Here is a 62,005-nt window from a genome sequence, read left to right as displayed (position 1 = left end):
ACTCAATAGTATTGTGCTCTCCCAAACGGTTAGTTCAGCACCATGCCCTCGGTAAGCGCTCAATAGATACCATGGATTGATCGATTCCATCTTCCTGGGGTGGGGCACTGGGTGTGGAGTTGGTGTGTGATGTCTCTGCAGGGGTTCAGACTCTTAAAGTCCCACCTTCGGTGGCACCGGGCACCAAAGAGCAGAAAACACCCTTCTCATCTCGGACCCAAAGCTCCATGCTCGATCTCCCTTTGGTTCTGTCCTACAGCTCTGCTCAAGAGTCCAGTGAGTAAGACTCAAACCTTAATGTCCGTAATTAAGCACAATGCCCCCGGCTCGATCCTTCTCCCTCACGCGAAGTCTTTGCAGTCAATCAGTCAACCAATCAACGGTATTTATTGAGTGCTTCCTGTGTGTAGATCATTGGAGTGAGTCTTTAGGAGAGTGCAGTGGAGTTAGTAGATTCGGTTCCCACCCTCAAAGATGGGTACAATCTACTGGGGAGACAGGCAGTAAAATAAATTATAGGTCCCTCCCATGGGCCTATCATGGTCCACCAAGGTGGGGTCCCAACCTGGAAAAAGGGGGATTTTAAAGCCGTCCCTCACATTCTCTAGTTCTAACCAGCCTCCTGCTCTTCCAAGGTTCCTTCGGTCTTTTAAACTGCCTCCTGTCCCTCTTCTTCTCCCAAGGAGGTGCCCCTCCTGACCCCGGAGTCTTCCCTGTTCCAAGGGCAGAGGTGCCACCTAGTGCCAGCCTGGCTTGTGTCTGAGCTAACGAGGGCATCCCTCCCTCCCAATTAATATGATCTGCCTCCTTGCAATATTCCTGAAACAATTCCCTGCGGCTTTGGAAAAGGAGAACAACAGATTTAATTAACTCTGAGTGACTGGCAGCAGCGTGTTTTCCTCTGGGCTCCGTCACCATGGCAGCCGCGTGGAGGGGCTGGCGAGGGGGTGGGCGGGCGCTATTGTTCCTGCCATTGTCTCAGCTCAGAACGCAGTGCCCGGGAAGTGGAGTGACAGTCACGGGCACGGAGCAGCACATGGCAAAAGGCAGCTGCCAGCCAGCGGGGTGAGAGCCAACCTTCATGGGGCACTTTTGTTGAAGCAGAAGCTAGAGTGGTTCTGAGCATGGAAGGCCCCCTCCCCTCAAGCGGGGTCAGTGCCAAGCTCCCTATTGGCACCTGCCAACCGCTTCACCAGGCAGCAGCCACTGCGGAGCCGGAGGGCTTGGGTTCTAATCCCACCTTCTCTACTTGCCTGTTGTGCGTGACCTTGGGCAAGGCACTTCTCAATTTCCTCATCTGTCCAATGGGGATTCAATACCTGTTCGTCCTCCCCCTTTAAGACTGTGAGCCCCATGTGAGACAGACTGTCTGGCCTGATTATCTTGTATCTAGCCCAGTGCCTGGTACAATGCTTGGGGACATAGTAAGCGCTTAGTGAATGTCACAACTATTATTATTACTATGGGACAACTTCTAGGCTGATGCAGTGTGCTCCTTGGAGATCCTCGATCTTCGACAGGTTGGTTAGCCTCAGTGCTACTTTAGGTTGTGGGGGAGGGAGAGAGTTTAGGTTTGACAAATCACAGCCAGACCCGTTGCCCAAGACGGTCAGCCTAAGCCCCTCCAAGTGTGCGTGTAGTTAGTACTGCAGCGTCCCCCCAATTGGGGCCGGTGGGGGCTTTCTGCCCCTTGGAGTGGGTGAAGAGCTCACATCTGCAGCCCTTCAGAGCAACATTAGCAGCAGCTGAGAGGGGCCTCTTCCAGAAGGAAGTAAGTAGGAGGCTCAGCTAGAGATGCTGGCTCTTGGAACTGGGCCAAGACCAGGTGGGCAGGGAAGAATCCAGGAATACCCACTTGGAGGCTGGAGGGTGCCGGCCTAGAGAGCGGGCTACTTCCCACCTCCTAAGCCTCCTGGGCTCCTCCGGAGAAGGGGAAGTGGGAAGTGGGAGGTCCAACCTTTCAGCCCTGGAAACCGGACTCGGCCTGCTCAAAGGACTGGAGAGCCGGTGGAGGGCAGGGGGCTGGAGGGGTGACAGACGGAGAGGGGAAGGGTGGCAGGGGAAAAAGAGGAAGGGGGTGGGAGTGTGACGGGCAGGAGGGAGGGAAGGAAGGTGGCGGGCAGAGGAAGAGAGGGAGGGAGGATGGCAGGCAGGAGAAGAGAGGGAGAGAGGGTGGCAGGCAGGGGAAGGATGGCAGGCAAGGGGAGGAGTGTGGCAGGCAGGGGAGAGAGGGAGTGTGGCAGGCAGGAGAAAGGAGGGAGGGAGTGTGGTAGGCAGGAGGGAAAGAGGTACTGTGGCAGCAGGGGAAAGGAAGGAGGGAAGGCAGGCCCGGAGAGGAAGACGTGAGGTCAGCTGAGCTCAGGGGAAACGAAAGGAGATTGATTCCCACCGGGCCGAGCCGGGGAGCCGGGGAGCCGGGCGGGGCAGCGCGGCGCTGCGGCCAGCAGACACGGGCCGAAGCCCGGCCCCGCCCGCGGAGCGGATGGGAGGCGCATGAGCTGTGGGGCGACCGCTCGGGCGGGGGCGACTGGGGCCGCCATCGGCCACGCCGGCAGAGGGCGCCGGTGCGCGCGGGGGGCAGAGACCCCGTCTCCGCCTGGATCCTTGTCGAGGTGCGTGCGTGCGTGTGTGTGTGTGTGTGTGTGTGTCTGTGTGCGTGCAGGGCTGGAAGCGAGCGCATCATGTCCCGGTTGGCGCCGGGGCGGGGGAAACGAGTCAGCGCGTCTCGAGTGGGCGGGGGAACCGTGGAAGTGGGTGTGCAAACTCCGTGCTCACGAAGCTCTATTAATAGCTCCCGGCCCCCTCCCGGCCCCCTCCCGGCCCGGCCCCGGCCCCTCCGCAGTAAGGCCAGCCCGTTGCTATGGGGGATGCGAGCGCCTTCCTCCTGCCCCCGGGGACGCGGGAGTGCAGGGCGGCGGGTTGGAGTCCAACCCTAAACCCTCCCTTTGGCATTTGATCCGGGACAGAGGAGACCGCTCCCGTTTCTCCAGCGTCCCGGGAAGGAGGAGGGAGCGGCCGGAGGTCGGGGTGTCCCCCTCCCCGGAGACTCCGGAGACTCCGGGACCCTGTTCCCCGAGTGTCCCGCGGGGTGGGGAAGGGGGTCTCCCCTCGGGGGACCTCGGGCCGGGAGCATCCAGCCTCGGCGCAGTTCCAGCCTTGGCTTCTCCCCGGACCAAAGTCTAGTTTCCAGCGCTTAGAGCAGTGTTTGGCACATAGTAAGCGCTTAACAGATTATTATTATTATTTATAATTATATAACATTATTACTACAGTTTTTATTATTATTTTCGGTGGCTCGCCTCTGTCCCCGGATTCCCCTCCGACCTGAAATTGCTAGCGACCCGACTTGGCTCGGAAAGGGAATTTGGGGAGAGGCTGAGACCCCCTCGTCTCCTTCTCCCCCCGGGGGGCTGGTACTGACTTCTCCCCGAGGGGGGTTTGTGGACGTGGGTCCGGAAATGTGGGCGCTCGCACGTATGATCCCGCGGGTTTCCCGGGTGGGAGAAGCGTGGTCTAGTAATAATAATGTTGGTATTTGTTAAGCGCTTACTATGTGCCGAGCACTGTTCTAAGCGCTGGGGTAGACACAGGGGAATCAGGTTGTCCCACGTGGGGCTCACAGTCTTCATCCCCATTTTACAGATGAGGGAACTGAGGCCCAGAGAAGTTAAGTGACTTGCCCACAGTCACACAGCTGACAAGTGGCAGAGCTGGGATTCGAACTCATGAGCCATGACTCCAAAGCCCGTGCTCTTTCCACTGAGCCACGCTGCAGAGCCCGGGGCCTGGGAGTCAGAAGGTCATGGGTTCTAATCCCGCCTCCGCCATTCGTCTGCTGCGTGACCTGGGGCAAGTCACTTCACTTCTCCGAGCCTCAGTTCCCTCATCTGTAAAATGGGGATTGAAACTGTAAGCCCAATGCAGGACAGGGACTGTCTCCAACCCGAACATCGCGTATCTACCCCAGCGCTTAGAACAGTGCCTGGCACATAATAAGCGCTTAACGAACGCCGTTATTGTTCTTCTTATTGCACACGTGGCCGCCGGAGCCCCCGACCCTTTGTAGGCCTCCGTGTGCGCGGTGCCCGTGGCGAGAGGGAGCGATTCCCGCCCGCTTTGCTTGGGCGGCTCCCACACGGCCGGATCTGAAATGTCAAACTTGGCACCTCGAGAAGGCCTGGATGGAGAAACTCGAGCCTCTGCCTCGCCTGGAGACAGTCGGTTTGGCAATGGCCGAGTTAGGAAAGTTGGGAGATGGCTTTGCCGGGCCGAGGCCTCCGGGACCCCGAGCCAGGCCCGGCCTGGTGCCCCCCTCCATCCCTCCCTACAGCCTCGAGCCAGGGCGGGAGCTGGGGTTTGAGGGAAAAATCTCCTAATGGCAAGAGCCCGACCTTGGGAGTCAGAGGTCGTGGGTTCTAAACCCGGCTCTGCCACTTCACTGCTGTGTGAATCACTTCACTTCTCTGGGCCTCGGTCAGCTCCTTTGTAAAATGGGGATTGAGACTATGAGCCCCACATAGGGCAGAGACTGTGTCCAACTTGATTTGCTCGTATCCACCCCAGCTCTCAATTCAGTGCCCTGGTTCATAGTAAGCGCTTAACAAAAACCATTATTCTTATTATTATTACTAGGAGTTAGAGGTCGTGGGTTCTAATCCCAGCTCTGCCACTTGACTGCTATGTGACCCTGGGCAAGTCACTTCATTTCTCTGGACCTCCGTTCCCTCATCTGTAAAATGGGGATTGAGACTGTGAGCCCCATGTGGGTCAGGGACTGTGTCCAACCTGATTACCTTGTATCTACCCCAGTGCTTAGAACAGTGCTTGGCACATAGTAAGCGCTTAATAATAATGATGACATTGGTTAAGCCCTTATTATGTGCCAAGCACTGTTCTAAACGCTGGGGTAGATACAAAATCATCACGGTATCCCACTTGGGGCTCAGTTTTAATCCCCACTTTACTGATGTGGTAACTGAGGCACAGAGAAATTAAGCGCCTTGCCAAGACCACACAGCAGGCAAGGGGCGGAGCCGGGATGAGAACCCATGTCCTCTGACTCCCAAACCCATGCTCTTTCCACTAAGCCACATTACTTCCCCGTTAAACGCTTACTATGTGCCGACCACTGTTCTAGACAGTGGGGTAGAGAGAAGGTCATCAGGTTGCCCACGTGAGGCTCACAGACTCACTCCCCATTTTACAGATGATGGTGACGATGGTTACGGTATTCGTTAAGCGCTTACAAAGTGCCGGGCACTGTCCTAAACGCTGGGGTGGTTACAAGCTAATCAGGTTGGATCCAGTCGCTGTCCCACAGAGGGTTCACAGCCTTCACCCCCATTTTACAGATGAGGGAACTGAGGCCCAGAGAAGAGAAGTGACTGGCCCAAGGCCACACAGCAGACAAAGGGCGGAGCCGGGATGAGAACCCACGTCCTCTGACTCCCAAGCCGGTGGTGTTGCCACTCGGCTTCGGCCCGGTGGGGGAAGGCACGGCCGACCGCCGGGCCCTCGCCCCTTCCCGATGGGGCCCGTTTAGAGGGACGAGAGTGGAAGGGCCAGGCCGGATTGTCTTTTCATTCATTCGACCGAATTTCTTGAGCGCTTAGTGGGTGCAGAGCTTTTCTTTTGGGGCCCGCAACTCCAGGCATCTCCCTCCTCCCCTTCCCCATCCCCTTCCCCTCCCCGGTGTCGGCTCCGGGCTATTTTAATAAAGCCACCGGGTGTTCGAAGCAGACTTGGCTGCCGGGTAGGGAACGACTCGTCCTTCTCCTGTTCCTCTCCGCCCGCTGGGGAGTCGTCAGCTGGGGAAGCGGGGAGCGCGGAGACGGCCAGCCACGGAGACAGGGGAGGGGGCGGGGGCGACCAGGGGGAGGCCGGTGGCCAGCCAAAGCGGGCCAGCTGGCGGTGGCACCAGCCGGGCGCCCAGCAGGGACAGACAGGGACAGAGAGACACGGGCCCGGACAGTGCCCCGCCCCGGCTGGGTCCTTGCTGGGCCCCGGCCGGGCGGGTTAATAATCCATCAATAATCACGACGATGACGGTATTTGTTAAGCGCTTACTATGTGCCGACCGCTGTCCCGAGCGCTGGGGTAGATGCAAGGTCATCAGGTTGTCCCACGTGGGGCTCGCCGTCTTCACCCCCCCTTTTCCAGGCGAGGTACCAGAGGCCCAGAGAAGTGAAGCGACTTGCCCAAGGCCGCCCAGCTGACAAGTGGCGGAGCCGGGAGTGGCACCCGCGACCTCTGACTCCCGAGCCCCGGGCTCCTTGCCCCTAAGCCAAGCTGCTTCTCGCCCGCTGGTTGCTGGGGGCACGGCCTGCCCAGGCGAGGGCTGGTCCTGAACTGGACGGGGACGGGGGGCGCGGGGACCCCTTAGATGCCAGACGCCGGCCACGGGAGGGGACCCCTTAGATGCGGGACGGGGGCTGGGGGGTGAACCCCTTATCCGGGACGGGGAGGTGTGCCCAGAGGCGCCCAAGAAGGCGCCCGGGGTTGGCACCGCGCGTGCCCCCCTCAGCCGGACGCCCAGGGTGGGGGGTGGGGCGGGGGCGCCGGGCTCTGACCCCCTCCTCTCTTCCCCCCCTCCCCGTTTGCACCGCCCCCCCTTCCCCCCGCAGGTCCAGCGCGCCGGCGGGTAAGGAGGTGCCCGCGCCGCCGGCCCCGTCGGAGCGATGGGCATGAGCCGCGGCTGGCGCTCGGCCAACCCCCGGTGCCCGGCGCGCCCGGCCAGCCTCGCCAGGAGCCCCGCGGGACGTGAGCGGGCGCCCCGCCTTCGCCGGCCCGGGCACCCCGCGCCCCCCCGCGCCCCGGCCCGCGCCCCGGCGATGCCCCGGCCGGGGCTCCCCGCCCAGTGAGGCCCGGGGCCCCATGGCGGTGGCCCGGGGGCGAGCGGGAGCCCCCGCCCAGTGACCCCCCCCCGCCCCCCCGCCCCCCTCCACCCCCACCCCCCTCCCCGGCAAGGGGCGATGGGGCGGGCCACCCGCGGGCAGTGAGAGCGGGCCTCGCGTGCCCAGGCCCGGGCCCGGGCCCAGGCCGCCGCCGGCGCCCGCGAAGATGGTGATGTCCCAAGGCACGTACACCTTCCTGACCTGCTTCGCCGGGTTCTGGCTGATCTGGGGTCTGATCGTGCTGCTGTGCTGCTTCTGCAGCTTCCTCCGACGCCGGCTGAAGCGGCGGCAGGACGGGCGGCTGCGGGACCAGCCCCTGCGCGCCCTGGAGCTGGAGCCCCTCGACCTCGACGGCAGCCCGGCCCGCAGCCCCCCGGGCCCGGCCCCGGCCCCGGCCCCGGCCCCGCCCCCGGCCCCGGCCCCGCACCGCATCCGCCTGGAGCCCCCGCACCCCCCGCACCGCCCCCACCCCGCCCACCCGGCCCACCACCCCCCGCACGGGCCGGTCCCGCCGCGGCCCTGGAGCTACCCGCGCCAAGGTGAGGGGCAGCCGCTCCCCCCGCGGCCGGGCCCCGGGGTCCGGCTCCCGCTGCAGGGGTCCCCCAGGCCGGCCGGCCCCCGGCCCCGGCCCCGGCCCCGGCCCCGCCCGCCCCTCGGGGACCCCCGGCCCGGCGGGAAGGACGAGGGCCCCCGCAGGGCCGGCCAGACCCCGCTGCCCGGCCTGCCCTCCGCCCTGACTCTGCCCTCCGCGCTTCCCCCGGCAGACTCGGACCTGTCCAAGCCCCCGTGCTACGAGGAGGCCGTGCTGATGGCCGAGCCGCCCCCTCCCTACAGCGAGGTGCTGACCGACACGCGGGGCCTCTACCGCAAGATCGCCACGCCCTTCCTCAGCCGCGACGGCTCCGAGAAGCAGGACCAGCCGCCCAGCTCCAAGCCCCTCTTCCTCGACCGGGCCTACTCGTCCGCCCTGCACCTGCCCAGCGGCCCCAGGCCCGGCCCGCCCTGCCCGGCGGCCCTCTACCTGCCGCCCGACCGGCCCCGACGCCTCTTCCCCAGCTGGACGGACTCAGAGCTCAGCGGCCGCGACCCCCTGGACCCCGGCGCCTGGCGCCTGCCCGTCTCCGTCCCCTTGCTGGGGAGGACTACAGCCGTATAGAGGGGCGGACGCCCCCTCCCACCCCCCGACCCCGCCCCCCGCCCCCCTCCCCGCCGCCCGCCCCCCTCCCACCCCCCCACCACCACCCTCCGGCCGCCGGGGGCGGGGAAGGGGGGAGGGGGCTTTTAAACTCTCCCCCTCGTCCACACTCCGGGACTCGGGGCGATTTCTTACCCTGTTTGTTATATTTTGAGGAAAATAAAGGTGTGTGATCGGCTTTGGTACAAGGGGTGGGGCCGCCTGACCTTTGTGCCCCCGGGGAGGGGGACGCGGGGCAGGAGAGGGCCGGCAGCCGGCCTCGCCCGGCGGCCCCGGCCCCGGAAAGGCCACCCGCCTCGCCCGGCCGGCCCAGACTCCTCGTCGCCTCCACCGGGCCATCGGGCTTTGGCTCTGGTGCCCAGAGGCCCTTCTGCAGGCCGGGCTGGCCACGGGCCGGCCACGGGCCGGCCACAGGCCGACGGGGAGAACCCCCAGCCCTCCCCCCCCCCCCGCCCCCCGGGTCGGATCCTGGGCCCAGGCTCCCGGGAAGCCGCCGCAGCCCCCTGCCCGCCCTAGGGGTAGGGCCTCTGCCCCTTCAGAGCCGGGACCGTGTACCCGGAATGCAGCCCTGAGCCCTCCGACCTGACCTCAGGGTCCAGACCAACGCGGTGGGCGGCAGGACGATGGGGCGCCCCGCCCTGGCCCAGGTGAGGACGCGATGACCGGGCAGACCCTGGCAGGCTCCGGCCGGTGACGGGCCGGGTCGGAGGGTAGGGACTTGCCCCTCCCCACCTCTTCGTGGTCAACGTTCAGCCTACCCGCTGCCCCTCCTACGTCGGAGCCGAGGCGTGGTGGGGCTGGGGTCGAGGGAACAGAAGAGGATTCCGGGCCGGGAGCCCCCACCCTGTTGTATCCCGGGAGCACTAGGCCAGGGCCTGGGTCTGGATTTCTTTATTAACAGACATGAGCACGCGCCATTACAGAAGTTTGTGCTTTCCAAAAAACAGTTACTGAACTTGAAAAAGGAAACTAAGCAAAGGGGTGTTGGGGGGTGGGAGGGGCAGGGCATTGGCTCCAACAGAGGCCTTCCCACAAGCAGCCCAGCGGGGACCACTCACACCTTGCCCACAGGGCCACCCACACCTTGCCCGGAAGGCACCCGCACTTTGCCCGGAGGGCACCCGCACCTTGCCCCGGGGGTCACCCACACCTTGCCCCGGGGGCCACCCGCATCTCGCCCAGAGGGCACCCGCACCTTGCCCCGGGGGCCACCTGCACCTTGCCCGGGGGCCAGGGGCTGGAGCCTCCGCTCTGGGACCTGCCCAGTGGGAGGAGCTAAGGGCTTTCGGGGGGTGGGGTCGGGGGGTGGGGGGCATCGGAAAGTGGTTCGGGCTGGACGCTGGGGCCGGAGGGCAGGCGATAGAGTCCCCGTCGGGGCGGGGGCAGAAGCTCCTTCACCTCCCACTGCCCTGTGCCCCTTCACCCCGCAGCCTCCCTCCACCCCACCTCTGCTGGCTCCTCGTGGCTCAGATGTGTCAGGACAGGGAGGGGGGCGTGGGGCAGGACAGGGAGGGGGAGCCCAGGGAACCAGAGCCCACAGAGCCATTTATTGCCATATTTTCAAATTCGTGCAAAATATCCGAAGCCCTAGACAGAGAATACAAAGTGGTGTTTTCAAGAAACAAACAGAAAAGTAGGAAAGGGGTGGGGTGGGGGGGCGGAGGAGGGAAGGGGAAGAAAGGAGGGAAGAAGGGACCCTTTTTCCCACCGGAGCCCAGAAACCCCTGTGGGGAACCAGATGGCCGTCACCGGGAGCCTGGGCCTGCCCCTCCTCTCCTGCCGGAGAGAGCTGAGGCGGGAGGAGGACAGAAATATACAACCTCAACCCCAGGGTGGGAGGGGGATGCGGAACTGCGTCTCACTACCGACAGAGAGGAAAACCAGTCAAATGTACACTTCTCCTATCAACTTTAAAAAAAAGAAAAAAAGCTGTAAAAGTCCGGCCCGCCCCCTCGGCCCCCCCAGAGAGGAAGGGGGTGCCCCTGCCCCAGCACGACGACCGGCAGAGTCCAGAATGACCGTGGGGCAGCAATACTGTGGGTGCAGGCGCGAGGGGGCCGGCCGGCCTTCGCGTGGTGTCTGCCTGGAGGGGGGAGGGGTCGCGGAGGGGGGAGGAGGGGTTGGGGGGGGGTGTTAGACGTTGCCCCCGAAGCCCTCCTCGTCCTCAGGCACCGGGTCTGTGTCCCAGCAGGTGACATCGATCTCTGGGGGGAGAGAGAGGTTCCGTTAGCGGCAGGGGTGGGGGGCCCTTGGGATGGACCACTGCCCCGCACCCACCCCCTTCCAAGAGCGCCTCTACCCCCCCCCACACCCCCTACACCCCTCGGTCAGAGGCTGGGCCAGCTCGCCCCATCGCCCGCCTCACCGTGGGGCCTAGGGCTAGGGCAGGCCTCTGGGAAGGCGTGTTTCGACGGGGACGGGGCTGGGCGGGGGGTGCCCAGGATGGGAGAAGGGAGCCTGGGGTGGGGATCCTGTCTAATACCAACTCTGCTTAATCCCAGCTCTGCCACTTGTCTGCTGGGTGACCGTGGGCAAGTCACTTCACTTCTCTGGGCCTCAATTACCTCATCTGTAAAATGGGGATGAAGACTGTGAGCCCCATGTGGGACACGGACTGTGCCCAACCCGATCTGCTTGGATTTACCGCCCCTCACCCCCGACTGCTTAATACAGTGCCTGGCACATAGCAAACACTTAACAAATACCACAATTTTAATTACTATTAAATTCACAGTACAGTGCTGGGCATGTAGTAAGTACCCAGTAAAGACCGTTGAATGAAAGAACCTCCTCCTTTTCCCTAACCCTGCCTCCTTCATCCCCCACTAACTCACTTCCTGTTCAGTTCCTTGGATTGGTGGGTTTGCCACTCAGCTAGTGGAGTGAATGGGAACTTTGGACTCTTCTTTCTTTTCTTTTTGAATGGTACGTGTTGAGCGTTTACTATGTATCAGGCCCTGTGCTAAGCGCTAGGGTAGATGCAAGTTAAATGGGTCACAGTCCAAGTTGGAGGGAGAAAGATTGAATTCCCGTTTTACAGATGAGGAAACTGAAGCCCAGGCAACTTAAGTGACTTGTGCGAGCTCACCCAGCAGACACGTGGTAGAGCCAGGATGAGAACTCAGGTCCTCTGACACACAGGCTCGGGCTCTTTCCACTGGGCCACTCTGCTTCTTTCCAGAGATCCGGGGTTGGGGAGGGAGGGCAGCTGCTGACCATGTGACCCGGGCCAATCCTCACCCACTCTGTGGATCTGGGAGATCAGTGCCAGGGATGCCCTGCGCTCCCCGTGGCAACAACTGCTCTTTTCTCCATTACCTGGAGGCTTGTTGTAAAACACAGGCGGCGGAGTTTTAGCAGACAGTTCTTCCGACTGGGCAAACTCCTCGTCTTGCGACTGGCTGAAATACCCCTCGCTGGCCTGGATTGGAAAGACAACCCTGTCACTCACCTTCTGGTCCCGAGGGACTGGGTCGCGGCTGAGACGGTCTCCATCTGCCTCCCACTCACACCTCCCCCCGCCCCCGACACACTCTCCCAGACACAAGATACTTCACCCCTCCTTCCTCCGCCGCTTACCTGCCAGGACCCGGGCCGGTGTTTCCATGGCAACCAGCGGTGGGACTTCTCTGCCAGGATGCCCTCTCCGGTTGCCACGGAAACCCCAGGACCAGGATCCAGTCCCGGCCAATGAGCAAAAGCACAGCAGGCTTTGGCGGGGGAGCTTAGAGCTATCCGGGTGTCGCGGTGGGGGGTGGGGGGTCTCTAACCCATCTGATCCTCTGATCCAACCCCCACCCAGCCCTAAGCTTGGCCTTGGGGACCCCAGGGAGTAGGAGATGGGCAGAGAGAGAGAGAGAGGGCTCCTGGTGGGCAGGTGGAGTCGGGGGCTGGCCGCCTCTCTTTGGCACTTCCTTTAAAGCCCCCAGTCCCAGATCCTTGCCCTCCCGGAAGGGCGAACCTGCGGGCCAGCCCGGGGGTCCCCTCACTCGTCTTCTCCTCCCGGGCTACCTGAGTGCCTTCCTTCTGGGCGGTCTCGCCATTGGTCAGCAGGTGGGATTCCTGCTCCAGCTCCTCCAGGTCCGAGGGCGGCGGGTGGTCCTCGGGGGCCTCCTGTGGGGTCGGCTGGTAGCCGAGGGCCGCGGGCTGAGAGCCCTCCGAGGCGGTCAGAGCGGCGGGCTCCTCCCCGAGCTCCTCGCCGGGCTCCTGGCCGGGCTCCTCGCCGAGCTCCTCGCCGGGCTCCTCGGGGTCGCAGAAGGTGGCGGGCGGCTCGGGGAGCTCGTCAAAGTTCAGAAGGTTACTGCCGCCTCCGCCCCCGCCGCTGCCATCTTCCAGCGGGGCGCTGGCCGGAGGGGGAGGCTCAGCCGCTGCCCCGGCGAGGATGACGGGGGGCGCTTCGGGGGGCGGGGAGAAGGCCTCCACCAACATGGCCTCGGGGCCGGGGGGCGGGGTGGGGGCCCGCATGTCGGCCTGCAGCTCCCATTCGGCCGGGGACTGGGCCCTCTCACTCTGCCACAGGTCGATGAGACTCTCGGGGGCGGTGGTCTCGGGGGTCTCCGCCGGCTCCCCCAGCTCCATGGAGCTCTCCTCCTGGGGGGCAGGGGGCACCGGGGGTGCAGGGACGGGCTCGGCCTCATCTTTGGTCTCCATGGATACCAGCCCCTCTTCGGGGCCACTGGCCAAGCCCGGCGGCTCCTCTGGCTTTGTCCCCTGGGGGTCTTGGGCGGGGAAGGGCCAGTGCTGCCCCTCAGTCACTTCTGCTGCCTCTGGCACCTCATCGCTCGCGCTGGGGGATTCTGCAGCTACAAGGGTGGGAGATGCAGTCAGCGGTACCCTAGGACCCCCCCCCCACACCTCTCCATGTCCCCTTGCTACTGGAGCACATTCATTTGGGGAATAAGAGTAAGTGCCTTTTATACCACAGTTACTATTATTAGGCACCAGGCACTGAGCTAAGCGCCGGGCTAGATACGATATAATCAGATCAGACACAGTCCCCGTCCCACCCGGGGACTGTATGTAATTTTGCAGGTGAAAAAAAAAAGGGGGGGGGGGGACCCACGGAGAAGTCAAGTGACTTGCCCAAAGTCACGCAGCAGGCAAGTTGGGGAACCAGGGTTCGAACCCAGTTTTCTGATTCCCAGGCCCAGGCTCTTTCCATTAGGTAACACTGCTTCCCAAAGTGTTAGAAAAAAAAAAGTGGAATCACTCTTTATAGCATCATCATCATCACCACCACCAGAAACGGCATTCATTGAGCACTGTTCTAGGTGCTTAAAATAGGGTCTGTTTTCCATGACGGAACGCAGCGCAGCCTAACGCAGAGCGCACAGGAAAGGGAGTCGGGAGTCCCAGGTTCAAGTCACAGCTCTACCCCTGCCTACTGTGTGATCCTGGGCAAGTCACTTGAGCCAATCTGGACCTCAATTTTCTCATCTTGTAAAATGGGGATAAAATAGACTGTGAGCCCCACATGGGCCAGGGACCGTGTCTGTTCCCATAACCTTGCGTCGACCCGCAGAGCTTAGCCTAGGTCAGCATGTAATGACTGCTATAATTATGAGTTAGGGCTAGGGGTGTCTGGAGATATGCTGTAATGGTATTTACTGAGCGTCTCCTGAGTACAGGGCACTGCAGTTAAGTCCTTGGGAGGCAGTAACAACAGAAGTAAGGAAAACATTTCCTGCCCATAAGGACCTTCTACTCTAGCGGGGAGCCAGAAAAGCCAAACAGATTTGGAAGAAAAGGAGCTGGGGGGTGGCCATGTGTGGGCAGGGTGGGCCTGGCCAATGGGATCCATTGAAAGGTCTCTCCTAGAGGGCTCTTCACTGGGAAATTTTCTGCAGACAGAGGCACCAAGGGGCTGGGCTGCCCCCCACGATAAGCTGCTGTCAACTTGACATCTCTCTGATCAAATCTGCCCCCGAAGAGCCCAGATGTCCCAGCTGCATCCTGCCTGGGACCAAGAACCCAGATTAGCTGGGGCCCGTCCCTGCCCAAGGGCTCCCTGGCACTGTTGAACAGGGAGCCGAAGGAGGGGCAGAGCGTCAAGCCCGCTGCCTGTTGCCACGAGGGTCCCCTTCCCACAGCAGCTGCCATCTCTGCAGCCCTGCACATTGCATCACGTCCTAGTGGCCAGAGCCCTGGAGCAGGGACCCGGGGGGCCCCTCTAATGTCCAGAGCCCTGAATAATAATTATAATAGCAATAATAATCATAATCATAATATCATAATGATATTTGTTAAGCACTTCCTTTGTGCCAAACACTGTTCTAAGCACTGGGGTAGACACAAGGTAATCAGGCTGGGCACAGTCCCGGTCCCCCAGGGGGCTCACCGTCTTATTCCTCATTTTACAGCTGAGGTAACTGAGGCCCAGAGAAGTGAAGCGACTTGCCCAAGGTCACGCAGCAGCGTGGCTTGGCGGAAAGAGCACGGGCTTGGGAATCAGAGGTTGTGGGTTCTAATCCCGGCTCCACCACTTATCAGCTGTGTGACTTCGGGCAAGTCACTTCTCTTCTCTGGGCCTCGGCTACCTCATCTGTAAAATGGGGATGAAGACTGTGAGCCCCAAGTGGGACAACCTGATGACCTTGTATCTATCCCAGCGCTTAGAACAGTGCTTGGCACATAGTAAGCGCTTAACAAATCCATTATTATTATTCTTATGTGGTGGGTTCGGGATTAGAACCCAAGACCTCTGACTCAGACCTGTGCTCTTTCCCCTGAAGCGGGGAGGAGGCCCCCCCTACTGGCCAGAGCCCTGGAGGTGGTGGAACGTCTGCTTTGTTTCCCAAGAAGAGGTGGGAGAAGACAATCCCACCAGGCTTTGGACCCCCGAGCTCCACATTCCTCCCCATTTTCCCTTCTGCTTGGCAGGGGAAGGGGATCCAGGCTGTTGGGGTTTGACATGTTCACCGTGGAGATATCCGGGAGTCCCGGGGAGACCCCTCCCGAGAGAGACAACAGGAACAACCACCCCCAACCCCCAAACCTTACTAGGCCGGGCCTGGCCTCCTGCGGCCCAGCTCCACTATTCGAGCCTCCTCCTGTCTGCCCACCGCCAGCTCCCTCCACCTCCTCCCGCCGCCCTGCCGGGATCCCTCGCCCGCTCACCCCTGGGAAACGTCTGGCTCGTCGTCTCCTCCAGCGGCCTCTCCATCGGCTCCCCGACGGGCGTGGAGGCCGCGCTGGAGGCCGAGGGGCTGCGGGCTGCGGAGGAGGGCGGCTTCCTGTGTCCGTCCACCTGGCCGCCTGCAGAGCAAAGCACAAGGGCCTGAGCCGGGGGGAAGGGGGCCGTTTCAGCTGGGGGGGGGCGGAGGGGGCCCAGAGGAGCCGGGTTGAGGCGGGGGAAGGCGGGGAGGACCGGGGGGCACCAACATCCTGAACTGCCGTCTCCACCTCGTTTCACCAAGGGGGTCGCTCCACTCCGCCTGCCCCGGGTGGGGGGTCTCCCGTCTCCTCCCCGGAGGGAGGGGTGGGGAGGGGGCAGGGACCGCTCCCCTCTCTGTCACCGGTGCCAGGGCAGTCAGAGGGTCCCTGGTGCCTTTGAGCCTTTAACCCCCGTGCCACCGGCTTGCCCGGTGCCCTCCTGCCTGCCCGCCCCTCGGGCCGACGGAGGCGGGTCTCGTGTCCCCGAGCCTGGGTGGTACCTGCTCTGGGGATAAACAGAGGATGTCAAACGGCAGCTCCGCATCCCCTCGGCCCCGCCGGAGGGGGCCCCGGGGTCGGGGAGCGGGGAGCGGGACTGACCTCAGCCTTCGCCAGGGCCCAGGGCAGGAAGGGGGGGCGGGGGGCTGGGGAAGCTGGGACGCAGGGCCCCCCTCAACCCCCCGCCGGGCCTGCCGGTACCAGGGCCTCGGCGCTGCTACCTACATGGGAAAGAGGAAGAGAGATTTGGGGTGCGGTGACAGGAGACATAGGGGAAGGGAGTCCGCGGAGGGGACGAGGAAGAGGAGGAGGAGGAAGACGGCCCGCTGTCGGGTGCCTTCATGAAAGGACAGTGCGGACGACCTGCTGAGAGAGAGACAGAGACAGAGAGAGAGACAGAAACAGAGAGAGACAGGCGGAGACAGGAAGAGAGCAGAAGAGCAGAGTCAGTCTCCCCCTGTGGGTCCTACCGCACTTCCAGGAGATAACTGTGACCCCCCAATTCCAGCCACTCCAGAACCCACCAAGGATAGCCAATTCTGGGGGTACCCAGCAGCACGGTTGGCAGGGGAGAGGAGATGGTATCACACACCCAGGGCCTGAGGCCCAGTGCCCCTTCTAGGCCCGAACCCACTTCCGCTTTCAAGAACGCCACTGGCTTTGAGTCCACTAGGTTGCACACGGTAAACGTGCAACAGAAACCACGGATTGCTTGACGGCCAGCTCCTTGGGGACAGGGATCCTGTCCACCAACTCCATCGTATTCTACTTTCCCGCGCTCTGCGCACACTTAGCGCTCCATTAAATACAACTGACTGATGGCCGGCGAAGCAAGGCAGAATCACCAGGCGAGTATCTTGGACACAGACACAAACACAAAATGTCTGCACACAGACACGCAGAGACGCGCACGTTTCCTCGGGTTGCTGACGTCACACCCTCGGAACTCCTGCGGCCTCCTACGCAGTGGGGGTGAGGGGAGGAAAGAGAGCCAAGGACCGGAGATGAGGACACTCAAACTGGTCGGCCCTGCCACTTTCTGTTGAAGTGATTGAGCTACAAAGCATTTGATCGCATCTTAGAGGAGAGAGCCCTGGTCTGGGAGTCAGAGGATCAGGGTTCTAATCCCAGCTCTGCCACACGACCTTTGGCAAATCGCTTAACTTTGTAAGATGGGGATTCAATACCAGTTCTCCCTCACCCTTACTTAGGCTGTGAGCTCTATATGGGACAGGAACTGATGATCTTGTATCTAGAGAAGCAACGTGGCTAGAGAAGCAGCGTGGCTCAGTGGAAAGAGCGCGGGCTTGGGAGTCAGAGGTCATGGGTTCTAATCCCGGCTCTGCCGTAGTCAGCTGTGTGACCTTGGGCAAGTCACTTAACTTCTCTGTGCCTCAGTTACCTCATCTGTCAAATGGGGATTAAAAAAACTGTGAGCCCCACGTGGGACAACCTGATCACCTGGTATCCCCCAGCGCTTAGATCAGTGCTTTGCATATAGTAAGTGCTTAACAAATACCACAATTATTATTATTATTATTATTACCCCAGCCCTTAGCTCGGAGTAAGCGCTTAATAGATACCACAATTATCTGTAATTTATTTGAATGTCTGTCCCCTCCCCCTTTAGAATGAAAGCTCCATGAGGGCAGAGCTTGTACCAACTCTATCGTACTCTCCCAAGCATTTAGTACAGTGCTTTGCACAAAGCTTTCAAATACCACTGACAGATGAACAAATCTGTTCTTGTCTGTCTCCCCCGATTAGACTGTAAGCCCGTCAAAGGGCAAGGGACTGTCTCTATCTGTCACCGATTTGTACATTCCAAGCGCTTAGTACAGTGCTCTGCACATAGTAAGTGTTCAATAAATACTATTGAATGAATGAATGAACAAACACCATCTGATTGTTAATATCACTAAGTATTCATTCATTCTACTGTATGGTGTAGTAGGTAGAGCACAGGCCTGAGAGTCAGAAGGACCTGGGTTCTAACTCCGGCTCTGCCGCTTGTCTGCTGAGTGACCTCGGGCAAATCATTTCACTTCTCTGTGCCTCAGTTCCCTCATCTGTAAAATGGGGATTAAGACTGTGAGCCCCCCCCCCCCCGACCCCGTGGGACGGGGACTGTGTCTAACCCGATCACCTTGTATCTACCCCCAGCGCTTAGCACCGTGCTTGGCACGCAGTAGGCGCTGAGCAAATACCACAATGGTTATTATATAATAAAATATAATCGGAATATGATAAAATGATAAAATAATATTATTAAAATGGTTCTTCGTATTACTTCCACACCCCCACTGCTACACACAGTAAAGCCACTAGAGGGCGCCGGCAACATGCACACATCAAGTCCAAGCCCACACCGCAGGGAGCTGCAACAGCCAGACGAAGCCCACTCCTGCTCCTGCGACTCAGGTCAACAAGCTGCACCGAGGGGGAAAGAGGTCAGAGGTCAGGGGACACAGACATGCAGGCTGCACAGCTCTAAGGAAGACGGACTGCCAAGAAGGCACAGCGAAACACTGCCAGCCCAGAGCCAGAAGCTACCACTCTGGAGACACAAGCTGCAACGGCTAAGCCGGACCGGGGCAGTCGGCCCCCTCCCGAATCCACCAGTCTGGAGCGCCGAGTCCACCGAGGACAAAGTGGGCATCCACAGGCCCATTGCCGGTGGCCTGGACCCAGGCAGATGGCCTTCCCCTCCCACCCCTTCAGCCCCGTATCGTTCTAATCTCAGAGGTCTGCTAGGTCAGGTTGGCTGTCTAAGATCTCAAAATCCCAAATTAGATCAGATGTAGGGGGTAACTGAACTTTCAGGCCCCTATCCCCACCCCCGCCCCACGGCACAAATTTCTGTCCAACCCAGCCCAGCTCACACCTCCACAGGCCAGGTGATTTGGGGTCTGGTTTGGGGGCGGGGCACCCCGCTGTCTGGTGGGTGTTGGCGGGGTGGAGTGGGATCTTCGTGGCAGCAGAAAGCCAGTTCCCACCTAGCTAGCTTGTGGGAGGAAGCCAAGGCAACCTTGTTCTCACCTCCAGGCCATACTTTCCTGGAACTTCCAGCACTAGGCTGCACCCAAAGCAACTCCTTCCGGGCAGTGGGGTCCCTGCTCCTGCCTCTTCCTCCTTGATCCTTCCCACCACAGGGTCAGACGTGGGGTCTTGCTACACTTGGCCCTTTTCTCACTGGGCTAGTCACGGCCCTACGTGGCCCCGATTGTAAGTGGGAGAAAACAGAGGCTTGGCATTCCTATTCCCGGACACTGCCTCGCCTCCGGCTGGGGGTGGGGGGGCATTAAAAAACCCCAAAAGGCAAAACCCTTCCAGAGACCCTCTCAGCCAGGGTTCCGGCCCGACCCTAGGACAGGCCTCTCTGGCTCCAGATCTGAATGCCGGATGTGTCTTTAGGCCAAGGTGGCCGCTCTGGGGGGAAAAGGGCAAGGGGGGTGGGAACGGCAAGTCGACCCCTCCCAACATCCCTCGGGTGGGTGGGGCTGGCATCACGTGGCCCTGCCGGGGGCTGTGCTACCTGTCCGGTGGTTGAAGGGGGAGGGCGCATCGCAGCTGCCGGCCGAGGCCACTCTCTCCTGCTGCTTGAAGAACTCGCGGGGATTGTCTGGTCGCTGGGCGATGATGGCCGCTGCCTCCTGCAGAACCGGAGGATGACAGTCAGCCCTACCCCCTGGGCACCCTACTGCACGGCCCACCCTCCCGCTGGGGCCGCCAGACTGTAACCTTGGTGTAAGCAGGGAGTGTATAGACTGTAAGCTTGGTGTGGGCAGGGAGCGTATCTGTTTACTGTTGTGTTGTACTCACCCAAGCTCTTAGTGCAGTGCTCTGCACACAGTAAGTGCTCAATAAATATGACTGAACGAATGAATGGGGCCAAAGGCCTGGAGAAGGGATAGGCAGGGGGGTGCTGGGTAGATTCCTGAAGGCCTGCTTCTTCCAGGCTCAGAAGCACCATCCGGGGCAGCCAGGATGGGGGCAGAAGGGGTTCCCTGATGGGGTCCACCCCAGAAGCAACCGCATCTCCGGGACACGAGCCCCCACCCCGCTCACCTCCACTTCTGACTCGGACTTCTTGAGCTGCGTCTCCTCTTCCTCCTCCCGCTGCTCACCCTGGATTTGGGGGAGGGGAGCACACTGAGGCCTCAATTCTCACCCTTTCTGCCATTGCTCCCTCCCCTACTCCCCAGGCCCCTGCCCCCCTAGCCTGCAATCCATGCTTCTCCCCATGTTGAGGGCTCATTAATAATAATAATAATTATGGCAATTTTAGGCACTTACTATGTGTCAGACACTGTACTAAGCACCGGGGTGGATACAAGCAAATCAGATTGGACAGTCCCTGTCCCACGTGGGGCTCTCAGTTTCATTCCCCATTTTTCAGATGAGGTAAATGAGGCCTAAGAAGTTAAGTGACTTGCCCAAGGTTACAAAACAGACAAGTGGCAGAGCTGGGATTAGAACCCTGAACCTTCTGACTCCCAGCCCTAGGCTCTATCCACTACACTGTGCTGTGTCTGCTAACTCTGCTGTTTATAATAACAATAATAATAATAATTCCAAGTAATAACAATGGTATTTGTTAAGCACTTACTATGTGCCAGGTTCATTTTAAGTGCTGGAGGCACTTCTCACAAGCACCTAGTACAGTGCTCTGCACACAGTAAGTGCTTAATAAATAAATTGATAGAGGACTCACAAAAATGGACTGTTCCTTCAATCTCTGCTTGGCTTCTTCGGCTTCTAAACTCTGCTGTTTCCGCCTGAAACATGAGAAAGGGAATAGGCTGAGCCCCGGTGGGGGTGGGGAGAGTCCGGGTTCGGAGGGAGGGGTTGCTCTGAATCAGCCCCACCTGGACGGTTGGTCAGGTGCCTGTCCCGAGCAGGGAGGGGGAGGAGAGAGGAGATTAGAGGGGGAGAGAGGAGGAGAGAGAAGAGAGGAGAAGAAGAGAGGAGAGGGAAAGAGGAGGAGAGAGAAGATGGAGAGAGAAAGAAGAGGAGAGAGGCGAAGAAGAGAGGAAGAGAGGGAGAAAAGAGCAAGGAGAGGGAGAGAGGAGGAGGGAGGGAGGGGGAGAGAGGAGGAGGGAGGGAGGGGGAGAGAGAGGAGGAGGGAGGGAGGGGGAGAGAGAGGAGAAGAGGGAGGAGGCGGGAGAGGAGGAACCTGTGCTCATCGATCTGCTGTTCCCGCTCCTGGTACCGCTTCTCGCGCTCCTCCTGCTCCTGCCGCTCCTGCTCCATCCGCTCCTGCTCGAACTTCAGCCTCTCGTCTAGGGCCTTCTTCCTCTCCTCCTCCTTCCTCAGCTCCTCCTCCTTCTGCAGCGCCCACGACCCCGAGCCCCGGCCCGTTAGCTCGCCCAGGCTGCAGCCTCCCCCTCTCCCTCCCCTAGACCTCCGCCCTCCTCCCCTGGAAAAGGGCAGGGAGACTCCAGGTGGGTGGGAGGGAAGGGGGCCTCCCCCGCCCCCTCCCCCGCTTACCTTGGCCTGCTCCCAGAACTGCTCCCGGTTGATCCGCTTCATCTCCAGGGCTGCATCCGTCTTCTGATAGGTAGTGCCCTGATGGGGAGGGGGAGGGCGGCGGGAAAACCGGAAAGAGAAGGGGGGCAGATGCATGGGCTCAACTGATCGAGGGAAGTGGGGGAGGAAGGGGAAGGGTCCCGGGGTGGAGGTGGGGGCAAGGGAAGGATGCTGTGGGGGGTTGGGGAGAGAGAAAGGGAAGGGTCTCCGAGGGAAGGGGGGAGAAGGGGAAGGGTTCCGGGAGGGGGGAGGAGAAACTGACCACTGGCTCCGTGTTCTCGTCCTCCCGCAGCCGTAAGCGGTGCAGCACGGGGCTGGACAGGCGGGCCAGCCCGTTGGACAGCCGCTGACCGATGGCACCGGCGTCGATGTCTTCCACGCTGCTGGCGTTGACGATCACATCCACGCCCTGGGCCAGGGACCCCAAGGGGCTTCAGGGAGGGGCCGCTCACCCTAACCCCCCTCCCCTCTCTGCACGCTACCCTCTTCGGCAGGATCCGAGCCCCCTCTAAGCTCTTGGGAGAGTACAGTACAACAGAATTAGGGGACACATGCTCCCTAAAGATGAGGGAGAGAGGTGTAGTGAAAGACTAATCCACCACCAAGCCTCCATTTGCCCTGCTTTTTTAAAAATAGTATTTGTTAAGTGCCGCCCCGGTCCCTGCGCCCCCCTCCTCACCTGGAAGAACTCTGCCACCTTGGCTACGTGGCTGGCACAAGCACACTTGCGGGCGTCGGGCACGTCCTCGCCGACCTGCGCAGGACAGGGAGGGAATAATAATAGCAATAATAAAAATGACGGCATTTGTTAAGCGCTTTCTATGTGCCAGGCACTGTACTAAGCAATGGGGCAGATACAAGCAAATCGGGTTGGACACAGTCCCTGTCCCACGTGGGGCTCACAGTCTCAATCCCCATTTCACAGATAAGGTCACTGAGGTCCAGAGAAATGAAGTGACTTGCCTAAGGTCACCCAGCAGACAAGTGGTGGAGGCAGATTTAGAACCCGCCACCTTCTGACTCCCAGGCCCGGACTCTATCCACTATGCCATGCTGCTGCTCTAGGGAAGGGATATATTAATAGTATTTAATAATAATAATAATTGTTAAGCGCTTACTATGTGCTGTTCTAAGCACTGGGGTAGTTACAACCCAATTAGGTTGTCTCACGCGGGGCTCATAATCATAACCCCCATTTTACAAAGGAGGAACAGAGAAGTTAAGTGACTTGTCCAAAGTCATACAGCTGATAAAATGGCAGAGCCTGGTTTAGAACCCATGAGCTCAGACTCCCAAATCTGTGCTCTTTCCACTAAGCCACGCTGTTGTGTGCTTACTGTAGTGTGCACTGTACTAAGTTGCTTGAGTTCAATCAAGGTGCTTATGGAGCGCTGTGTGTAGAACGCTGTGTTAAGCGCTTAGGGATGTACAGTAGAGATGGTAAGTAAACCGGACCCCTGTCCTTCAGGAGTTTAGAATTTACTGGAGGCCAAGCACTGCCTTAAGAGCTTAGGAGAGTAGAATGGAGAGAGTAGACATGACCCCTGTGCTCAAGGAGTTGACAGACCTCTGTACTAAACCCTTGGAAAACTTCAGTCCATTGTATTTATTGAGCCCTTACTGTGTGCAGAGCTCTGTACTAAGCCCTTGGAAAACCTCAGTCCGCTGTATTTACTGAGCACTTACTGGGTGCAGAGTACTGTACTAAGCACTTGGGAGAGGACATCAGACTGATAGATATTACGGACACATTCCCGCACCACCTACCCAGTTGATGAGGACGTATTTTGGCAGCGCCGCCTGGGAGTCCTTGACACTGCAGAAGCCGTACATCACCTTCTGGTTCTCGAAGTGTCCTGACAGCTCCTGCAAGCCCCCTCCTGGGGCGGGAGGGGTGTCGGGTCAAGGGGGTCCCACGCTCGGCCTCAAGCCACCCTAGCCACCCGGGGGAGGACCCCCGATTGTTTGTGAGTCTGGGAAGACCAAAACGACCCTTCCTCCTTTGCCTTTTAAGAGCTTGGGGTTTGAGCTTTGTTTGAGATTCCCCCACCCATCCATGACCAGCTCGGAGCGTCAATCTACCCATCAGTGGTATCTCTTTTGTATGTCATGGGTGAAAAGCACTGTGCTAAACGCTTGAGGATGCAAAAGCGTTAGTAGACATAGACCTGGTCCTCCAAGAGTTTACAATCTACCGAGGGAGACACAGCTAATTTAGCGATAGGAGGAAAGAGAAAAAGGGGGAGGTGTATGTACATGAATTGAGGCTTAGTAACTGGGTATGTAAGATTTTTGTACATCTCGCTAACTAGAGAAGAGGGGGCCCGGATAGGATGGGAACTGACAGGGAGGAGAGAACGAGAAGTGGGGAAGCTTACCTCCTGAGGCTGCTAGCTTGAGGTCATCGGAATCATCCTCATATGTGTACAGAGCCCTGAGGGAAAAGGGGAAAAGACTGAGAAGAGAAAGGGTATAGAGGAGAGAGGTCTTGATTGATTTGGAGGAGTCTGGTAACAATGGAGGGAAGGCCAATCCTGCCCGAAAAAAAAAATGAAAAGGGGGAGATTCCTGGGAAAAGTGAGGGGAGCCCCAACTCTGCCTGAGAAAAGAGGCGGGGGGCAGAATTCCTGGGCAAAGGGAGGGGAGCCCCAAATCCGCCCCCAAAAAAAGAAATGGGAAGGATTCCTGAGCAAAGCGAGGGGAGCCCCACCCCTGTCCGAGAAAAGAGGCGGGGGCAGAATTCCTGGGCAAAACGAGGGGAGCCTCAACTCTGCCCGAGAAAAGGTTCTGGGGGTCAGAATTCCTGGGCAAAATGAGGGGATCCCAACTCTTCCCGAGACAAGATTCGGGGGGCAGAATTCCTGGGCAAAGCGAGGGGAGCACCACCTCTGGCAGAGAAAAAACTGGGAGAAGGTGGAGTTCTCGGGAGAAGGGGAGGAGAAGGAACTGAATGCATGGCCGCGGAGGCGAGGTATTGGGGAGGGGAATCCCGGGACAGCTGGAAATCGTGTCTCCGGGGCGGAGCCTTCCAGTTGAGGCTGTGTTTGGACAAGAGCTATAAGCGCCGGGAGGGCCGAGGACCAGAGAAAATGGTCCCGAAGGCCACGCGAGGGGCGGAGACAACAACCCGGGATACAGAACTCCTGCGTTGCCTTGGCAACCCCAGCCAGAGCCATTTTAGAGGAGGAAATGGGGAAGGGAAGAGGCGGAGGAGGCAGTGCGAGGGAACAACCCCAGGGAGACCCCCGGTCCCCTTTATAATGGTATTTGTTAAGCGCTTACTGTGTGTCAAGCACTGGTCCGAGCGCTAGGGTAGATACAAGTTAATTTGGTCGGACACAGTCCCTGTCCAGCATGGAGCTTACAGTCTAAGTAGGAGGGAGAGCTGGAGAACTGGGGTACAGAGAAGTTAAGTAACTTGCCCAAGGTCACACAGCAGTAAGCGATGGAAGGAGAATTAAAACCCAGGTCTTCTGACTTCCAGGCCCGGGCCCTTTCCACTAGGCCACAATGCTTAAGCTCGCCCTGCTCACTCTAGGGCACAGGGTGGGATGCCAAGGACATCTGCGGGGAGGGGAGGGCCTGTTGGGCTTTCAGGGGTCCCTCCGGGTTGGGGAAGGGGCAGCCGTGAGCCCACCAGTGATGGCCATAGTTCTCAGGGGAGCTACGACAGAGGCGGGGTCGAGGGAGGAGCGAAAACAGCCACCCTGGGTACGTTTTTTGGGAGAGGATTTTCCTGCACCGTGCTCGGGGGTCTTGGGGAGTGGGAGGTCCTCCCACCCTTCGGACACGGACCGAGAGGAGCCGCGGCAGTGGCTGCAGCAGTAAATCAATGAGCCATTAGGGTGTGCGATGGGGCTTCCATGGAGACGGTTCCCTGGAAACCGTTCCTTGGTTACGGCTCTCCCTTCTCTTGCCGCGTTGGCCGCGGGGGGAAAGCCTACCTGGAGTGGGGCCGTGGTACCCGGGCGGAGGAGCGGCGGGAGACGGGGGTCTCGCCGGACCCCCCGGGAGGGTCCCTGCCGCTCCGAGGCGGTGGGCGGCGACGGGAGTCGGCCGAGTCTGGGGGGGGCCCTCGGGAGTGGGGGGGGAAGAGGCAGAAACCGCGTCCCATTCGGGCAGTGGGCATCCCTCCGTCTCCATGGCAACAGCGCTGCTGCCACCCAGCTGGGAGGATGCACTCCTCAGCCAAGAGGCTGGTTTCACACTCGCACACACAAAAGGGTTTGGACGCCCAGAAGGAGGAGAAGGAGGAGGAGGAGGAGGAGGAGGAGGAGGAGGAGAAGGTGGAGAAGTGGGGTGGGGAGAACCCCCTGCCAAAAAGCCCTCCCACCCACCAGCCCAGACCCTTCCACATCAAGGCCCTCCCTTCTTTGCTCTACTCCCCCCGGGGGCTACCAGCTCATGGCTCCACAATGAGGTTTCTCCAATTCCTACCCTCCGGTCCCTGCCATACCCACCCACACCCCCACAGCCAGGCTCCAGCCCCTTGGGGATTCTGGTAGTCGTGGGAATTTCCTGCACTCCCTCCCCTTCTTATTCCAACCAGCTCACACATCTGTCCGGGTCGTTCGCTGCTCTCTCACTGCACCCCCGCCTCTCTTTCCCGACCTCTCCCTGGCCCCTCATCCCACTCCAGGACACTGTAGGTCCGTGGCCTGGGGCCACCCCTTCTGCTCTTTTTGGACTTAACTCCTTGGACACCTCAGCAAAGTGGAGTAGATAGAATCCGGGTCTGGGAGTTAGAAGGTCACGGGTTCAAATCCCAGATCCCCCACTTATCTGCCCTGTGACCTTGGGCAGTCACTTCACTTCTCTATGCCTCAGTTACTTCATCTCTAAACTGGTAATTGAGACTGTGAGCCTCACGTGGGACAGGGTCTGTGTCCAACACGATTTTCTTGTATCCACCCCGGCGCTTAGTACAGTGCCTGGCTCATAGTAAGTGCTTAACAAATACCATAACTATTATTATTATTACCTCCTGAACCTCTCAGTCTTCCTCCCTTCTCTGCACAGACCCACCCCACTCTCCTGTCACCTCTGTTCCCCCAGGCTCAGGCTCACGTTTTCTCTACCCCCCAACCCGGGCTCTCCAGCGTCCTTAAGGGCTGCAGTTACCACGGCACTCCTCCCCTTCCCTATACGCAGAGTCAAGCCCTCTCTGAACTTCCACGTGCCAGGTGCCACGTGGATGTTAGAGTTTTTTGTTCTAGAATTGTCTGTCCCGACTCCTGGCCTCTTCGAAAAAGACACTTCAGCCGAACCCTCCTGCCCATTCGCCCAGAGGTGAACCGAGGCAGCACTACCCAGCCCAGCACACTTTGCTCCTCAATGTTAACCTTTTCACTGTACCCTCCATCTTTGTCTATTCTCGCCCGACCCCCTTGCCCACGGCCTGCCTCTGGCCCGGGACGCTGTTCCCTTTCCCAATATCCGACAGCAAAATTATTCTCCCCACTCCCCTACTTTCAAAATCTTTACTGCAGACTATTCTGCTCCAAGAGGCCTTCCCCTGACTAAGGCCTTCCTTTCCTCTTCTCCCACTTCCCTTCTGCATCGCCCTGTACCTTGCTCCCTTTCTTCAATCTCCCTTCCCAGATTGCAGCAACAGCACTTGATGTTCCCTTATCTTGTATTTACTTGTTTTTAATTAAATCTTAGGCTGTAAGCTCCACTGTGGGAGAGGGAATATGTTCCTACTTACTGTCATACTGTACTCTCCCAAGCGCTTAATACACTGCTCTGCACACAATAAGCACTCAGTAAATACGACTTAATAAATACAGCAGGGAGTGACAGACTGCACGGCTGATCTTGTGGCTACCCATCCTCCCCACCCCAACCCCTGGCTCAGCCTCATCAGCTCTCGCCTGGCCAGGGCTCAGCTTGTTGCTGAGTCACCACATTTTTTTCCCCCGAAGCCAGTTTCTCTGGCCTCGGGGCCCAGCATTTCCTAGGACCAGAGCCGGCACCTTGACCAGTTGCTCTTGTCCCTTAACAGAGAGACCCTCCTTGGAAAAGCCGAGTCCGGGAGCCTCGCTCATCCCTCTCTCCCCCGACTCCGGAAAGCAGAGGCGGTGTGACCTAGCGGAAAGCAGACGGGGCTGGTGAGAGTCTGGAGACCTGAGTTCTAATGCTGCTGGGCGATCTTGGGCAAGTCACTTCACCTCTCTGGGCCTCAGTCCCTCATTTGCAAAATAGGGATGAAACACTTACTCTCCCTCCCTCTAGACTGTCAGCGCCACTTGGGACAGGAACTGTGTCTGAACTAATTATATTGTATCTATCCCAGTGTTTAGCACAACGCTTGGCACTTTGTAAGTGCTTAACGACTACCACAATGATTGCTATTATTAGGGGGTGGCAGCAGGTCTAGACGTGGTAGAGAAGGGGCTGCTGGAAGCAGGAGGTGGGGAGTTCAGGGTTGTGGGGGGAACACCAGTCACTGCTAGAGCCCCTCTCCAGCCTGGGTCCGGGACACCTGGGTCACACGCTCAGGTCGGAGAATGGTATTGGTCCGGGGGGACCAGGAGGAGACCGGGAGATTGGAGGAGGGGGTCACTAATGAGGCAGCCCCCTCTAGTCCCCTTGGAGAAAAGGGCAGAATCATCCTTCCTGCCTGCAATCCGATCCGGGTGGACACCAGCTCAATCTCTCCGCTGACCCCGGGTTCGTGGGGTGTGGGATGTTAAGGTGACTCTGGTCACTTCTTTCGTGCCTTCTGCCTCAGCCCCAGGGCCAGCACCCAGACCAGGTTTTTGGTAAAACTTGCAGTGAGAGTGGGATCATCCCACCCTCCCTTTCTCTCTGGGCCTTCCTGGGCCACCCCCAAGGGACCCCTCAGAATAACCAAGCCCCCAGGCAACTCCTCTGTATCCACCCCTGACTGTTATATTGTCCAATCATACCCTCCCAAGCTCTTAGGACAGTGCTCTGCACCAGTAAGCGCTCAATAAATATGACTGACTGACTGCCTTGTAGATCTGGATGATTTGGGGGGGGTCGAGATGCGGGTGGTGGTGGGGGAGATTGACGACGCTGATGACTTGTGGGAAACAGCTGTGGCTCCCCAGGTCTACTGGGAGGGTCGGGGGAGGCGTGGTGTCACAGGGGCAGAGAAACTTAGAGGAAGGGGTGGGTTTGGCTGTGCCGGGAGGGGATTCAGCACCATCCGCCCGCCCTCTCTCAAGATGAACCCCTCTCCCCCCGGAAAGCCCATCCTGCCCATCTGGTCTTACCCAGTGCCATTCAAGTCTGTGGCCACTTAACCCTAATTGCAGTCTGACCTGTTCCTCCGGACGGGGACAGACAGACGGACGGACGGACACGCACATTCTCTCTCTCTCTCTCTCCCCTCCCCCTCAAAGCCTATTTCCTATTACAACACAATGCCAATTGTCCACTTCCCACAGGAGATATTACACAGCTGCCCCTTCCTCCCGCCCCTTTGGCCTGGGTCCTCAGGCCCCAACATCCAGGACGCTGGAAGGAGCTGCTGGGAAGGGGGGTGGGGTGAGTCCAGCTGTTCCTTTCACTTGGAGAAGCCACCAGCTGTCCAAGACTGGGGAGTTGGGGCAGGAGGTGGAGGGACCCCAAACAGCAGCTGTTCCCAATAATGATCCTGCCAACAGGGCCCCTCTAGCAGCCACCTGTCCCTCCTTCCGACCCTCGGGGGGGGGGGGGGGGAGGGCTCAGTGAGCCACCCAAGTAACAAGATGGTCAGAAGACTATGGGAGAATTCTTAGGTGCCAGCCACTTTCAACTCCCCCCTTCCCCCACCCGGGGACATGTCTGATTCCTGTCCGATGCCTCTGGGGCCCAGAGGGTCCCCTAAAATCACGAGGGGGCTGAAGTCCACACAGAACCTGGGGTTTCCCAGAGAAGGGGCCCAGACCCCTTGACCCCACTGAGCTCCGGCTCCATCCTAGCCCTTCCCATCACCCCACCCCAGGGAGGTGGGGGCAGGAGGGGAAAGTCAGACTCCAACCCATAGATCCTGGGCAGAATGTGGCCAGCTGGGAACTTTCTTTCTTTCAAGCGTATTTTTCCTCCTACCTGCTTTCAGGGGGCTCCAAGGAGAGCACCAGGAGGTAGTGTGGTTCAGTAGAAGGAGCACAGAACTGGGAGGAGTCTAATCCCAGCTCATCCACTGGCCCGCTGTGTGACCTGGGACAAATCACTGAACCTCTCTCGGCCTCAGATTCTTCATCTGTAAAATGGGGATGTGCCGGTGCGCCCCGATCTGGGGCTGTACCCTATCTCAAAACCTGTTATCTTCCCCAACGACTGGCACGGAGTCAGCATTGAATAAATACCATAATTATTATATCACATTCATTTAAGTCCCTTGGAGTGATGATGAAAGATTCCCTAACTCCACACTCAGATGGAGCCCCACCCCAGTGGTGTTATTCACACTGGGCAATGGGTCACTGGCCGGGTACACAACACGCAATCTCTCTGAGGGGGTGGACCCTGGTCAACCCCCAGAAAAAGGCTCGGGGAAGGACTTCTCACTGAAACCCCAATCTTGTCTATCTCTCCGCCAACCTCTCGCCCACATCCTGCCTCTAGCCTGGAACATCCTCTCTCCTCATATCCGACAGACAATGACTCTCCCCCGTCTTCAAAGCCTTATTGAAGTAACATCTCCTCCAAGAGGCCTTCCCTGACTAAGCCCTCTTTTCCTTTTCTCCCACTCCCTTCTGCGTCGCCCTTACTTGCTCCCTTTATTCATCCCTACTCCCAGCTCCACAACACTTATGTCCAAAGCTGTAATTTATTTATATTAACATCTGTCTCTCCCTCTAGACTGTAAGCTTGTTGTGGGCAGGGAATGTATCTGTTTATTGTTGTATTGTCCTCTCCCAAGCACTTAGCACACTGCTCTCGACAGTAAATACGCTCAGTAAATACGATTGACTGACTACTCCAGTGGCTCTGCTCTGACTCCCGAGCCCAAGGTGCAAGCCGCGGGGGTGCCCAGGAGAAGGGCTGTGGCCGACATGCTGGCTGAGGCCCTCAGCTCTGAACCCTCCAGACTGTGCCCGGGATGCTGCGCTCAGTTGGACCCAGCCCGGCCCTGCCCGAGGGCGGCCACCCACGCAGCAACCGTGAGAGTCCGACCCAGATAGGGCCAGGTCGGGGCTCCTGGGAAGGAAAAGGGGAAGCTTTCCTGGAGAGGGAGATGGTGCTGAGAGGTGGGTCCTGCCAGAGCCGGGCACAGGGCACGATGCCAGCAGGGGCACAGCTAAGCTTCGGCTACTTGATCTTTTCAGGCCCCGGTCCCCGCCATGACCTCGCACAGCGGGGCAAGGAAGCAACTGCCAGGGATGGAGTGAGGGGCTTCCTTCCCCTCGAGTACACCGCTCCACGGTATCCAGGGATGCTAACTGCAGAAGGAAAGCCCCCCTAAAGAGGCATCAATGGGTTCCTCACCCCCACAGGTCTAGGCGCCCGCACAACTGTGGTATTTGATAAACACTTACTCCACACCAAGCACTGTGCTATGCGCTAGGGTAGATACAAGATAACCAGGTCGGACACAGACCCAGTCCCTCTCTGCCACAGGTCATGGCCGGGGGCCTCTCCTGCCCGCCCCCTCCAATGGCCCATCCAGGTCCAGATCTCCTCCCCTAGAGCTACAGCTCTGCCACAGGTCAGCGACCCCTAAACACCCAACCCTGGGGTTCACCCTACCGCACCCCTCGAGGCCGATCAAGGGGAGGAAAAGGCGTCCATCTCGAGGTCCCTGGCATATCTGGGTCGGGGCAAGGAGGAGCCGCCCAGGGCCTTCCCTCCCTGCAGGCAGTGGGCAGCTAATTTTAGTCATTCCTACTTCCCTCCGGCCCTGGCCTGGGGCCAGTGGTGCAATGCTGGTGTGTGGCAGGAGCTGAGACGGGGACCACCCCCCCACCCCCGGTTCCCTATCCTCCAGTCCCACTGTACCCCCCACAACAGCCCTCAGCCATCCACACCCCCCATCGTGTTGACACTTTCCCTCCTGAACCCCAGCCCCCTGTAGACATCCCCACATCTTGTCCCATCTCCCGGGAGGTCTTCTCTTGGGGATGAGACACAAGAAGGGGGTCGCCGTCCTAGAGTTGGGAGAGAAGGGTGCTTGGGGCTGGTGCCGAGGGGGCACTGGTGTGCCGGGTTTTCCAGCTCACGTGGGGTCCTCGGGATCTGGGGGCGGGGGGGCAATGGGAACACAAACTCCCAGAGGAACCCCCTAGAGGGGCCTGATCTTGCTCTTGGCCAGTTTCCCCTTCTTCTTCCGCCGCAGGAGGGACAGATCTCCTGCTCCCCCGAGGGGCAAAGGGAGAAGGGCTCCCAGAGGAAAGGCACCTCCGATCTTGTCCCCGCTCCACCCCCCCCCAGCAGGGCCCCTCCCCGTCCAGGGTCCAGCTTGAGGGAGGGGGTCACCCAACTCGGGATCGGCCCACGATCAGCGGGTTGGGTTTGGAGACGGGGGTTTGGAGGTTGGCTCCCTGTCCCATGGGCGGGGGCGGGTGGCGGTTAGGCTGCTCCAAGTCCCGTGGAGCCACTTCTCTCCTGACCCAGGATACAAAGAGGGCTGGGGAAGGGGCTCTGGGCTAAGGGGAACTCCTGGTATCTATTTCTCCTCCCGTCTTGCAGCTCGGCTTCCAAACCCGGAGCCTGGTAGATGTAGAGGGGTCACAGCTGGGCAGTGTGTGAGTGGGGGTGAAGGCACAGCAGGCGGGATGGAAGGCGGGTCAGGATGCCCACAGCCAGACACAACAGGTGGTGAAGGCCAGCCCCTCACCCCGGGGCTGGGGAACAGGGCCAACAGCTGGAATGGGGCGGAGAGGGCCCAGGCGGCCAGGAGGCCCCACCGCCCACCCCTGGGGAGGGCAGTGCCAGGAGGGGCTGCTCCGGCCCTGTTCTGCCCAGAACCCCACCCCGTTCCCCCTCCCTGGGAGAATATTTGGTCCGTCCGTCCCTCCCCCCTGCCCCGGCCACACAGAGAGGACCACCCTCATCCAGGGTCACGGTCCAGGATCTCCCCTCGGGATGATGGGGCAAGAATGGGATATGGGCAGCTATCGTTACCCAGGCTGGGGGCCGAGTCAGGCCCCTTCTCCTCCCCAGAGTCTCCTCTCCCCTCCTCCCCTGGGGCTCGGGGCTGTGCGTCCAGCTCCAGAAGGTGGAGATGGAGGGTGGCGGGGTGTGGACGGAGGTGGACGGAGATGGCCTCATGGGCCTCGTGGGCGCTGGCCCCCCGAGGCTGGGGTTCCAGGGGAGGCGGGACTGAGGGCGAGGTCAGCCCTGTCGCGGTTGTCCCCTTCGATCACCCCCGACTCTGACCCTCTGTCCGACCCTCACTTCCACCACCCGGACCTGTTGGGTTGGTGGGGGTTACACATACATCGTCCTCTTTTCCGGGGGGGAAACTGAGGCTCAGAGCGGAGAGGGGAGACCCCCGAGGCGAGCAGAGAACGCATGCCCCTTCCCGCCCCCTCACCCGCCTCGCCGAGGGGCTTCGCCTTCATTTTCTCTCAATGCTACAACTGGAAACAAGTCTTGTCCCGCCCCGCCCTGGGTGGGGGCGGTCCCGAGGGATAGGGAATGGGGGGTGCACACCCCCTCCGCCCCGAGGAGTCTCCAGCCCGGCCGGGGACCCCGGAGTCCCCGGCCTGAGAAAGAAAGGGGTGCGGCGCTAGGCCCGTCCCGGGGGTGGAGGGCTGCCCGGTCCCTGGAGCCCAGCAGCACCCCGACCTTCCTCCCCCATCTTCTCAAGCCCTCCCAGTCTCCCGCCGGCCTGTCCCCCGACCCCCGACCCCCGACCCCCGCCTGCTTCGAGCCTCCGGGGCCGGTCCTTAGGCGCAGGGTCCCGTGGGCGGGCTCCTCGGAGGCGGCGGCCCGGGATGCCCCTTTCCCGGAGCCGGGCGGGAGGTGGGGGGGAAGGTGGCCTTGGGGCACAGCCGAGGCCGGGCGGGCCGGACTCCCTTTAGGGAGGCCGGGGAGGCCGCGGGCCTCCAGCGGAGAGGTCCCGGGAGGGGCGAGCGGCCGCAGCCCAAGGTGACGCACATCTGGGCCTCGTCTGCGTCCTCCCTCGCCCCTCCCCCGCCCCCGACGAGCTCCGAGCCCCCTCCCCACCCCCACCCCTCCCACCCCCCGCCCGGTGACCTTCCAGGGGGCCTCGGCTCGAGAAGCCCCTCCTCCCCCCCCCCCCCCGCGCTAGCATCCCCGGCCGGACCCCTCCCTCCCTCCTTCCCTCCCGCCCCTCCCCTCGGGGACCGCACAAAGACAGCGAGAGCCCCCTCCCCTTTCCCCTGCCCCTCCCCCTCCCCTCCCCCCTCCTCCTGCCGGTCCTCAATCCCATGCACCATTTTCTGGAGCCGCTGAATGGCCGCGCCTCCCTCCCCCCCGGGACAGACCCCTCCACACCCCCCTTCCTCTGACCCCCCAAACCAGGCCCTCCCGGGGATCCCCCGCCCCCACCCCCTCCGGAGAGACCCCCCACCCTTTCCTTGCCTCCCCCAACCAGGGCCGCCCGGCCCCACCCCGGAGAACCCCCGCCCCCTTCCTCTCCCCTCCACCGGAGAGACCCCCCCCTCCCTTGGCCCCCCCCCCAAACCAGGCCCACCCGGCCCCACCCCGGGGAATCCCCGCCCCCTCCTCCCCCCCCCAAGGCGGGGTGCTGCGCGGCGGCTGGAAACAAAGAGGAGGCGGCGGCGGCCCTCTCCCCCTGCCCATCCCCCTGCCCATCCTCCTGCCCATCCTCCTACCCATCCTCCTGCCCCATCCTCCTGCCCCATCCGCCTGGCCCATCCTCCTGCCCCATCCTCCTGCCCCATCCCCGGTCCGGCCCGGTCCTGCCCGGCAGCCCCTCCCGCCCCGGGGACAAAGGACCGGCAGGGCGTGGTGGGGGTGGGGGAGGGATCCGGGGGACCTGGTGGGGGGGGGGGGAGGTCCGTGAGGGTCCTGGGGGGTCCGGGGACGAGGGACACGAGGGACTCACCAGTCTGCGGGACTCTCCTCCCGGATGACCTCCTGGTAGGCCGCCAGCAGGGCCAGGCGGTGGCCGCTGAAGCTGACGCTGGCCATGGTGCCGCCGGGCCGGGCCGGGCCGGGGGCGGGGGAGGGGGCACGCCGGGGGCCGGGGGCCGGGGGCGGGGAGGGGGCTCGGGCCGGCTGGGGGAGGCCCGGCGGTCCGGTGGGAGGCGGGGGAGGCCGGAGCGCACCAAGGAGGGACAAGCCGCCGCCTCTGCCTCCGAGACACTGCGGCGCAGCGCAGCGCAGCGCAGCACCGAGCCAGCCGGGGGAGGGGGCAGGGCAGGGGAGGGGGGAGGGGAGGGGGTGGGGGGGGCGGGGGGAGGGGGCCGGCGGGGGGGGGGGGGCTGGCAGTCGCTCCGCCCGGCCCCGACGCGCTGCTCCGCCCGGTCCTAGCGCCGCCCAGCCCGCTGCTGCAGGGAGGCGGTGCCCCTCCCCCTCCCACCCCCCCGGGACCCCCGCCCCAATCGGGGAGCTCCCCTACCCAAAGCCGAACCCTGCCGCGCCCTCCCCCGGGCACCACCACCCCGGCCCGCACTGCCCAGGCCCCTGCCTTGCCCGCCTCCGCATCATCCATCCATCCATCTATCCATCCAATCGTATTTATTGAGCGCTTACTGTGTGCAGAGCGCCGGACTAAGCGCTCGGAGTCTACAATTCGGCAACAGATAGAAGACAATCCCTGCCCAACAACGGGCTCACAGTATTCATCGAGCGCTTACTGTGTGCAGAGCGCCGGACTAAGGGATTGGAATGTACAATTCGCCAACAGATAAGTCAATCCCTGCCCAACAACGGGCTCACAGTATTCACCCGGCGCTTACTGTGTGCAGAGCACTGGACTAAGCCCCTGGAAAGGATAGTTCAGCAACAGATAATAGACCATCCCTAACCAGCCCACAGCCCTGGTTCCGGCCCAGGCCTCCATCTCAGACAGTAATAATGATCATTAATGATCATGATGGTGTTTCTTAAGCGCTTACTATGTGCCAAGCACTGTCCTCAGCACCGGAGAGGCTACAAGGTCATCAGGTTGTCCCCCCGTGGGGCTCACAGTCGTAATCCCCATTTTACAGAAGAGGGAATTGAGGCCCAGAGAAGAAAAGTGACTGGCCCAGGGTCACACAGCAGACAAGTGGCAAAGCCGGGATGAGAACCCCCGTCCTCTGACTCCCAAGCCAGGGCCCTTGTCACTAAGCCATGCTGCTTCTCACAGACTCCTGCTCTGTGTCCCACAATCCATCCTCTTTCCCACCACTGTCTGCCTTCTCTGGCTGCTAGACCCTTCCAACCCGTGAAAAATAATAATAATAGTGCTTGTTAAGTGCTTATTATGTACCAGGCACTTTACTAAGAACTGGGGTAGATACAAATTAATCAAGCAGGACTCAGTCCCTGTCCCACATGGGGCTCACAGTCTTCATTCCCATTTTAAGTTGAGGTAACTGAAGCCAAGAGAAGCAAACTAACTTGCCCAAGGTCCCACAGCAGGCATGTGGCAGAACCGAGTTTAGAACCCGGGTCCTTCTGACTCCCAGGCCCGGGCTCTATCTACTAAACCACGCTGCTTCCTGTGTACAAAAAGTCTCCAAAAGCCCACTCAGATAAGACCTCGCAGCACGCAGATGCCAATGACTTTGCTGCTGGACCCTACCCGGGGGCGGGGGGCGGGGGGGAACACCTTGGACCCTCACCAATTCTCCCCATCCCCCTGAGTGGGCTCACAATCTCTTCTTTAATTCCACACCTCAAGTTCCTCATCCGGGAAAGGGAAGAGCAACGTTTGGAAGAAGACCGGGCGGAGCTGCTCACAATCCTGTGAGATCTGTGGGGTGGAGGGAATATTCAGGGACCCAAAGCTCCCCTCTCCTAAAAATAGGGCTCAACCCCCTCTTTCTTGGATTTACAGAAGGACAACCTGTCCCCTGTCCTTGCCATCCACCCTGACTCTTCTAAATCAAGGTGAGGGGAAGAAACTCCCATTTTTTGGTCATTTCAACATAGGCAAACAAGGTGTGTGAATCAATCAGCGGCATTTATTGAGCTCTATGCGCAAAGCACTGTACTAAGCGGTTGGGAGAGTACCATACAACGGAGTTGGCAGAAACGTTCCCTGCCCACAACGTTGTAAAGGCACCATCTAAGGACAGACTTGCAGAACCAAAAAAGTCCTGTCCGCCCACTTGCCCACTCCAAAACCCAGCATTGGGGTTGGGAGAAGCAGAATATTCTGGGTAAGGAACAGGCAAATCCGTCCAGCAAAATATCGATTCTCCCACGTCTAAGGGGACAGAACTGGGAGTCTGAAGTGGGTCTGGGGCATAGTTCACTCCTCAGCTTCTGTCCAGTACATAGCCCTGGAACCAGCTACGGTGGAACGGTGCTATACCTTCTCCCCGGAGACATTAAAAATTTTTATAAAGATCCCTATCTTTCCCAGAGAGATTTGAGGTCTTCTCATGCCTGGAGGCTAGGGGGTGCACCAGATGACCCTTTTAGCTTCATGACACCCCTTGCCTGGTGCATCAGAACCCCCCCTCCCCTTCGTGGTTCCCTGTTTCACTGACCTGGCCAGAGCAGGGCAGAAACAGCCCAAACCCTCCACTCGTGTGACTCCCATACCTGGAGCCGATGGCTAACCCGTCAGGGGCCCTGTTTCCGGCCAGAGTCCAGGACAGGACCTGGGCTCTATCCAGAGCCAATCCCCGTGAGGTCCTCCTTCTCAGGGGGAGAAGTAAAGGCTTCTAAGAGGATCTTGAGAGTGGCAGAGGTGGGCGAAAGTGGGGAAAGGGGTGAAGAGCAGCTGGAGGAGAGTCCTCTCTCCCAGGCCGAGAAAAAATGCAGTAGGACCCCCTAAAGAAAAGGCTTCTGGGAGGGCCCTGGGAGTAGCCAAAGTTGGATGAAGTGGGGGAACGGGCACTCTCACTCCCAGGCAGGAGAACCCGGTAAAGCAAAGGCTTTTGGGAGGGCCTTGGAGAAAGTCTCAGCACCAGTGGATCTCTCACTCTGGAGGTTGTATCTGTAAGGGCAGAGGGCCTAGAGGGTCCCCTGAGGTGGGGTGGGGGAGCAGCAGCACCACCCAGCTACGGGGACCCTTCCAGCCCATGACATCAGAGGCAGGACCTCACCCTCCCCGCGTCCCATTCCCCCATTCCACCCACCCCATGACAGCAGGAGCTGAGGGTGTCAGATTCCGTTGCAAAGAGGAGGTATTGGACTTGCCCCAGGCTCATCAGGCTTCCTAACCATAGGGAAGCAGCATGGCCTAGTGGATAGAGCGTCTGCCTGAGACTCAGACAGATGTGGGTTCTATTCCCGGCTCCTCCATTTGTCTGCTGTGTGACTTTGGGCAAATCACTTCACTTTTCTGCGTCTCAGTTACCTCATCTGTAAAATGAGGATTAAGACTGTGAGTCCCATATGGGACAAGGACTGTGTCCAACCTGATTAGCTTGTATCTACCCCACCTGATTAGCTTGTATCTACCCCAGCACCTAGAAGAGCGCTTGACACATATTAAGCGCTTAATAAATACCATCATTATGGCGGCCAGGCTGGGCACGGGGTTCGACGGCTCCGGTTCGGTAGCTAGGTGGGCCAGAATCTGGCCTGCACCCGGATCAGCAGGAGGGACGGTCCAGGCTCAGTCTCCTCCCCAACACCCACACTCATCCACCCCTCAGCAGCTCTCCGGAAACAGAATCTGGGTCTCGCTCCGGCCCACCTGATCTCGGCTGGAACTGCAGCCATGGTCAGAGGCTCAGCTCTGTGAGGACAACAGGAAGATGGGCGAGGGGTTTGGGGACCAGTCAGGGCTCTGACCTCAGGGGCTACTTGTACATACCCCCCCCCCGCGCCTTCTCCTCCCCCAGCCAGAGGCATTTTGGCCCAGAAGTTTGGCTCCCTCCCACCCGCCCCCCACCTCACCCCATCTCAAGAGAGCCCAGGGGCTCAGGCCTCTGGCCTGCTCCGGGTCTCCAGGTCTAGGCCTCTTCCTTCCTGCCTTGGCCCAGATTCTGGGTCCCCCCACCATCCTGTCCCTGGGCCAGGGGGCCCTCTGGACCACATACAAGAACCTTGGGGGCATGGGTGTGTGGGTGGTGGTGGGAGATTGTGGGGCTGTTGTCACCAGGAAGCTGAGGGCTCAGAGAGAAAAGGAGTCTGGAGCCACCGGGCCAGTCCCCTGTAGCTCTGTCCATCACAGCCCCTGCCTGGACATAGGTCAGACCATCAGCTGGGTTGGCGAGAGAGTTGCAGGGTTCAGTGCTGGGCCTCAGGCTCCAGGCAAAGAGGGTCTGGGGTAGCTAGTGAAGGACGATGCTTAGTACAGTGCCTGGAACATACAAATACCATAATTAATTAAGGACACAGCCCAGGCCAGAGAGTGGGGTGGTTCAGGACGGGGGTGGGTGGGGCGTGGGATGTGTGTGTGTGTTTATGGTGAGGGGTGAGCCAGTTGTTCCTGGTCTAGGGAGGAAGTGGCAGCCAACAACTGGGTTACATTGTTGTACTTGACTCTCCCTAGTGCTTAGTACAGTGCTCTGCACTCAGTAAGCACTCAATAAATATGACTGAATGAGTGACTGACTTCTGGATACAAAAAGTTTTATTAAGGCACTAAAAGCAAATCAAGCCCCAGGCTAGGGGCTGCAGGGAATAGGTACGCAGGGCGGAGGGCTCTAGTCGGCAGACCCTCTGGGGGGTTGAGCGGGTGCTCCCGGCTGAGTGGCGTGGAGAAGCGTGGACCCCTGGAGACCCCCGGGCTCTTCCATGTCACCTTCTTGCCCTTCAGCTCCGAGGGAACTTCCTGGACCGCCCTCCCCACCGTCACCATTAGTCCAGTTAGAACCCCTACCCTGCTGAATCCTCCCCTGGGGCTCCCCGCCAGGCCTGGCCCGCCGCCGCTGCCATGCCCACGGCCAGGGAAGCCCCCGTGGCCCTGCCTGGTCTCCCCCCAGCCCGGGGCTCTGCAGCCGAGCAGCTGGGCGGCCGGACCCCCAGGCTGATGGAGGCTGGAGGTCCGTGGCCTCCACCATGAGCGGGACAGTAGGCTGAGGCTGAGGGGAGATTCCGGTTCTTCCCAACGCCCCGGCCTGTGGCAGGGGAAGCAGCTGCCCGGCCCCGGCAGCTCCCAGGGGGAGGGGTGGGGGACCCTCCTCCCTGCTCTCTGGATCAGCCCCGAGGTCTCAGCCTTATGGGAGCGGCAGAGGAGTCTTGGACATAGGTCTGGGAGGAGGTTGGAACGTGCAAGGCCCTTTCCAAGGGGCTGGGGAAGGGGTGGCGGGTTGGGGTGGGGAGAGGAGATTCCGGCCTCCCCCTGCCCCAGGGTCGTGGCTCCAGGAGTGAAGCAGAAGCGGGGTGCGTGGTTGGCAGCGGTGGCCGTGGAGCGAGGCGGCTGGTTGCTCAGACGTGGGAGAAAGCATGACTCTTGCACAGAGGCTTGTCCTTCTTGGAATAAAACGTCTTCCCTTCCAGGTTCATCTGACAGATCTAAGGGAGGAGAACCGGGTCACGGTGGGGAGCGGTGGGACAGTAGGGAAGGGCAGGGGTAGGGGCAGAGGGAGGACCAGGGCCAGCCCTGGATCCCCTTTCAACTCTGGAGCGGAGGGTGCCTCATTCCCACCCAAATCCCCTTGATGGGCAGGAGCAGGCCTTGCCCCCGCCTGGGATGAGACTTGGCAGGAGGTTGGCGGGGGGAGCAGGGTGGTCTCTCACCGCACAGACGAAGCAGGTGTCATGCCAGCTGAAGCCCAGAGCCTCGAGGAACCGGTCCCCGGCATCGATCTTAAAGTCACAGCCCTGGCACTTGGTGCCAAACATCTTCTCATAGTCTGTAGGAGTTGGGGGAGGAAGAAGGAGGAAGAGGAGGAGGCGTGGGGGAGCCCAAGTCAGTTCTCAAAGACTCCCTGCCTCGGTGGAGCCACCGCAGCCCCCCCGGTGTACCCCAATTCCATCCCTTCGGCCCCCAGGGTCTCCTCCCCATCGACCCTCCCATGAACCTAGCCAGTTCCCCTCCCTCCCCGGCACTGCCCCCCTCCCACCGAGGGGCTCCGTTCAGAATCTCCCCTCTGGCTTGCTCACAACGCAGCCCCTGACCAATCTTCCCTGAACCTCTCCTCTCCCACTGGAGTCCCCACCCTGCCACCCACTGTAGAAAAGGGGCTGGAACCCCCTGCCCACCAAGCCCAATCTAAACCCGCCCTATCACCCTCAGTTAAATGGCGGAGGGAGCGGTGAAGGGAGGGAGAAGGGGCCAGAGCCCCTCCCCTAAGATGGGGGGGCCACCACAGCAGTGGTGGGTTTGGGGAAGAAACCACTTCACTTCTCCCAGGATACTTTGCGCCTCTGCCCAAAGATGGAGGGCTCCCTGCTGCTGTTGCCATGGCGACATGGCACAAGCCCGCAGCCCACCATACAGGGCAGGAAGACCCCCGGGGCCCGGGTGTTCATGTGTGTGTGTGGGGGGGGGAGGGGGCAAGGAATAGAGATTTCCCATCCCCGTGGACACCCCCTCCCCATCCTCCCTTGTCCTGGGGAACTCACATCATTAGCGTCAACCTCCGACCCCTCTCTGTTGTTCTCCTCCCACGCTCGGTCTGCTTCTGAGGTCTGCTGCTGGTTCTTCCTTCACACTATCTCATGTGCTACCAGCCTTCCCACTTCACCCGTAGCCCAGCCCGGTCACTGTACCGGCTTCTTTCATTCATTCATTGATTTATTCACTCGTATTTATTGAGCGCTCACTGCGTGCAGAGCACTGAACTAAGCACTTGGAAGAGTCCGCTACAACGAGGGTTCTGCCTTCCCGGCCTCCAGCCTCCCTGCTGTTAATCCAGCCTGCTTCACGTGTCCTTTCTTCTTAAAATGCAGTTCATTACACCTCTTCACTCTAGTCTTCCCTGGTTACACCTCAGAACTTCTGCGTCCCACGCACACTCCACCCTGGCTGGAAGCTCTCTGAGAGCAGGGATCACGTCTGCTGACTCTATTTTCCAAAGTGCGGAATTCGGTGCTCTTGCGTAAACTTCTTAAGGGCAGAAATCATGTCTACTGACTTTATTGTACCCTCTCAAATGCTCAGTCCAGTGCTCTGCATACAGTGGGCATTCAAATACAACAGATTTGACTGCACTGATATCCTTATTTTCTCACTACTGCTTGAGGCACTTCTCTACATATCTTACATACCTTATTACTCACGTACGCGACCATTTCCCCTCCCCATCCTTGCTGTAATCTAGTGTCTGTCTCCCCCATTAAGTTGTAAGCTCCTTGAGAGTAGGGGTCATGTCTATAACTTCTATTATTCTAATAATAATACTAATAATTGTGGTACTATGTGCCAATCATGTGCTAAGCAGTGGGGTAGATGTAAGATAATCGGGTGGGACACAGTCTCTGTCCCATGTGGGGCTTCCAACCTAAGGTGGAGCAAGAACAGGTACTGAATCCCCATTTTGCAGATGTGGAGATTGAGGCCCGCACTGTTAGATCCCTGTGGGTAGGGAATGTGTATACAGTATATACTCGATAAATATGACTGACTGACTTGTTGAAGGCCATCCAGCAGGCAAATGGAGGAGCTGGGATTAGAAACCGGGTCTCCGGACTCCCAGGCCCGTACTCTTGACATTAGGCCACGAAGCTCTCCCAAGGGCTTAGTGTAGTGCTCTGCATACACTTGATGCTCAATCCACTGGATCAATTGCAGGGCCCCCTCCCCCTCCTCCAGTCTGTACCTCTCTCACAGTACGGCTGCCCTTCCTCCATGTAAAATGCCCGGTTACGGATGGGAGTCTTGCAGGCGGCACAGGTGAAGCATTGCACGTGCCAGGTCATCTTGAGGGCATGCATGATCTCCTATGGGAGGGTGGGTGGGAAAAAGGGGACGACATGGGACAGAAGACACACACACACCCAGAAAAGTTACCCGGTGGGGCCCAAGCCCTAATGAAGATTGTCTATTAAGCACTTATTACATGCCAAACACAGGAGCAGAATCAAGATAATTGGCTCGGACCCCTTCTCTGTCCCTCACAATGTCTAAATGGGAGAGGGCAGGGGTCTTTCATCCCCATTTTGCAGAACTGGAAACCCCTTTTTGGTCAGGGAACATGTCTAGCAAATCTGTTATACTGTACTCTCCCAAGCACTAAGCACAACGTGCTGCATACAGTAAGTGCACAATAAATACCAGATTGATCAAACGATTGAGAAAACCAATTGAGAAGTTAAGTGACTTATCCGAGATCTCAAAGCAGGTTGGGGACAGAGCCGGCAATTGAACCCAGTTCACGGTACTCCCTATTCTACGTTCTTTCTGCTAGGCCCTGGAACCCTCCCCTCCCTGCTGGGTGGGTTGGGGACAGGGGGATGGGGATGTGACCACCCGCCCCCATCAGATCCCTGCCCCCCAGCCTCGCGGGATCCTCACCCCGGCGATTTTCTTCTTGCACTTGGCACAGCTGGGAGCAAAGCGCGTATCGTAGCACTTGGGGCAGAAGACGGAGCCCTTCTCCTCGAAAAAGCCACCCTCATCCAGCCCCTTCCGACACTGGCAGCAGACGAACTCCTCGGGGTGGTAGTAATGGCCCAGGGCCACCAGGTAGCGGCCCCTGCAGGCGGGGTGAACGGGGGAGCAGGGAGGAGTCATGAGGGAGGGGGTCGTGGGGAGGGGGGTGTGAGAGGGCAGGGTCACAGGGAGGAAGGGGGCGTGGAGGAGGAGGCCCCTCACCGGATGACTTTGTTGCACTGGTGACAGACGGGGGTCTTGTGGCCGTCGGGGGCCTGCTGTGCGGCTTGCACGATGGAGTTGCGGTTCTGCACGGGGGTGGGGGTGGCGGGCTGGCTGTGCCTGGTCAGGACCGTGCTGGTCTTGTCCGGGGCGTAGCGTTCGGCGAACGAGGGGTCCACGGCCCAGGGGGGGCGGCTGGTGGGCCCCGCGGGGGCGGGAGGCCTGGGGGCGGCCGAGCCTGCAACAGCCAAGAAGCAGTGCCTCCGGTCTGCTACGGTGCCTTCGTTCAATTGTACTTAATGAGCACTTACTGTGCGCAGGGCACTGTACTAAGCACTTGGGAGAGGACAACAGAACAATAAACAAATTCCCTGTCCACAACGAACTTGCAGTCTAGAGTACTGGGCTGTAAGCTTTCACCTTGCTTACGGTGCAAGCTTCCTGTGGGCTGGGAACGTGGCACTTTGATATTCTGCCCTTCCCGAGAGCCTAGCACAGCGCATAACGTCGCTCAATAAACCCTGTGACTACCACCGCTAGACTGTAAACTCCTTGAAAGCAGGGATCGTGTCTACCGATTCTATTGAACTCTCCCAAGTGCTCAGAACAGTGTTCTGCACACAGTGGACTGTAAACTCTACCGGACTCTCCAGAGTGCTCAGTAATAATAACAAAAGGGGTATTTTTTAAGTGCTTACTATGGCCCAGCACTGTACTAAGCGTTGTGTCGGGTTGGACACAGTCCCCATCCCACTTGGGGCTCAGAGCGATCATTTTACAGATGAGGTACCCGGAGCACAGAGAAGTAACTCGCCCAATCTCACAGAGCAGACAAGCGGCGGAGCTGGGATTAGAACCCAGGCCCTTCTGACTTGCAGGCTTGTGCTCTATCCACTAGGCCCTACCACTCCTCCGTACAGTCTGCCCTCAATACATATGTCCAACTGGTCGATTTTAAGACCTCCGCCCCCCTCCGGCTTTCCCAGACGAGACTGAGGAAGGGGCTCGTGGGTCCTGAGCGGAATTTAGAGCTGGGTGGGCGAGTAGTCCCCAGCGGGGTCCCCCCCGCCTGTCCCCGGTGCCAATGGGCCTCGCCCTCCCTCTCCCCGGCCGTGCTTACCCGGTCTCGGCTCTGGTGGCATCACTGCCGCCGTGGAGTCCGTTTTGAGCACCTGGCTACAAAGTCACCGGTTAAGCCCACCCTGCCCGGGGAGGGGGCACCAACAAGCACAATCAGTGCCACCCCCACCCCCGGAGGCCTTTCCCAAGGGCAGAACAGAGCAGACGTGGGGCAGGGGCAGGGGGGACTGGCAGAAGAGGCAGGGACCCGGGCTGGGGGGAGGCCGGGGCAGAAGCTCGGGGCCCAGTAGCCACAGGCCATGCAGTGGTGACCCCCGGTGGCCAGTTCCGTTATTGCAGGGGCTTCAGGGGCCGGGAGATGGGCTGTGCCCAGCGGCCCCCCCCCCCCCCCCCCGCTCTGGCGGCCAAAGGTCAACAGGACCCTCAGCTGAGAGAACGGGGAGGGGGAAGAGGAGGGGACAGACAGGGAACCACCCTCGAACTACAAGGAAGTGGATGGAGCCGATGCAGGTGGGCCGCCCCCCATCCCCAGGTCCCCCAGGCCTGAATGCGGGACCCCCCCCCCCCCGGGGCAGCACTGGCCGAAGAGCTGGGGTCGCCAGGGCTTCAGGGGACCCAGACGGGAAGACCCGGCTCATATCCTCCACCCCCACCCCCGGGGGGCCGGCGGCTCACGGGTTGGGGTCCAGGTCACCCCTCCATCCCCAACCCACCCAGGAGGAGGAGGAAGCCAAGGGAGATGATGGGGGAAAGGGGCATCTTCTCCTCTTCTTGTTCCCAACAAGCCCCCCTCCCCCCCCCCCCCCGTGCACAAGGAGCCCCGGAGAGTCGGGTGGGTGGGACCACGACCAGCTAAGCAGGAGTGGGTTCGGACATGGATACGGACCCCTGGCCTGGGATGCCCAGAGGAGCCGGGGGCAGGGTTGCTCTGGGGCGGTGGCACCGGACAGAACCTAAACCCAAACCGGTGCCAGGCTGGGGCCGGAGTCCCCCACCATCCCAAAATCATTCAGTCTGTGTCTCTCAGACTGGGCCAGGTGCTTCCCCTGCCCCTTTCCCAACCTGGGATCCTCACATGCCCCACCAGATATGTGTACTCCAACTCCAGTACCACATATGGGCCATTACCTCCCCTCTGCAGGAACTCCAACCCCAAATCAAAAGTCACCACACAGCAGGCCCTGGCTTAGGCAGCTTTTTGGAGGGTCCTGCAAAGGCCCACCCACCCCACTCTGCTATGGCCCTGGCCTCTCACCTCACACCTACACCTTAGACCCCAGACCAGCCGGCAGGGAGGACAGCAGAGGAGGGAGAGAGCCCCAATTGTTTTGGACTCTTGGGGTTCCCCCCGCCCAGGACATCTACCCCACCCTACCCAAGGACAGCAAGTGAGAAACAGAGAAAGAGATACAGAGTAGGAATATTTATTTTGACAGCAGAGTACAGCCCAGACCCCACCCCTACTCCTTTCCCACACCATCCCTGAGGGCTGAGAGACTTCCTGGAAGCCAGACCTCCAGCTAGGGGAGCCCTTAGGTCAGCTGCTGGGAAAGAGGCAGGAGGCGGGTGGGGGAGAAATAAGCAGATTGCCTGGAGGGAGAAACTGAAAATTGGGGGAAGGTGGGGGGCTGTGCAAGAAAGCTTAGACCCCCAACCCCCCGCAACCAGATGCCTGTAGCGCTGTAAGTTGGAGAGAGGGAAAGGTGGAGGTTTTGGCTGACCCCAGAGCTCTACCCCAGAAATGGCTGCATCGCACAGGAAGTCAAGAAGACGAGGCCAGTGGAGGAGGTTTCATCACCGCCCTTTGACCCAGAGAGGAACTGGGAAGGTGGGCAATAGACTGACCCCTGGCCCAAGGAGGAACCTCTAGGTTGGACGGGGGAGTCGGGGGGCAGTGTGGAAGGAACCAGCACAGAGAGAGGCAGGCAGCCCACCCCCAGCCAAATCCCAGGCTGGGACACCAGGTGAGCCAAGGGGCAGCTAGGGGAGACAGCACAGAGAGGAAGCGTGGACAGGTTGGCAGAGAGGCAGAGAGTGTGGGCAGTGAGCCAGCCGGCTCAGAGGGCCACAGGCGCAGCGCAAGGGAGTGGGCTGCGCCACAGGTCCCCTGCCTCCGAGCTAGGACAGCACATTCAGGACGTGGGCAGAGCGCTGGTGGTGCCAATCCCGCAGGCGGGTGTAGCGGGGGCTCTGCAGATCCGTGACAAACTTTTCCCTGAGGGATAGAACAGGAGGGAGAGGAGGAGGAGGCAGAGGAGGAGAGAGAGGAGCGTGAGGAGGAGGAGGCAGAGGAGGGTGAGGAAGAGACAGAGGAGGGAGAGGAGAAGGTGGAGTAGAAGGCAGAGGAGAAGGCAGTGTAGGAAGAGAAAGAAGAGAAAAAGATGTCGAAAGAGGAAGTAGAGAAAGAGAATGAGAAGAGGAAGAGGAGATGGATGAAGAGAAGACAGTGAAGGTAGAGAAGGTGGAAGTGGTGGTGGAGGAGGAAGTGAAGGTGGAAGTGGTGGAGGAGGAAGAGGGAACCAAGGCAGCAGACCTGGGCCCCCAGGAGGCAGGAGAGCAATTCCTAGTCTGAGTGGAAGGACGGAAGAGAGGACGGTTCAGACTCTGGGGCCTGGCCGGACCCCCAGGGGCCGTGGAGGACCCAGCCAGGGCCCCCGCGAGGCAGGGGGGCCGGGGCATATGGGCCCTGGAGCCGGCAGAGGGGAGAATGGGAACCGGGGCCAGGGACCCTCACTGGCTTTTACCTGGACTTTTGAAGATGTTCCTCATCGGGATCTTGCACTGAGAGAAGCAGGAAAGAGCGCAGTGAAGAGGAGGAGTCCCAGGCAGCAGAGAGAGCCTTTCACCCCCCCAACCCCCCCAGCATAGCCAGGGAGGAGGATGAGGAGGAAGGAGGAAGAGGAGGAGGAAGAGGACAGGGCGGGAGTGGGGCCTATGGGGGAGAGGAAGGGTGGCAGGGCGGAGGGCAGAGGGGTTCCCGGGGCCCAAGTGGAAGCCAGGGAAGCCCCTGAGGAGAAACCCGGTGAGCACTTACTGAACTCAGTGCCCGTCAGGTGGGCGAGGATGCGGAAGGAGCGGGACTGGCCAGTGCCCGTGCGCGGGTGCCAGTCCTCAGTATCCTCCATGAGCCGCTTTTTGCTGGCATCCCCAGGCAGACCGGCCAGGCGTGGGGTGTGCCTGTGGGGTGGGCGGGGCGCGGGCTAGCACCGTGCCCTTTCCCCTGGGGGCACCCACACTGCCCGACCCCCAGCGGCCCCCAGCAGGCTCACCTCCAACCCCCTGGGCATTGCCCTCCAGAGAAAGCAGGGCCCAATGGAACAGGGCTGTGGGAAGAAGGTGGGCAGTTCCACCCCAGCTCCCTGCCCACCACCCAGGCTGGCGCCTCTAGCTCCTTTCTGCATCCACAACCCGGACTGGGCCCTGCTCTCCGTCCCCCGATCTCTTGGGCCCTCCTCCACCCGGGGGGCCAGTCTGGGGCCAAACCCGGCCCTCCCAGCTTCTCGCCCCTTACTCTTCCTCCGGGAAGAAGTGGCCCGGCTCGGGTGGCAGTGCCCGGGCCGGATAAGGGGCTGGCAGCTTCACCTCAGGGGTCTTGACCCCAACTCTAGCACCAGGGCAGGTGGGTGACGGTGGGGCAACAGCAGCAGTGAGGGGAGGAAGAGGGCCAGGAGGTGGTAGGGGGAGAGACAGAAACAGAGAGACACCGGGTCAGCCGAAGAGAAACACAGCCTCCCGACCGACCCAGGGACAGCCGGGCAGTCCAGCGCAGGTTGGCAATCGTGCCCTGGGGCCTGCCTGAATTTCCAAGAAGCAGGGCCCAAGGCCGGCGGAGAAGACAACCGGGCCCCCGTCCAAGGGGCAGCGGGTGGAATGAGACAGAGTCAGGGCCCGCGACTCCCTACCCTCCGAGGTTGGCACGTGTACAGTGGGCACTGGATGCCGGGAGCGGAGGGAGACCCACCTCCCGCTGGGCGGAGGCCAGTCGGCCCCAGGAGGGGAAGGAGTGGGGTCGGACACTCTGGTGTCCTGCCCGAGAGCAGCCTGGGGGGACCGGTGAACCCCTGGGCCCCAGGCTGCCCAGGACGGGCACCACCTTTGCCAAGCCTTCATGGGGGTGGGGGAAGAGGGAAGAATAGAGAGGAAGAAGGGTGCCACTGACTTGTCAGAGGAATCCACCTGTAAAGGAGAGAGGCAGAGAAGGGAAGAGAGAAGGGGAGGGAGGGAAGAGAGGGAGAGACAGAGACAGAGAGACAGGGAGGTCAGATTAGCCAGCTAGAACTGGACCCTGCATCTTGGAGAAGACACCACGACTCGCTCTCTGACCTGGGGACACCAATCCTATTGACCCCAGAGCCCCCTCCCCGGCCCAGTGACCCTGGCACCAATGGCACAACCTGGGAACGAGGGGCACAGCCAGCCTCTCGTCAACATCAAGCCACCGGAACCCTAGGAGCCAAAGGCGGCGGGCAGTGGGCCATGGCCCCGCGCCCACCCAGGGAGCCAGGCACCGACCCCTGGCCCACTGCTCTCACAGAGCCCCGGGGCCAGAGGGAGGAGCGGGAGAGGCCGAGCCCATGGAGAAGACAGGGTCGGGGGGCGGTGGGGAGGGGGACAAAGGGGTGCAAGAGGCCTGACCCTCAAAGGCAGCTGCCTACATTTCTAGCTCTGGCCACCAGGAGCCATTTCAACCCTGCTACAAGCTTCCCAGCAGCCAGGAGGGGAGGGGGCAGGCAGAGGGGGGCAGGGGGACCCCACCAGGCCCCCCAAGAGCAGCTCACGTGCAGAGGCGGGGGGGCCCCAGCCAGCCAAGAACACAGAAGGTGCCCGGCCCCAGCCCCCCTATGGTGCGACGTACCCGTTCTGCTGGGGGGAGTGAGCGGGCCTGGGGGGCGACGGGTAGGCCACGGCCTTCGTCACCGGCCCGGGGGTCCCGGTCTCCGTGGGCGAGCAGGCCCCAAACGGCCGGGCGGTCTTGTTCAGGGCGGCGCTGGGCGCAAAGCTATAGTGCGGGGGCTCGGCGGAGCCGGGAGTGGGGTCCTGGGCAGAGACAAAACAGCACCCGGGGGGCTCGAGTGTGGCTGGGATGGGGGAGGCATGGCGCCCGATCCCGGGCAGGGGCCGGGCTAGACAGCGGCTGCCAGCTCAGCCGGACCTGAGGGGGAAACTCGGTGGAGCGAGGTGGTAGACCCGTCCCTTGTCTCCCCCCCGACCACCCCCGACCACCCCCGACCACAGTCGGTCGGGGAAGGGGTCTCCATGTAGGAACCGGTGTGGGGTTCTCCGGTTACCCCCGGGGGGTCTGAGTCCTCCCCACAACCCCCGCCAATGATAACTTGGGCGCCTCCCAGCCCCTGCTGCCGTTGCCATGGGAACAGGCCGGCCGGCCAGCCGGCGGTCCCGGGCTCCCCACATCTGGCCAGAGGCTCGTTGGCAGGCGACTCTGTTTTCCCGCCGCCAGCGCGGAGGGTGGAGGAGGGGAGGGGGCTCACCGCACTGGAGAGATGAGCTCATCCCAGGCTGGGACCCCCCTCCTCGAGGCAGGGCTAGGAGACTGCCCCAGAACCTCGGGCCCTCCCCACACTACCCCAAGACCCCAAAGGGTGCCCACCTACCCCGTCTCAGGCCCCGGCACATAGCAGCCTCACACACGTGGCAGATGCAGTTAGTGCCCTTCTGGACCCTCCCCAGTGCCCCATGCCTCCCTCCCCCCTCCCCACCATGGACACACACAGGATCCAAGCGCAGCCAGCCCTGCTCTCCCTCTCGCTGCACAGGATGGGCCAGGCTCAGGACTCAGTTTCCCCAACCCTGCCAGTGTAGAGGGGTGGGGGGCAGGGCAATGAGGGCCCGGGGCTGAGATGGGTGGGGATCAGCCCGGGGAGGACCAGTCAGCAGTGCTTCCCGCCCCCAATCCTCACCCCGCCACCTGGCTGTGGTCTTGTTCCCGCCCAAGGGCCTGTGGGAGCCCAAGCGGGGGCGGCTGGAAGCCCCTTGGCCAACCCCCAAGCCTTACTGCCAAGGGCCAGGATGGACCGGACATGGGGGGCTGGGGGGGCAGGGGAGGGGAGAGAAGGGGAGGGGAGAGAAGGGGAGGGGAGAGAAGGGGAGGGGAGAGAAGGGGAGGGGAGAGAAGGGGAGGGGAGAGAAGGGGAGGGGAGCAACCCTATCTCTGTCCAGGTAGGGCTGAAAACAGATCAAGCCCCAAGCTCCCAGCCCTAGTGGCATGGGTCAGGGTCTTCCCTGCCTCCCCATAGCCCCCACCCCCGCAATGCCCCCCACCTCCCAACCCCACAACCTCGCCTTCTGCAGAAAGCCGAGTCCCGGCCCCAGACGCCAACTCCAGGCGCTGCTGAGACAGGCCCGGATCTGGACGCCATCCTGAGCAGAGCGGAGCGGAGCCGGGGGGGGGGGGGGGGGGGGGGGGGGGGGCGGCGGGGGGGAGCGGAGCTTTCCTCTGCTCTCACCACCCGCCCTCCAGCCCAGGGGGTGGGGGGAGGGGTTCTGCACGTGTACTCTCCTCCATGACCCTGCAGGGCCCTGACCTCATCCGCTTCTGGTCCCATCCTGCTCCACGGGTGGGGGCGGGGAGGGGGCTGGGGGGAGACACGGGTGTTTTTGTGTGTGTGTGTGTGCGTGTGTGTTTGTTTTGTGGGGTGCCTGTTCTAGCCTGGGCTCCAGGGTGGTGGCACAGGGGCTGTTTGGATGGCCAGACGGGTCGATGAGCAGGGGGAAGAGGGACCAGGGAGGGAGGGAGGAAGGGAGGGGGAGAAAGAGAAACAAGGAGGAGGGAGAGGTGAAGTGGAGGAGAAGGGAAAAGTCCTGGCCCCTAAGCATCCGGCCTCCCTTGGATCGGGCTATAACCCACTGACTGACGGACCGTCTGGTCTGAGCAGTGACTTAGGGAGAACCGGTTTCATCTGGCAGTGGGTGGTTCCGACCCCTCACCTCATCCTTCCAACTAGGGGAGGGGCAGGAAAAAGGAAGAGGTGGGGTCGGATCCCTCCCGCCCCCATGAAGGACCCTGCAGGGTCCCCCTTTCTCCGTTAACACCCTCCTCCCCCAGCACGACCCAGCGGGCCCCTCCTAAAGCCCAGGTGCAGCAGGTCCCCAGTGGGGGTGGGTCCCCCGAGCGAATGGGGGTGGGGGTGATGGGTACGAAGGGGCCCAGTAGCCCAGGAAAAAAAGAGTAGGGGTGACTTACCTTCTGTGGCCTGCCCAGGAGCGGCTGGGCCCTGACGGTGGGGGCGGAAAGAGAGATCGGTCAGGTCGGCATCCCTCTCCTCTAACGGCCCCCCGCCCATAAAACCCCTCGAGGTCAGAAAGGTTAACCCGACATAGCGGAGGACTCAGAGAAGTGAGATTCCCAGCCTCCTGTAGCCAGCGGGGTCATTCAGGATCAGGGATGGTAGAGGTGGACCCCCTCCCAGCAAAGGCCACCCCTGGCTCCACCCCCGGTCACCCACTTCCCACCTCCTCCCCACAAGGCTTCCTTCACTTCCAAACACTGCCCACGCCTGCCCTAGTGCCAGCCTCCAGCCCTCTGCCCCATTTCTTCCCCACCGGGCCGGGCCCCGCCACCCCGGCAGGCACCCCGGTCAGATGCCATAGGGGCAGAGCCGCGGGTCCCAGCACCCATTCCCCCGGCCCGTGCCAAGCCCCAGGCCCTGAAACAAGCTGGCATCCACGGCCTCTCTTTCCCTCTGCCACCCGCCCAGCAGGAAGAGCAGTGACCAGCAGCCCGACCGCCTCAACTCTTGCAATTTCCTCAGCGTCCGGCGAGGTGATAAGGAAGATTGAGAAAGGCCCCCGTGGCTGGTGGCTGTCTCCTGCCCCATCCAGAGCCCCTCCCGACCAGCGGACACAGACCCGATCCCGCACCACAGGCGAGTTGGGAGACGGGACCCGCGCTCCGGCCCCCAGGGACCCTGGCATCCCCGGCCCTCTCCGTACCGGCTCAGGCTGAGGCCCAGTCTCTCTCCGCAGGCTCGGATCTTGTTCTGGGCCTCGATGTGAGTTAGCGCGCTGGTGCTCTCTCCGTCGATTGCCAGCACCCAGTCGCCCACGCCCACGCCCGCCTGGGCCGCCTTGCCCCCCGGCGTCAGCTGCAACACAGACGCGTAGACACCTTTGGTCTCAGGGCCCCCCAAGGCCTTGACCCCAGGGTTCCCCCTGTCCGGGATCCCCAGGCCACCCGTCCATATCCTGCTCCTGAACTAGCATCAGTGTTCCCGCTCTTGCACCCCAGGTGTGTGTATGTGTTGGCGGGGGGACTGTGAGCTTCCAGCTGCTCGGCATTAGACCCCCACGGCCCCCAGCCCCTAAGGCTGGGCGTGGACCCCCGACTCCCGGGCAGGAGGGGCAGGGAAGCGAGCGGCAGAGGGAAAGAGGGAGGCCAGAGCCCTGGAGAGGTGAATCAGCTCTCCCAGCAGTCATTGCGGCCCCAGGGCCCAGGAGCCCGGAGACCGCAGACAGCTGCCGTCCTCCTGCTGCCCCCCGCCCCCCCACCCTCCCCTCCCCACCCCAGTGAGGGTGAACGAGTCCCGGGGACCGCTCTCCCCACCCTCCACCCCCCCAGCCCCCGCACAGACATTACCTCATCGCCTCTGGCCTCAGGCATTGATGGCTGGGACCTAGGCCAGGACCCCGCCCCCACAGCCACTACGGGGAAGGAAAGCGGGGATGGGCCAGGGAAACAAGACCCCCTGGCCCCCCCACCAGAAAGGGGGGAGGAGAGAGAAGGATCTGCTATCTTAGCCCCCCACCCTCAGGACTGCTGACAACACGACTGGGGAATCTCGTCTCTCCAGGAGCCCTGAGGTGACCAGCTCCCAGCCCTCCAACTCTGGACGTGACCACCCCTCCCTTTTCAGCTCTGGGTGGCAGCAGCAGCAGGGCGGGGGGTCCGTTGGGACTCTCACCCTTCCGGTCGTGACCTCAGCATCGCTCTAGGAGGTCCAACCCCGGGCACTGTCCCTTGCACCCTCGTTGACTGCACCCTCGGCCACGCCGCTGTCCTTACAGGCCTGTCCATCGACACCCAGCCTTTCTCCTGGACAGTGCCCGCGCACCGGCCCCCCCAACCCCTGAACAATGACTGGAAGGAGATTGGGCACGGGCTAATCCTGCTCCAGGGACTCGAGCACCCACCTCACCTGCCCCCTGGAGGACCCTGCTGCACAGCTAGTGCTCAGCTAGCGATCAAGCCCACCCAGTGCCAGCTGTATCACAGGGACAGAGCCTGCCCAATGCACACCCAGTGCCCGTCGTACTAGAGCTACAGGGCCCGCCACACATCGAGTGCTTGCCTCACCATGGCAACAGGACCCACCCGCTGCTCACCCAGTGCCAGCTGTATCACAGGGATGGGGCCTACCCGCTGCACACCCAGCGTCCACCATACCATGGCAACAAGGTCCACACGCTGCACCCAGTGGCAGCTGTATTTTGGGGGGCGGGGCCCGCTCAGCGACTATGGGAACCAACCTGAGTCACCAGACTTGGGGTAAGGGTCCCCAAAGCAGGGAGCAAGTGATGAGGTAGGCATGGGTGGGGAGCCAAGAATCCCTATTAGCCAAGCCCACATTCCCTAAATACACACTCTGGGTCGGGGGCAGGAAGGTAGGGGGCTGGCGAGACCCTCCCGGGAGGCTGTGGTTCCCAGAAATCATCTCCAAACCTGTAGACTGTAAGTCATTTCACGTCTCTGGGCCTCAATTACCCCATCTGTAAAATGGGGATTAAGAGCATGAACTCCAAATGGGCCAGGGATTGTGTCCAACCTGTTAACTTGACTCTACCACAGCGCTTAGAACAATGCTTGGCAAATAATAAGTGCTTAACAAGTACCGTAATTATCATTACTCGTCTAAGTAAATGCTCAATAGGTATGATTGGTTGATTGTGGGGTGGTGGGGAGGCAGAAAGGGATGCTAACCCTTTGTGGGCTGGGATGCCCGGGAAGGGAGGGAACAGAGGCCAGGGGGTACAGACTCTAGACTGGAAGCTCGTTGGATGCAGGAAATTCATTCAATAGTATTTATTGAGCGCTTACTATGTGCAGAGCACTGTACTAAGCGCTTGGAATGAACAAGTCGGCAACAGATAGAGACAGTCCCTGCCGTTTGACGGGCTTACAGTCTAATCGGACAGGCTTACAGTCCAAATGTGTCATTTATTGTTGCACTGTACTTTCCCAAGCACTTAGTACAGTGCTCAGCACACAGTTAAGTGCCCAATAAATACGACTGACTCAGTGACTGGCATAGTCAATCTAGGGCCACTTCCAGAACCCCATGCCTTGTTGACAGACTCAGGGGCAAAGTCTCCTACCCAGGGCCCCAACAGCTGCCCACCCAAGGGAGCCCTTTGAAGGGACTCTCAGGGAGGGTCAGTGGCTATAGCGCCCAAATGGTCACTTCAAAGCCAGCAAGCCCCTCCCCGGCAACCATGGCCAATCAGGGGCATAGTCTTGGGTTAACACAACCAGAAGCCTCCGCGATTGCCTTAGCTAGTACCGTAGTAGGCCCTTACCTTGTGCCAAGCACTGGGGAGAAACCAAGTAATCAAACCAGACCGCCCAGAGAGCTCGCATACCAAGAAGGGGGGAGGGCGGGCAGGGAATTTTATCCCCGTTTTACAGCGGAGGAAATTGAGGTCCAGAGAAGCCACATCCCTTGTTCAAGGTCACAGCGGGTCAGTGCTGGAGTGATATGCCCAAACATTTCTGATCTGCTATTGTCTACCTGGCCTTCCCCCTCCACCCAGCTGACCGCGCAGGCTCCAGCCAGATATGTGTGTGTGTGTGCGTGTGTGTTTGTGGGGGGGGGGGAAGGGGAGGGTGGTCAGAGGCCCCTGCCCTGCTCCCCCCGCAGTGGGCAGGGAGGGCGTCTGCAGGCAGAGCACCAGAGCCAAAGCAAACAGCAGAGAGGATACGGAGGGGAAGGAAGGGCAGACCAACTGGGGGCCCTGCTCCCTGCTCTCCCTGCCCTTCCCACCACCCCCAACCCCGGAGGCCCCCGCGCCCGGGGCCTCCGCCAAGGACAAGGCCAGGGCCGGACTGGAAACATTTGGGATCTGGGTACCCCAGGATGGAAGACGGGGACTCTGCGGCCTCCCCGGGAAGGAAAGGAGGCAGCTTGACTGGGGTCAGAGTCTCTTCACTGAGGCTAGGCCCGCCCTCTGCCAGGCACCCGGGGAACCAGGGCCAGCCCCCTCCTCCACACCAAGCAGGTGCCCGAAGAGGCACCCTGGCAACTTGCCTGGGCGTGGCTTCTGGCTCCCTCCCTAATCCCTTCCCTTGGCACGAGCGGGGCTGACCAGGAACAGCCCAGTCCTGGCCTGCCGTTTGGCCACCCAGCTGTTGCTGGCCAGCCCGTTCCCGCTGGACCTCCAGCCACTTCCCGGGGTGACCCCCAGCCTAGGGACAGAGACCCGGCGGACAGGTCAGCGTGGCTCTTTGGCCGAGCCTGGTGCCCGAGGCCTGGACCGAGGGCCTGTTCCTGGCTAATGACTGCCCTCGACCCGGGCGGCCTCCCCGGCCTCTCGCACAGGAGTCCTGCCCCACTTCTGCCTCCGGTCCGGATCCTCAGCCTCAATTTCCCCCACCCGGCTGAGCCTTCGATCCCCAGGAGTGGTGCAGTCAGCTGGCAGAGATTCAGGCACTGTATCCGCCTTCCCTTCCTAGAAGAGTCTTGGGAGAAGGGCCGATACCCCAGGGAGGCAGCAGGGCCCAGTCAATGAGCCCACAGACCGGAATTCTAATCCCGGCTCTGCCACAGGCCTGCTATGCCACCTGGGGTGGTCACTTGCCTCTCTGGGCCTCGGTTTCCTCATCTGCAAAATGGAGTAAAGGTTCTTTTTGTTCTCCCCCTTACACTGTGAGCCCTATGAGGGACAGGGACTATGTTTTTCTGTTTTGGGGGGTGTTTTTTTATGGCATTTAAGCATTTTCTTTAGGCCAGATACTGGTTTCTATCTAATTACTTTGAGTCAACACCCAAAATTCAATTGTATTCTGGTGCCTGTTAAGGGCTAGCCAGGTATCAAGTACTGTTCTAAGCACTGGGGTAGAGACGAGTTAATCGGGTCAGACAAAGTTCCTGTCTCACGTGGGGCACATAGTCTAAGCTCAGAGCTTGGCACGTGGTGAGGTCTTACTAAACTCCCTAGCTAATACCCAGAGAGTGGGGAAAGGAACGTGGATAGACCATGGGCCTGGGAGTCAGAAGGTCATGGGTTCTAACCCCAGCTCCACCACTTGACTGCTTTGTGACTTTGGGCAAGTTGTGTCATTTCTCTTTGCCTCAGCTCTCTCATCTATAAAATGGGGATTGAGACTGTAAGCCCCACGTGGGACAGGGACTGTGTCCAACCTGATTTGCCGGTATCCACCCCAACACTTAGTACAGTGTCTGGCACATGGTAATCACTTAATAAATACCATAATAATAATTAATAAGGAAAAGAAAGAGGGTGCAGAGAGTAAAGGCCAAAATGTCATTCAAGTCTCCAGCCCATGGCGGTGAGGGGCTTGATGAGGGGGAGAAGGCTATGTGTGTGTAGTCCCCAGGCCCTGGTACTCCGTGACCCCAAATCCCAACTACGCCCCACTGCCGTCTCCTATCCTCCACCCCATCTTCCTGCCGGCATGTGCTCCCAAGCAGATATTTCCACCCGGGAACAGGAGCTGCTGCCCAGCTTCTTGGAGACCTTTGACCAGCGCCCCTCCCACCCCCGGGGATCCGTTCAGACAGCCTGGTTTGGCTCACGGGGGTCTTCTTGGGCCCCGCCCAGCTAAGCCCACACCCTGGGGCTGAAGGGCAGGCTGAGGGGGTGAGGGAGACAGACCCTTAGCTTTTTCCTCAATTTCTCCTCTCTCCCTGATCAGCTCCAGGGCCCTGCAGGGGCTGGGAAGCCTGCCGGCTACTAGCTGCCCATCTAGAGTCTCCTCGCCCGCCCTGGGCCCTGCCACCCAGCCGCGCTCAGCTCCGCTCCGCTCCACCACATTCCAGGGCTTATAAGGCAACAGCCCCAGAGCCAAGGCCAGGCAGTTGCAGATCTGCGGATCCACGGCTCAGGGAAAGGGGACGTGGAGGCTTTGCGGGCACACAGCTCCACCCTGGCCCCCCCCTCCGTGCCCACCCTTTCTCCCCTCACCCCATCCTCCCCCTGGGGGACCTGCCTGGCCTCCCAAACCACTGCCAGGCAGGGGCAGCGGACCTCCGTGGGGGACGGCCACATGAACCCTGGGGGCCGAGCTGTATTCCAGCCAATCAACACAGGCCCTCGGGGGGGGGGGGGGGGGAACCTGGGGTCAAAGGGCACCCAAGCAGGATGCCACTCCCTGGGACCATTCCAGGCTGGGCTGAGAGGGTCCAGAGCCAACTCGGGGGCGGAGGGAGGGAGGGGCCTCCGCTGGAGACCTGGCTCCTTCCCCACCTCAAGGAACGCTGACCTCACAAGCAGCCCAGCAGTGAGCTCCAGCCCACAGGCCCCTTCTGCCTGCTGGAGGAGGGGAGCTAGAAGCCCCATCAGCAGGAAGCCCAAGGTGACTTTTGCCCTGCCCCCCACCCTACAGGACACAGGAAAGGTCCCACCTGTGGGATTACTTGGCCTCCAGCTCTTCTGGCTTCTAGGACGGCAAAGCCACTGGCTTATGTGTGACCGGCTTAACTTTTTTTTATGGTATTTGCTAAGCAATCGTAGGAAGGAACAGCCACTGGCTTGCTGGGTGACCAACTTTGCTTTTTTTATGGTATTTGTTGATAGGTCGTATTTGAGCGCTTAGTACGTTAAGTGCTTATTACGTGCCAGTCACTCTGCTAAGCGCTAGGGTAGATAGAAGCTCATCAGGTTGGACACAGTCCCTGACCCACTTGGGGCTGAAGTTCTTAATCCCCATTTTACAGAAGAGGTAACAGGCAGAGAGAAGTTGAGTGACTTTTGCCCACAGTCCCACTGCAGACAAGCAGCAGAACCTGTACCTTGGTTTTCTCATCCATTCCGTCTCTTAGATTGTGAGCCTCATGTGTGACAGGGACTATGTCCCACCAGATTATCTTCAGTCTACCCCAGCCCTTAGTGCGTGGCACATAATAAGTACCTAAATATTGTTATTGTTATTATTTACAGGGCAGCAAAAAGCCCCGGGTGGTGATCTCCCTGAGCTACCCCAGGCTCCCATGTTCTCCACTCGCTCTGAGACACACACACGGAGACACACATACAACATCTCTTACCCGGGAGATGGAGAGGGGCATATTGAAGTCCTTGCCACCCTGCAGCCGGAAGCCCCAAGGGGCTGGGCCGTCCAACGTGATCTTGTAGGAGTCCATGGCACTGCCAGAGAGAGGGAGAGGTGGAGGGGGGAGGGGGAATGGAACGGTGATCAGCGGGACGTTTGGCCCTCAGCGACTTGGACAGGGTCCCCCCGCTCCACCCACTGCAGCCGGCAGGGGCTCGACGGGAAGACGGGGGGCACCGAGCACCCCTGCCCCAGAGATCCACTAGGCTGAAGCCAAAGCGGCTCATCTGGGAGGGACGCAGACTCTGAGTTGGGACAGACCTGGTTTATGCCCGTTCCCCAGGCATGGTGAGGGGGGCAGGTCTCCCACCCAAATGGAGCTTCCAGCGGGTCTCAAGTGCCCCCCCCCCCAAGGCAGCCCTTGTCCCTGGGAGTCCCACATAGTCCCCCCTCTCCTAGTTAGGACTCTCAGCCCCAGCGGTCAGAGCAGGCAGGGCCAGGGTTCGTCTGTTCCTGCTCGGGCTATATAAGGCATGAAAACCGACACCGGCTTGTGAGGGGCTTGGGGAATCAGGCAGGAGGGGAGGGGAGGCCCGAGTCAATCAGACCCCTGGGGGTCAGGGCCACGGGCTACGCCCTTCCCTCCATCTTGCAGAAACAGGAACCCCCGAACCCTACCTCTGGCAGGTCTGGGGAGAAAGGGAGATGTCGAAGTCTCCCAGGACAACCCAGAGGGCCACTGAGCTGCCCCGCCCGGACCAGAAGCCCCTGCCCCCACCCAGAGGATCCTTAAACTCCCCAAGAAAAAGTGTGAAACCACACTCTCTCCAGGGAGGAAGGAGCTCCGCAGAATGGCTAGTCTGCCCTCCCATCAGCTCCTGTGACCGGCAGGGCCTGGGGAACCAAGGTCCAAAGCCAGACGGGGGGCGGCTTCCCGACCTCGTCCCTTTCCGAGTGTCCAGGCAGGGCTCCACCGGCCCCGGAGGAGACATGCGGAGAGATGCCGGCAGAGCAGGAGGAAGGGAGATGGGAGTCTGCAGAGTAGCAGTCCAGCCTTGCCCCCGGACAGGACAGTGCAGGGGCACCAACCTGGGCCCGTTCACGGGGCAGGGACGGAGCCATTCCTGCCGACCCACAAGGCCAGGAAGAGTGACCTGAAACCCAACCCTGCTTCCCCACTGCCTGCCCGCGGGTCCCTCTGAGATCCTTCCCACTGCAGGCCTGGGCCCTGGCCCTTCTGCCCCATCTCCCTGTGGAATAAGAATAATAATTATGGTATTTGTTTTGCGCTTACTGTGTGCCAAACACTGTTCTAAGCACTGGAGCAGATACAAGGTAAGCAGGCTGGACACAGTCCCTGTCCCACACGGGGCTCACAGTTTTAACCCCCACTTCACAGATGAGTTAACGGGCACAGAGAAGCGACCTGCCCACCCAGCAGAAAAGTGGCAGAGCCGGGATCGGAACCCATGACCATCTAGCTCCCATGCCCATATTCTACCCACTACGCCATGTCACTTCCCATGGAAGGACGGGGGCTGGGGCAGCCAGGACGGTCAGGTCTGGGAGTCGGCATTTCTGGGGTCCCCTGGAGAGAGGAGGAGGAGGAGGAGGAGGAGGAGGAGGAGGAGGAGGAGGAGGAGGAGGAGGAGGAGGAAGAGGTAGTGTCCAACAAAAGGCCGGGTCTCCCTTCTTTGTGGAGGACTTAGAGATCCCTCTGCAGTTTGCTGCTGAACTCTTTATTGCCTGGAGAGAAACAGGAAGGGCTCGGAAGACTTTTCCCAGTGAAAGGGAAGGCGTTTATCTGGCCTTGGTGGGCGGGGGGTGGGGGGTGGGGAGGACGGTGGGGGAGGGGGCGGCTTGGTCAGCAGGCCTGAGGAAGCCAAGCAGACACGTACATCTCCCCGGAATGTCCCCTTCTCGGACCTCCCTGGTCCGGCCTGCCTTCGCGGGGGGGGGGGGTGAGGGGGGGAACCCACCCGCCGGCCGCATTCCTCGGGCCCCTCTGCCCCAAGGGTGGGGGGTGGGAGATCCTGGGGGGGGGATCCTGGAGGGATCCAGGGGTCTGGGACAGGGGTGGGGGGCCACCATCGGGTCCCTGCGATGGATGCATTTGGGGGTGGGGGCTGCAGTCATTCATTCCGTCGTATTTACCGAGCGCTCCCGGTGTGCAGAGCCCTCTACTAAGCGCTGGGGAAATACAACTGGGCAACAAAGAGAGGCCATCCCTGCCCACAACGGGCTCCCGGTCTAGACCTCGGGGCAACTGGGAAAAGGGACTGGGAGAGACCCACAAAATCCAGTCCTTCTTGGGTTCCTGCCAACGGCCCCCAACCCGGGGCACCCATCTCCCGTCAGGGGCTGGCCGGGGGGCAAAGAGGGGGGGTGGCCCCGGCCGGGTAGGAGCTAGCCCCGGGGTTGGGGGGAGGGAGGCAGAGCAGTGAGTAAGAGACAGACGAATGACTAAGGCGGCGGTGGGGGGAGGAGGAGAGGCGGGAGCGGGCAGCGGGCAGGTCCTTACAAGGAGCTCTCCCGGGCCCTGACCCCCACCGGCCCCCACGGGGCGGGGGGGTCCCGGGGCAGGAAGGGGGTCCCGGGGCAGGAAGGGGGTCCCGCAGCCGCAGGCCTCCTCTCCTCCCGGCGTGGGAAAGGCGGGGTCGGGGAGCCCCGCGCCCCCTTTACCTGGCTCGGGCTCCCCTCGGGTGGGCGCCGGCAAGGCCGCGGGACGGGCTCCGCTCCGCTTGGCGCTCAACTCTGCGCGCAGCTCTGCGCTCCGCTCCGTGCTCGGTTCTCCCCGCCTCCGCCGCCGCAAGACGCTTTGAACGCTCGGGAAGGGGGCGGGGACTCATCTAACCACGCCCCTCCTTATAACTCCGCCCCTTTCCCTTAAGCTCCGTCCTCGCATAGCCCTCCCCTTTGCGTAGCTCCGCCTCTTTCCTCTAAGCTCCGCCCTTTCGCGTAGCTCCACCCCTTCCCTCTAAGCTCCACCCCTTCGCGTAGCCCCGCCCCTTCTGATAGCTCCACCCCTTTCCTCTAAGCTCCGCCCCATCACGTCGCTCCACCCCTTTCCTCTAATAATAATAACGTCGGTATTTGTTAAGCGCTTACTACGTGCGGAGCACTGTTCTAAGCGCTGGGGGAGATACAGGGTCATCAGGCGGTCCCACGAGAGGCTCACAGTCTTCATCCCCATTTTACAGATGAGGGAACTGAGGCCCAGAGAAGTGAAGTGACTTGCCCATTAAGCGCTGGGGAGGATACAAGGCGATCAGGTGGTCCTACGTGGGGCTCCCAGGCTTAATGCCCATTTTACAGATGAGGTCACTGAGGCCCAGAGAAGGGAAGTGACTTGCCCCAAGTCACACAGCGGATAAGTGACAGAGCCGGGATTTGAACCCAGGATCTCTGACTCCCCAGCCCGTGCTCTTTCCACTGAGCCACGCTGCTTCTCAGAGTGTGTGTGTGTGTGTGTGCGTGCAGAGCACTGGACTAAGCATTTGGAATGTACAATTCGGCAACAGATAGAGACAATCCCTGCCCAACAATGGGCTGAGAAGCAGCGTGGCTCTGTGGAAAGGCTTGGGAGTCAGAGGTCGTGGGTTCTAATCCCTGCTCTGTCCCTTGTCAGCTGTGTGACTTGGGACAAGTCACTTCACTTCTCT

General features: G+C 60.7%; 3 protein-coding genes across 10 annotated transcripts; 1 reads left to right on the top strand and 2 right to left on the bottom strand.

Annotated features, from left to right (window-relative positions):
* Positions 1 to 6,944: 6,944 nt before the first annotated feature.
* On the top strand, positions 6,945 to 8,079 carry PRR7 (proline rich 7, synaptic). The gene is made up of 2 exons (XM_029053134.1): positions 6,945 to 7,432; positions 7,658 to 8,079. Exons 1-2 carry the CDS (start codon positions 7,060 to 7,062, stop codon positions 8,047 to 8,049), a joined length of 765 nt encoding a protein of 254 aa, XP_028908967.1. The 5' UTR covers positions 6,945 to 7,059; the 3' UTR covers positions 8,050 to 8,079.
* Positions 8,080 to 8,963: 884 nt separating this feature from the next.
* On the bottom strand, positions 8,964 to 34,367 carry DBN1 (drebrin 1). 4 transcript variants are annotated; one of them, XM_029053260.1, is made up of 15 exons: positions 34,256 to 34,367; positions 23,646 to 23,701; positions 23,035 to 23,147; positions 21,947 to 22,021; positions 21,530 to 21,676; positions 21,229 to 21,306; positions 20,915 to 21,066; positions 20,453 to 20,516; positions 19,807 to 19,866; positions 19,274 to 19,391; positions 15,964 to 16,104; positions 15,205 to 15,342; positions 12,100 to 12,890; positions 11,407 to 11,509; positions 8,964 to 10,292 (listed from the first exon to the last, which is right to left on the bottom strand). In XM_029053260.1, exons 1-15 carry the CDS (start codon positions 34,339 to 34,341, stop codon positions 10,222 to 10,224), a joined length of 2,193 nt encoding a protein of 730 aa, XP_028909093.1. In that variant the 5' UTR covers positions 34,342 to 34,367; the 3' UTR covers positions 8,964 to 10,221. The 4 variants fall into 4 exon arrangements, with proteins under 4 accessions (XP_028909093.1, XP_028909094.1, XP_028909095.1 ...); XM_029053261.1 differs by having other exon boundaries at positions 15,964 to 16,101; XM_029053262.1 differs by having other exon boundaries at positions 21,229 to 21,291.
* Positions 34,368 to 38,875: 4,508 nt separating this feature from the next.
* Positions 38,876 to 61,164, bottom strand: PDLIM7 (PDZ and LIM domain 7). 5 transcript variants are annotated; one of them, XM_029053193.2, is made up of 14 exons: positions 61,026 to 61,160; positions 58,339 to 58,438; positions 52,052 to 52,203; positions 51,303 to 51,333; positions 48,261 to 48,277; positions 47,613 to 47,705; positions 47,136 to 47,278; positions 46,846 to 46,882; positions 44,142 to 44,197; positions 43,022 to 43,259; positions 42,722 to 42,902; positions 42,027 to 42,147; positions 40,003 to 40,118; positions 38,876 to 39,777 (listed from the first exon to the last, which is right to left on the bottom strand). In XM_029053193.2, the coding sequence occupies exons 2-14, from the start codon at positions 58,432 to 58,434 to the stop codon at positions 39,691 to 39,693; spliced, it is 1,368 nt and encodes a 455-aa protein (XP_028909026.1). In that variant the 5' UTR covers positions 58,435 to 58,438; positions 61,026 to 61,160; the 3' UTR covers positions 38,876 to 39,690. The 5 variants fall into 5 exon arrangements, with proteins under 5 accessions (XP_028909026.1, XP_039766446.1, XP_028909027.1 ...); XM_039910512.1 differs by lacking the exons at positions 47,613 to 47,705; positions 48,261 to 48,277 and adding an exon at positions 48,957 to 49,138 and having other exon boundaries at positions 61,026 to 61,161; XM_029053194.2 differs by lacking the exon at positions 47,613 to 47,705.
* Between the last annotated feature and the right edge of the window lie 841 nt (positions 61,165 to 62,005).

The sequence above is a fragment of the Ornithorhynchus anatinus genome, chromosome X2 (genome assembly GCF_004115215.2).
Source record: "Ornithorhynchus anatinus isolate Pmale09 chromosome X2, mOrnAna1.pri.v4, whole genome shotgun sequence".
NCBI lineage: Eukaryota > Metazoa > Chordata > Mammalia > Monotremata > Ornithorhynchidae > Ornithorhynchus > Ornithorhynchus anatinus.
Note: the sequence above shows the minus strand (reverse complement) of the source record. Positions and strands in the feature narration are given on the sequence as shown.

Coding starts and splice junctions, on each gene's coding strand:
- DBN1 (XM_029053260.1), bottom strand. CDS start 34,341: ATGGCCAGCGTCAGCTTCAGCGGCCACCGCCTGGCCCTGCTGGCGGCC. Junction 21,677..21,946: donor AGGTGGCAGAGTTCTTCCAG/GTGAGGAGGGGG, acceptor TCCCTGGCCCAG/GGCGTGGATGTGATCGTCAA. Junction 19,867..20,452: donor TGAAGGAACAGTCCATTTTT/GTGAGTCCTCTA, acceptor CCCCAAATCCAG/GGTGAGCAGCGGGAGGAGGA.
- PDLIM7 (XM_039910512.1), bottom strand. CDS start 58,434: ATGGACTCCTACAAGATCACGTTGGACGGCCCAGCCCCTTGGGGCTTC. Junction 42,148..42,721: donor GCAAGAAGAAAATCGCCGGG/GTGAGGATCCCG, acceptor ACCCTCCCATAG/GAGATCATGCATGCCCTCAA. Junction 39,778..40,002: donor ACACCTGCTTCGTCTGTGCG/GTGAGAGACCAC, acceptor CTCCTCCCTTAG/ATCTGTCAGATGAACCTGGA.
- PRR7 (XM_029053134.1), top strand. CDS start 7,060: ATGGTGATGTCCCAAGGCACGTACACCTTCCTGACCTGCTTCGCCGGG. Junction 7,433..7,657: donor CTGGAGCTACCCGCGCCAAG/GTGAGGGGCAGC, acceptor TTCCCCCGGCAG/ACTCGGACCTGTCCAAGCCC.